The sequence below is a fragment of the Nicotiana tomentosiformis genome, chromosome 10, assembly GCF_000390325.3.
Source record: "Nicotiana tomentosiformis chromosome 10, ASM39032v3, whole genome shotgun sequence".
Classification (NCBI taxonomy): domain Eukaryota; kingdom Viridiplantae; phylum Streptophyta; class Magnoliopsida; order Solanales; family Solanaceae; genus Nicotiana; species Nicotiana tomentosiformis.
Window position 1 is genome coordinate 62569935 of NC_090821.1, and position 72089 is coordinate 62642023.

Here is a 72089-nt window from a genome sequence, read left to right on the forward strand (position 1 = left end):
ACAACCCCAAATTCCCTCCGTAGGATGTCGTGATGGCACCAAGTCTCTAAGACTAGGTAAGCCTATCAATGCGAAATAAAAATAGAAATCTGAAACTTTAAATAATTGGAACTCCCAAAATCTGGTAGAAATAAGTCACAAGCTTCTAAGAATTTTATCCTCAATGTCTCTATATATATCAAGGTCTAAAGAAAATAAGGAAGCAACATAATAATGATAGAAGAGGACTACAGAGTCTGCGGACGCTGGCAGATATACCTCAAAGTCTCCGTGTATAGGGAACTCACTGATGTCGGGGCTGGTAAGGAGTACCTGGATCAGCACAAAAAGATGTGCAGAAGCGTAATATGAGTACACCACAGCGGTACCCAGTAAGTGCCAAGCCTAACCTCGGTAAAGTAGTGACGAGGTCAGGTCAGGCCCTACTGAAAAATAATAATTGCATGGTAAAATGTTTAATAATATAATAAAATAAAATGACAATGCAAATGAATCAAATCCGACTCCGAATCGATACCGAAATCTCGAAAATTCATTTCTATGAGATTTCAAAAATTTCCCAAATTTCAATTTCAAAACACTAATTAAATGGTGAAAACAATGATATATTTGTGTATATATACCAAATCCGAGTTAGAATCACTTACCCCAATGTCTTTCCTTGAAAATCTATCAATAATCGCCTCTTCTCAAGCTCCAATTTGTTAAAAATGGCGAATGGGACGAATGGCCTCTTTTTAAAATTTACCCAGGCGTATTATGACTTGTATGAATCATCGGTTTTGGTTTTTAGGTTATTCAGAATTGATTTGGAAGAATGAATTTCATGATTGAAGTTTTAAAGTTGGAAAAGTTGACTAAGTTTGACTTTTTAGTATTTGACGTCGAATTAGAGTTTTGATGGTTCTTTTGGCACCCGCATTACAAGCCTATCCCCTTTTATTCTTAATTGAATCATTTTGATCTTTATAGATTCACATAAATCGGAACGGAGTTAGTACTAATTAATTGCTTTTCGGCTTGTCTGCAATCAATTCACTAGTCCTCTAAGATACAATGATGTCTGCTTTAAAGCCCCAATTGCCTACTTTCATGGATCTTGCCTAAAGAAGAGGGATAAAAGGATAAAACAAAAGTTCAACTTCCTTTTTATTTCCCTCTTCCCTTGAACACAAAACATTATCTGACTGTGAGCTCCAAATTCTCACATTTTATTCTAGACTCCTAGTCACATTTTCCTAATGACGTTATTCATTTTGTTCATTTTTATAACAGTTTCTTATTATGACGAAGAGAACAAACATAATGAATATAGGGCAAATGATTTTTATTTTTTATTTTTTTATGGCTGAAGCAGCAAATGAAATTAGCATTATCACGAAGTAGTATTTATATTTACTACTGACCGTATATTTCAAATTCCAATAATCGAACGAAGAGCATGATTGATCCGACATAGATTGGCCTATATAGGATCAAAAAGAGATGCAAAACAATGACCTACTTTATTACTTTTAGCTTACAGCATCCAAAGAGTTACAATTGACTCAAAAAGCAAAAACATCATTAAAAGAAGAGAAAAGACTGAAGCATTTTATCAATTTTTTCTCACAATCGGCCAATCGATGCGGAATTGGGCCTCGATCGTGGCTTCGATCATAGGCTCGAGCCTGGACCTCGGTCATGGCCTCAATTATGGCATCGAGCCTGGTCCTTCGACCATGGCCTCGATCCTGGCATCAAACCTGGGCCTTCGATCATGGCCTCGATCATGGCATCAAGCCCGAGCCTTCAATAATGACCTCGATCATGGCATCGATCCTGAGACTCATCTCTGGCTTCGACCCCGGCCGTCGATCCTGGGCTCGATACAAGGCCTCATACGGAGCCATATGAATGCTCGATTAATAACTATTATTCTAATAAAACTCAGCAAGTGGTAAGAACTGGTCCCAAGCACCCCCAAAATCTATCGCACACGCATGAAGCATATCCTCCAGTATCTGAATAGTGCATTCGGACTGCCCGTCTGTCTGAGGGTGAAATGTTGTACTCAACTCCACACGAGTACCCAACTCTCGCTGTACACCCCTCCAAAATGGTGAGGTAAACTGTGTACCCCGGTCAGAGATGATAGATACCGGTATGCCGTGAAGTCTGACAATCTCGCGAATATAGACTTGAGCCAACTGCTCGGAAGAATAGGTAGTCATCACAGGAATGAAATGAGTTGACTTGGTCAACCTATCCACAATCACCCAAACTGCATCGAACATCCGTTGAGTTCGTGGAAGTCCAACAACGAAATCCATAGTGATCTGCTCCCATTTCTATTCTAGAATATCTAACTTCTGAAGCAATCCACCCGGTCGCTGATGCCCATATTTCACTTGTTGGAAATTTAGACACCGAGCTACATATTCCACTATGTCTTTCTTCATTCACCTACACCAATAGTGATGTCTTAAGTCCTGATACATCTTCGCACAACCCGGATGAATGGAGTATCGCGAACTATAAGCCTCCTGGAGAATCAACTCACGCAAGCCATCTACATTGGGCATACATAGCCTGCCATGCATCCATAATACACCGTCATCTCCAATAATGACTTCCTTGGTGTCACCGTGCTGAACTGTATCCTTAAGGACAAGCAGATGAGGGTCATCGTACTGACGCTCCTTGATACGATCATAAAGAGAAGACTGAGAAACCACACAAGCCAAAACTCGGCTCGGCTTGGAAATATCCAATCTAACATACTGGTTAGCCAAGGCCTGAACATCCAAGGCTAAAGGCCTCTCTGTTACCGGTAAATATGCTAAGCTTCCCAAACTCTCCGCCTTACGACTCAAGGCATCGGCCACTACATTGGCCTTCTCAGGATGGTAGAGAATGGTGATATCATAATCCTTAAGCAACTCCAACCATCTCCGCTGCCGCAAATTAAGATCCTTCTGTTTAAGCAGATGTTGTAGACTCCGGTGATCGGTGTAGACCGAACAATGGACACCGTACAAATAATGCCGCCAAATCTTCAAGGCATGAAAAATATCTGCTAACTCAAGGTCATGGACCGGATAATTCTTCTCATGTACCTTTAACTGTCTGGATGTGTAGGCAATCACCCTACCATCTTGCATCAACACTACACCGAGACCAATACGCGATGCATCATAATACACAGTATAAGACCCTAAACCTATAGGTAATACCAATACTGGGGCTGTAGTCAAAGTTGTCTTGAGCTTTTGGAAGCTCTCCTCACATTCCTCGGTCCACCTGAATGGAACACCCTTCTGGTCAATTTGGTCATATGTGCAGCAATAGAAGAGAAATCCTTTACAAATCGATGATAATACCCTGTCAAACCAAGGAAACTCCGGATTTCCATAACTGAGGACGGTCTGGACCAACTCTGTACTGCTTCAATCTTCTTCGGATCTACCTTGATTCCCTCGCACGAAACTACATGACCCAAAAATCCCACTGAATCAAGCCAGAATTCACACTTTGAAAATTTTGCATATAACTTCTTTTCTCTCAAAGTCTGAAGTAGAGTCCTCAGGTACTGTTCATGATCTTCCCGACTCCGAGAATACACCAGAATGTTGTCAATAAATACAATGACGAAAGAATCAAGATAGGGTTGAAATACATTATTCATTAAGTGCATAAATGATGCTGGGGCGTTGGTTAGCCCAAATGACATTACAAGGAACTCATAATGACCATACCGAGTCCTAAAAGCAGTCTTTGGGATATCTGGCTCCCGAATCTTCAACTGATGATAGCATGAACGCAAATCAATCTTAGAAAACACTCTGGCACCCTGAAGCTGATCAAATAGGTCATCAATGTGTGGCAATGGATATATGTTCTTCATTGTAACCTTGTTCAGCTGGCGGTAATCAATACACATCCGCATAGAACCATCATTCTTTTTCATAAATAAGATAGGAGCACCCCAAGGCGATACACTGGGCCGAATGAAGCCCTTATTAAGCAATCCATGTAACTGTTCTTTTAATTCTTTCAACTATGCTGGGGCCATGCGATATGGTGGAATAGAAATGGGCTGATTGCCCGATAACAAATCAATGCCAAAGTCAATATCCCTATCGGGTGTCATACCCGGAAGATCCGTTGGAAATACATCAAGAAATTCTCTTACTATAGGAACTGACTCCACGGTAAGAGTATCAACACTAACATCTCTCACATAGGCCAGATACGCATCACACCCCTTCTCAACCATTCGTTGAGCTTTACGAAATGAAACAACCTTGCTAGGAACATGATCCGAGGTACCTCTCTACTCTAGCCGCAGTAGACCTGGCATAGCTAACGTCACCGTCTTGGCGTAACAATCAAGAATAGCGTGATAGGGCGAAAACCAATCCATGCCCAAAATAATATCGAAATCCACCATACTGAGCAATAATAAATTAGCTCTGGTCTCAAAACTACTGATAACAATTAAACACGACCGATACACGCGGTCCACAATAATAAATTCACCCACGGGTGTAGATACATAAACAGAAGAACTCAAGGAATCATGTGATACGCCCAAATACGGGGCAAAATAAGATGACACATAAGAATAAGTGGAGCCTGGATCAAATAAGACTGATGCATCTCTATGACAAATCGAAATAATACCTATGATAACAGAATCGGATGCAACGGCCTCTATCCTAGCAGGAAGGGCATAATATCTGGCCTGGCCTCTCCCTCTAGGGCGATCTCTACCTGTCCGAACTCCACCTCTAGCTGGTTGTGCAGGTGGAGTGGCAACTGGTGCAGTAATCATGGCCTGAGAAGCTTGAGGGCCCTATGGAATAGGTGGGGCCTGAGAAATCTGTGGAGGTGCACCCCTCATAAATCTGGGGCAATCTCTCATAATATGACGAGTGTCACCACACTCAAAACAAGCCCTCAGAGGACGTGGCTGCTGGGACTGGCTCGGGCCTGATCGACTAGACTGCCCGCTGAAAGCACCCTGTACAGGATCTACAGTAGACACTAGCGGTGCATAATATGGAACCTGAGGTTTGGGAGTAGCCGGAATACCACTGGAAGCTGGAAGTGCTGAATAAATAGGACGGCTCACATAACCTCTATCATGATGGGCTGCAACTGGGGCATGAGAAAAATTATATGTGCTAGAATCTCGAGGTCTCTTAGCTTCCCTCTCTTCCCTTTGCCGGATCCGCATACCTTCCAGTCTCCTAGAAATTGACACCACCTGTTGGTATGTGATGTCCATCTCTAGCTCTCAGGCTATACTGTATCTGATATTAGTGTGGAGACCCTCAATAAATCTACGAACCCGCTCTCGAACAGTAGCAACCAAGGCTGGTGCATGCCTCGCCAAATCACTGAATCGGACCGTATACTCTGACACGGTCATAGAACCCTGGCATAACTGCTCAAACTCTGCGCGCCATGCATCTCTAAGACTCTGAGGAACATAATCCCTTAAGAACATATCTGAAAATTGAGTCCAAGTGAGTGAAGATGCCTCAGCGAGACTATCCATCTCATATGCCTGCCACCACTGGTAGGCTGCTCCTCTAAACTGGAATGCCATGAAATAAACCTCATTGGAATCCACAATACCCATAGTACGAAGGATACAATGACATTCCTCCAGAAAACTCTAAGCATCCTCTGAAGCTAAGCCGCTAAAAGTGGGAGGGTGGTACTTCTATACCTCTCGAGCATAAGCTACTCCCCCTCTGAAACTGTTGTCCTAATCTCACGCCGAACTGGGACAACTGGCTACACTGGTATAACCTCTAGGACATGGTCAACTTAGGCCTGTGGTTCTAGAGTATGGGCGGCGGGAGTCTGTGCTCCTCCCCGTTCTGAGATATGGCAGGAGCAAGTGGAATCAACCCTGTTTGAGCTAGAGTGCCAAACATGCTCAAAACCTGGGCAAGAGTCTCCTGAAGTGCAGGAGTAGTAACAGGCGTCTCAGGTACCTGGTCTCCAACTGGAGCTACTGGTGGCTCTGGTGCAGCAGCTCGTGCAGGTGCTTTAGCTGCACCACGTGGTCTTCCTTGGCCTCTGGCTCAGCCTCTGCCCCGACCCTGGCCTCTTGCGGCTCCAACATGGGGCGCGAGTGTCTGATCATCGGATCCAGTTGTGCGTGTCCTCACCATTTGTGAGAGAATAGAAAGATAATGGTTTAGAACTTTGAAGTCAACAATTGCGCACGATAAGGAATCAAAGAAGTGAATATTTCCTAACAATTCCATAGCCTCTAGAAGATAAGTACAGACGTCTCTGTACCGATCGGCAAGACTCTACTAAACCTGCTTGTGACTCATAACACCTATGGACCTAGAGCTCTGATACCAACTTATCACGACCCCAAATTCCCTCCGTAGGATGTCGTGATGGCACCTAGTCTCTAAGACTAGGTAAGCCTATCAATGCGGAATAAAAATAAAAATCTGAAACTGTAAATAATTGCAACTCCCAAAACCTGGTAGAAATAAGTCACAAGCTTCTAAGAACTTTATCCTCAATTATATATATATATATATATATATATATATATATATATATATATATATATATATATATATATATATCTAAAAAAAATAAGGAAGCAACATAATAATGATAGAAGGGGACTCCGGAGTCTGCGCACGCTGGCAGATATACTTCGAAATCTCCGTGTACATGTAACTTACTAATGTCGGGGCTGGTAAGGAGTACCTGGATCTGCACAAAAAGATATGCAGAAGCATAGTATGAGTACACCACAACGGTACCCAGTAAGTGTCAAGCCTAACCTCGGTAGAGTAGTGACGAGGTCAAGTCAGGCCCTACTGGAAAATAATAATTGCATGGTAAAATATTTAACAATATAATAAAACAAAATGACAATGGAAATGAATCAAGTAGCATGTCACCATTTAATTACACAAAATATTGGCAACTAATATCTCGTGGAATCAAAACAGAATTCCTTTCAACTTTAAGAAAATCACATCAAATAATCAAAGGCAACTGCGACCATAAATCAATATCAACAAGGGCACTCCCGAGGTACCGCCTCGTAGTCCCAAATCATAAATAAATTCACAATATCTCATTTCCTTATCTCACCGCGGGAGCCTTCACAATTTATTTTAAAGAAATTTTTTTTTCCAAAATAGCATCCCGCGTTTTAGCCATCCTTATCTCACCGCATGACTTCTAGTAATTCCCCCTACTAGCCACGCGTATCAAGTCACCCTTATCTCACCGCATGTATTTCAATACCCAGACCTTATACCACCGCATGCGTATCAACATCACAATTTGTACCTCAAGTGCTCAAATAATTTAACTTGCCAAAATACTTCAACAACAATATTTTTTAAAATAAAGAGCTCACGTCTCATGCCAGCATAAATCATCAACAATATTTTTTCACAAAAAAGAGCTCACGGCTCCATCACAATGAGTACAAAAATCTTACAAAAATATTCAGGAATAAATAATTCAGCAAAATAATATTTCAAAATCTTTAATACGTTGCCTCAATACCAAATTTAAAAATGTCAAATATTTCATATTAATAATATTTAATTTAAAGAACATCAACTTCAAATAATGCACAAAATAAAAGAAACCATGTTTCAACTAAACAGGTAAAACAATTAGCAGGAAAAGGTCAAGCAACTTTAAAATATAAACATTAAATCAATAATGAAGAATATATCAGAATAAAATAGTTTAATTAATGCGCAACAGTGATCTACACAATTTAAAAACATAATCTTTCACATTTAGCCCGTGTACACACTTGTCACCTCGTGTACACGACTTTCAACACATTACAATTTATCACTTCAATACCAATCCTAGGGGAGATTTTCCCAACACAAGGTTAGACAAGTCACTTACCTCGACTTGCTCCAATTTAACCAAGTAGTATGCTTTTTTCTCAATTTTTCCGACTCCGATCGACTCGAATATAATCATAATTAATTCGATATAGTCAACAAAAATTATAGAAATCAACTTCATAAGAAAATGCTACATTTTTCAATAAAATCCGAAATTAGCTCAAACATCGTCCGTGGGGCCCACGTCTCGGAATCCGGCGAAACTTACAAAATCAGACAACCCATTCAATTATGAGTCCAACCATACTAGTTTCACTCAAATCCGACTCCGAATCGATACCGAAATCTCAAAAATTCATTTCTATGAGATTTCAAAATTTTTCCAAATTTCAATCTCAAAACACTAATTAAATGGTGAAAACAATGATATATTTGTGTATATAGACCAAATCCGAGTTAGAATCACTTACCCCAATGTCTTTCCTTTAAAATCTATTAAAAATCGTCTCTGCTCAAGCTCGAGTTTGTTAAAAATGGCGAATGGGACGAATGCCCTTTTTTATAAATCTACCCATGCAGCCTTCGGAACTGGGCCTCGATCGTGGTTTCGATCATGGCCCTTGAGCCTAGGCCTCGATCATGGATTCGATCATAGGATCGAGCAGGGACCTCGGTCATGGCCTCGATTATGGCATCGAGCATGGTCCTTCAATCATGGCCTCGATCCTGGCATCAAGCCTGGGCCTTCGATCATGGCATCGATCCTGAGCCTCGTCTCTGGCTTCGACCCTGGCCGTCGATCTTGTCTCGATATCTGGGCTCGATCACAGCCCAAGAATATCTAGCAGAAGAGAAAAATTGCAGCAGCTTTTTAAGTCCAATTTTTGATCCGTTAACCATCTGAAACTCACCTGAGGCCCTCGAGACCTCAACCAAATATACCCACAAGTCCTAAAATATCATACGAACTTATTTGAAATCTCAAATCACATAAAACGATGCTAAAATCAAGAATCATGCTCCAATTCAAGCTTAATGAAACTTAGAATTTCCAACTTCTACATTCGATGTCGAAACCTATCAAATCAAGTCTGATTGACCTCAACTTTTGCACACATGTCATAAATGACATAACGGAGCTATGAAAATTTTTGGAACTAGATTCCGACTCCGATATCAAAAAGTCAACTCTACGGTCAAACTTCCAAACTTAAATTCCTGTTTTAGCCATTTCAAGCCTAATTTCACTACGGACTTCCAAATAAAATTCCGATCATGCTCCTAAGCCCAAAATAACCATAAGGAGCCGTTGGAATCATCAAAATTCTATTCCGGGGTCGTTTGCACATAATTCGACATCCGGTCACTATTTGACTTAAGCTTTTAAAACCTTTAATTTTTCATTAAAATTTCATATCTCGGGCTAGGGACCTCGGAATTTGATTCCGGGCATACGTCCAAGTCCCAAATCACGATACGGACCTATAAAAACTGTCAAAATACTGATCTGAGTCCGTTTGCTCAAAATATTGACCAAAGTCAACTCAGTTAAATTTTAAAGCTCTAATTCACATTTTAATCAATTTTTCACATAAAATATTTCCAAAAAATTTTACCGACTGCGCACGCAAGTCGAGTAATGATAAATAATACTTTTTGAGGTCTTGTAACACATAATTAATTATTAACTTTAAAGATGATATTTTGGGTCATCACAATACTATAGCACGTGAGTTGTCCGTGCAACTTATAGCGCTTGGGCTTAAGGAGCTCCTCTGGAGTCTGTACACACCCCCAGTGAGCGTAGGTACCTACTGAGTGCGAGTGCCGAGTGCGAGTACCGAGCGATTGGGAGGACTGAGTGAATGGGAGGACAGAGTGGAATGATACTCTGAGAGTATGCATATGATTTTATCACTGAGTTGCATTTCATTGACATGCACATTTGATATACAGGCATAGAGATGCATTTTTCTCATGTTGTACGACATCACATCATTCATGACTTCTCACACATATTGGCCTACGGGCATAGTGATGCATTTTTCCACTGGCTATCTAGAAAAAAAATAAAACATCCTATCATTGTTGAAAGGATTTTTGGAAAAAATTATTGTTTTCAAACTTATTCATATTTTTGGACCCTCCAGTAAACGATTTGGGTTTTCGTTAATGTACTTGAAAGGCAGAACTATTTTCAGAAATCATATTTTTGTTGAGCATTTGATTGTTGAGTTACTTCTGGTATTACTTATTTTATGTTGTTATGAACTATTGTGGTTATTGAAGTTGGGACCCGACCTTGGTACAAGCTCGTCACTACTTTCAACCTAAGGTTAGGTTTGTTGCTTATTGAGTACATGGGGCTGGTTGTACTCATACTACACTTCTGCACCTTGCGTGCAGATGTTGGCTGCTGATGTTGCTGCGTTAGTCGGGAGCTGGATCTGAAGGTGTTCTTGCGTTTCAGTTGTAGCTGTCTCTTATTCATGGTAGCCTTAGATTCATAAAACTCTATTTATGTACTTTTCAAAGCTCTATTCTAAGCTCATGATTTGTACTAACAGTTCTTGGGGAAATATATTGGTTTCATATATTTTCTTTTAATTAATTGCCTTATTAAATTCATTGGAATTGAATAGTTGATAATTGGCTTACATAGCAGGTTGGGTTAGGTGCCATCACGACTAGTCGAATTTTGGGTCGTGACATAACGGCCACCGGACTGGGGACTGCCAACACCTCCAGGAAAAAGTGGCAACACTGTTAAATAATGGTCACCTCAGAGAATTCGTGAGTGACCGAGCTAAACACAATTATGGTCAGAACAGGGGCGACGTGGAAACCCCGAAAGCAGGAGAAGAACCCCCACGCCAAACGATTAACATGATCTTCGGAGGGAATGAGATTAATGGGGTCACCTTTTCGGTAGCGAAGAAGACAAAAGTAAGAGGCTCCGGGAAGTCGATATCACATTTACGGACGAAGATGCAGATGGATTACTGCTACAGCACAATAACACACTGGTAATTTCTTTAAATATGTTAGATTTTAAAATTAAACGTATTTTAGTGGATCCAGGAAGTTCAGATAATATCATATAATGGAGAGTACTGGAGCAAGCTAAACTCACCGAAAGCATTATCCCGGCAACCAAACTCCTCGCTGGGTTCAACCTCGCAAGCGTGACAACCCGGGGAGCAATTTTGCTGCTCACGAACGCTGAGGGAGTAATGAAGACAACTCTATTTGAAATGGTAGATGGAGACATGGGGTATAATATCATCTTGGGAAGACCATGGCTACACGAGATGAAAGTTGTTCCTTCAACATATCACCAATTGTTAAAGTTTTCGACACCCGAGGGGATCAAACAGATAAGGGGTGATCAACCGGAACATGCATCATAGCAATTACTGGAACCGGCACCTGGCCCCGAACTAAAGGAAGTTAGTCCGGGGATGGAAGAGTCGGAACAACACCAGGTACAAAGGTATTTTCAAGTACTAGAAGAGACAGACGTGACGAAGTCCATGACAGACGAACTAGAGCAAGTTGCATTGTTCGAAGAATTCCTAGAAAGGAAATTCTATTTAGGAATAGGACTGCACCCGGAGCTCAGGTCTGCTTTTATTGAATTCCTTAAAATTAAAGCTGATTGTTTTGCATGGTCGCACGAGGATATGATAGGAATTCCGACGGAGATAGTTGTGCACAAGTTAAGCTTGGATCCCAACATACCTTCGATAAGGCAAAAAAACACCCTATCGCTGAAGCAAGGAATAAATTAGTCAAAGAAGAGGCAACTCATTTATTTAAGATTGGTTTAATCCTAGAGGTAAGATATCCGGACTGGATAGCCAATGTAGTAAGTAGTTCCTAAGAAAAATAATAAATTTTGCATGTGCGTAGATTATAAGGATCTTTATAAGGTGTGCCCGAAAGACTCATTCCCATTGCCGAATATCGATCAAATGATTTATGCCACGGCTAAGCACGAGTTAATGAGTTTCCTCAGTGCTTATTCTGGGTACAATCAAATCAAGATGAACCCAGAAGACCAGGAAAAGACTTTGTTTATAACGAATTTTGGTACATATTGTTACAATGCAATGCCCTTCGAGTTAAAAAACGCCGGAGCCACTTATTAACGGCTCGTGAATAAGATGTTTGACAAACAAATAGGAAAGACTATGGAAGTACATATAGATGATATGCTCGTTATGTCTTTGAATGTAGGAGACCACACGAAGCATTTGCAGGAAACATTTGACAGAGGGAGCATAATATGAAGCTTAACCCCGAGAAATGTGGATTCGGGGTTAGTTCGGGTAAGTTCTTAGGATTCCTAGTCTCACAAAGGGGAATTGAGGTAAATTCCGACAAAATCAAGGCCATAGAGGACATCCCGGATCAATTGTCTAACGTAAAGGAAGTCTAGAGGCTCACAGGGAGATTGACAGCTTTGAGCAGGTTCATTTCCCGATCGTCAAAAAAATGTCATCGCTTCTTCGCACTACTCAAAAAAAAATAATTTCGAATGGACACCGGAGTGTCAGCAAGCCTTGAAGGAGTTGAAAAAATATTTTTCAAGCCCTTCGTTGCTCTAAAAACCAAAAGAATGCGAAACACTGCTAGTCTACCTCGCGGTTTCAGAAGTTGCGGTAAGTGGAGTTTTAGTCTGAGAGGATGAAGGTACGCAATTTACCACTTATTACGTTAGCAAAATTTTAACGTGAGCAGAAACTCGCTACCCACATCTGGAAAAACTGGCCTTAGCTCTTGTAGTCGCTACTCGGAAGCTGAGGCCTTACTTCCAATGCCACCCGATAGCTGTAGTGACTACTTTTCCTCTGAGGAATACCCTCCATAAACCCGAGCTCTCGGGTAGATTGGCCAAACGGTCCGTCAAAATGAGCGAGTTTGATATAGAGTATAAACCGAGGACTGCAATTAAGTCACAAGTCTTGGCTGACTTTATGGCCGATTTCAGTCCGGGACTATTGCCTCTGGCAGCCAAAGAGGCACTAATGGTGTCAAATTCAACATCGGGAGTTTGGACCCTATTTACGGATGGAGCTTCAAACGTAAAAGGGTCTGGGTTCGGAATAGTCTTGATCACGCCTTCGGGGGAAGCCTTAAGGCAAGCCATCAGAATAATCCCTTTAACTAACAATGAATCAGAGTACGAATCTTTGATTGCAGGGATCGACTTGGCCCGGGGGCTTGACTCCGAAGTCATCGAAATCAAATGTGATTCACAGTTGATGGTAAATCAGGTTTACGAAATTTTTGACACCAAAGAGGAATGTATGCAACAATACGTGATAAAGATTTAGGCTTTATTGGCACGATTATGGGAGTGTTCAATTACTCATGTCCCGAGGGAAGATAACGCGGAAGCAGATGCATTAGAAAATTTGGGCTCATCGACAGAAATCAAGGGATCGGAATTAGGGACGGTAGTACAACTAATGAACTCGGTCTTGGACGCAGATTGTTACTATGAGGTGAATTCGACTAGTTTGGTTTGGGACTGGAGAAATGAAATAATCGATTATCTCGAGCATGGAAAGTTACCCGAAGACCCCAAAGAATCAAGAGTGTTACATGCCAAAGCTGCACGATATAACTTCAAGAAAGGCCAATTGTACAAAAAATCCTTTCAAGGCCCGTTGGCCTGGTGCTTAGGAGCATCAGAAGCTAACTATGTCATGAGAGAAGTCCATGAAGGGATATGCGGAATGGACATTACTGGCAGGATATTACTAGCCCCGTATGGAACAAGATGCCAAAGACTTCGTACGAAAATGAGATAAGTGTCAACTCTACGCACCACTAGTACATCAACCGGCGGAACCCCTACATTCGGTTCTGTCCCCGTGGTCGTTCATAAAATGGGGAATGGACATCGTCGGACCGCTACCACCGGCTCCTGGAAAGGTAAGGTTTCTTTTAATTTTGACTGACTATTTTTCTAAATGGGTGGAAGCAGGTCCTTATCATAAGATCGGAGAATGCGAAGTAGTCAACTTCCTCTGGGAAAATATAATTTGCAGGTTTGGATTACCAAAAGAGATTGTATGCCACAACGGGTTGCAGTTCATCGGCGCAAAAGTTACAAAGTTCCTTGAAGATTTGAAGATAAAAAGGATCACCTCTTCACCTTATCATCCGGGCGCAAAATGGTCAAGCGGAATCCACAAACAAAGTAATTATTCAAAATCTCAAGAAAAGATTGGAAGCAGCAAAAGGCAACTAGCCCGAAGAATTACCTGGGGTTTTATGGGCCTACTGAACAATGGCCAAGTCAAGCACAAGAGAAACCCATTTTTCCATTATGTATGGCACAGAAGCTTTGATACCGGTGGAAGTAGGGGAACCAACCTTAAGGTATTTCTAGGCATACGAAGAATCGAACAACGAAGCAATGTTAATCAACTTAGAGCTGCTTGAGAAACACAGGGACTTGGCGCATGTAAGAATGGCGGCTCAAAAGTAGAGAATGGAGCGATATTATAATCGATGAGCAAATTTCCGTTATTTCAAAGTGGGAAATTTAGTTCTAAGGAAAGTAACTCAAAATACCCTGGAGCTTAATGAAGGGAAGCTGGGTCCAACGTGGGAAGGTCCCTATCGGATTTCAGCTATCACTGAAAAAGGCTCGTATGAGTTGGAAAACCATAACGGAGACAAGTTACCTAGCAACTGGAACGTGGCACACCTCAAAAGATATTATTGCTGATAAACATTACCCAAGCGGAAAGTATGTACTGCACTCTTTTTTCCTTCATTCAGTTTTTGTCCCAATTGGGTTTTTCTGGCAAGGTTTTTTATGAGGCAGCGATAGAAAGCATACTACGAAGACATCAGCAATAAGATCTCTGATGCCAAGGCTTCACTCGGGGGAGATTAGGTAATCTTTGGTTCGATAGCAAATTCTCACTGGGAAGTTAAGTTTGCTACCGAACAGAGATTACCCGACCATTCACAAGCACAAACCATTAGAGGGTTGTTAGGTATTCTTTCGCTCGATAGCATGGATTCCTAAGGGGAAATAAGATATGTTGCTGAGTGAAGGATTACCTAGCAATTCATTGGTGGAACCTTCGAAGATACTAGACTTCCAGTGTTCCAATTCGCATTCGAACACTAGGGGGAATGATATGAGGATACGACAACACTGAATTCCACGTCAACCGAGGCACAAAAATCCGGGAACAAAATACATCATCGGGATTGGGGAATGCGCAGCCAACCTCGTAGAAACAAGTTGTATAAGATAGCCACAAGTCATGGCAATTTCTTTTTAGCATAGCAAAATGCTTATATAATCTCTGAAAATAGAAGGAATAAAATAAAATCCTTTTACTTTTATCTTGTTTCATGTCTGAACGATGAGCTAACCTTGTCATTTAAAAGTTAAACAAGTACTTCAAATGTTAGTGCCATAATGAACAGGAGACGTCCTCGTCAAGAGTACCGTAAACATAAGAGGGCCCTCTCTTAAAAAAAAACATCACGTTAAATGGTTGGTTTTGGAAGAATTTATGCCCGGAATCAAAAATGCTATCGGGGGAAAATACACCTGAAGCCGCCTATGAAAAGGGCGCAAAAAGCAAACTTGCGCAAATATTTATTGAAACCCTCACGTAAAAGGGATAATTCTCGGAAACAAAGTGCCTCACATAAAAGGGATAATTCTCGGATACAATGTGCATCGAAGAAAATGTATCCGAGACCGCATACAGAAAAATGTGAACAGAAAAAACATGCGCAAAATCCTTAAAAGAATATGAGGGTTAAAAAACTTGCACGGATATTCAAGCAAAAGTAAGACTCAAACAAAGCATTTGAGCAAAAATATGTCTTCATTTACAAGAACGTGCCAAAAGAAATACAAAACGGAAAAAGATAAGTAAAGCTAAACTGCAGTGCCTCCGGGCCCAGTAGAAAGAGAAGCGTCCACGCCCCCGGGAGTTGTAGACGGTTGCACCGATGACTAGAGATTTTCCCCAGTCTGATCTTCAATATCGTCGCCCTCTGATTCTTCTTCAGTTCCCGAAAATTCGAAACCAGAACCATTTAACCCGATACATCGGACCTTGATGGAAGGCCAGTCTTAGCGGCTAACTCAAGCTCGCGTGCCTTAGCAATTTCGGCATCAATATCAATGACACCAACTTTGGCTTCTTCCAAGGTTTTTCTCCTCATGCAGTACATGGCGTAAGTTTTTTCAACAATGAGGGAAGCCTCTCGGCGCTTGAGTTCTTCTTTGAGTTGGGTTATCTCGGCAGAAAGATTTTCTCGGGCGGACCTAATAGATTTAAGGCTGACGTCAAGCTCGCAAATAGTTGAACTATAGAGCATGTTATGCTCGATAGTTTTCCTGTACTTCTATTCTAGCTGGGCATGTTTCGTCCTCGCGGAAGCAAGCTCTTCGACTTTGGAGTTCAAGGCTGCTTCCAAGTTAATTACCATTTCAGCAGCAGCCTCACGCTCGGTTGCAGCAAGAATGCATCCTGGACTTCAGCCCATTTAGCCTTGGCTTCATCAAATCTAACCCTCAGCGGGCCAACTTCTTGGCTGAGGGTTATCACTTCTTGCTCGCTTTGCTGCAAACAGGCTTCCAAAACATCGGCTTTGGTGGCTCTGGTTTCCAGTTCTGAGAGACAGAGAATGGTTTGGTCTCGTTCCACCAAAAGCTGATCCCGTTCAGAAGTAAGTCCTTCCTCGTCACGAATCAACCTTTGAAGGCCATTAGAAGCAAGGAAGTTGGCCTGCAAAACAAGAAGAGGTAAAACTTAAAATACATTCATTCAAAAGCAGGAGAAATAATAGAGGAAGAAAGAAACGTACCGCTGCGGCATTATGCATAGCATTGTTCAACAAACACTCTCCCAAGAGTGTCTGAATCTTTTCCCAATCCTTCTCTGAAGCCAAAGGCTTCAGATAGTTAGCAAGCTCCACCGGCCGGGAAAGAAGATTGCACCCGGTAGAGACCGAAAGAGTAACATTACTTCTCTTATGAGGATCTTCATAAGGGGCAGCATAATTTTGCCCCAAATTCCCATGAACTGGGGACTGTGGAAGAGGAACGCCTTCTTCATGGTCAGGTGTGCCCGCTGGAGATGATGTTGCTGATGGAAGAGTGGATGAAGATGGAAGTGATGTTGTAGTTGCTGGTGTTGGAGAAGGTGGTGATGAAGCTGATGGGGTAGAAGAATGAGAAACAACTGTGTCAAAAGCAGCACTGGATGTTGGGTGCTCGCCAACCGAAGACGACAAGGACCCGGTACTCTGCCTCGCAGTACCATGCACAACAATTGGGGCCCGAGAATGGAAGTTGGCATTATCTACCAAATAAAATTCTCCCCAAAGTGCTGAAACATCATCCTCGATTGGTATGACTATCTCAACAGGTTGAGCATCCTGTTGAGATGATAAGGATTGTAACCTTCTATGAATAGAAACTCCCTCATCACTAGATTCTTTATCATCATCATCAATCATCATAGTGTCTATGACCAGCCTGGAAGGAGCACCAGGCGTCATCGCCACCGAAGATAGCTCGGGACAGCAGTCTTCACCCGCTTATTCTTCTCCCCGGCCACGGAGGAACGTCTTCTCTCCGGTTGCTTATCTTCTAGACGAGGACTCCGTGAAGATGTGGTTTCACCCGAAGTAGGCCCGTAGATACCTGTTCGAGCGAGAGCGTCCTGAAGTAGCCTCACTGCATCAGCGGGATCAGCCAAAACATCCTCCTCGGGGACAGCAACAGAGCCCGCAGATAGACCTAATTTCATAAAAAAAGTCAGAAGGGTTCAATCGATATGCAAAGTAGAGAAAGATGGAAGCGAGGTAAGTTCAAATTACCATGAATTTTGTCCTTCCACCCATATTTCGGGGCCAGCTCTTTCCACAAGCGAGTTTCGGGCGTTGTGACATCCAAAATTTTCTGAACCCATCGGTCTAAACCTTTCACCACCGACATGACCCATCAAGTTGTTGAAACATACGAAGAATGAAAACACGACCATAGAAGAATATTTAATGAAAGAAGAAATATTAGAGATTTTACGAGCGTGGTTCCAAGCGGTCGGAAAGGATAAAGCCATTGTTGGAATGATACTGCTAGTGGCAACTGCGGCGAACCGTTCTGTCCACCCGCGATCACTATCATCATCCATGCTAGTCAATAAAGCATGGTGTCCTCATTTACAGAGATTTATCATTACCCCGCCCCTCCTCCCCCCTCCTCCCCCGAAAAATCTTGGGGGAGTAGAGATTCATCATGTGAGCTAATGTTAGCTCTTCTCCAGTTTCTTGGCACAAGCATCGAAGGCAGCTAACCGTCCTCCACACAGAAGGACTTACCTGTGCCAAACACACCTGATAGCGGAGGCAAAATTCCGCAATCATGGAATCAAGCTCTCCACTCAAAAAAACGCACCCAAAGTAAAGGGATACGCGTAAAAGTATGTCAAACCTTCCTTGGGAAGGGTCGCTAGCTCCGATATATTGGGATCGATGATATAAAATTCATGGCAACAACAATCTTCCTTCACAGCGGGAATACTGGAAGGACGGATGAAAGAACGGTACCTGCTAACAGCTCATGTACGAGGGTTAGTAGAAGGGAATTTCTTCTCAAAATCCTTTACGATTTTGAGTCTTTTTGGTATAATGGAGTCTACGGTTGGAACGACAAAGTCGTCGGTTTTGTTTTTGCCTTTAGAAGAACCAGTACGTTTTGAGGAGGAAGCCATCGAAAAAGAGAAATGGTTTTTGTTTGAAGAAGGCGAAGATTCAATAGGCGAAATAAGATGAAGGAAGTTAGAATACAAGGGGGAAGTTGATACATATAAGTAAAGTTTTGGCGGCTAAATCCTTGACTAAGATTACCTCGATAACCGGTAAAAGACGTGCTAAATCATGGGAAGACGCGTGTTTGGGCATTAAATGCGGAGACACATGCGTCTAATCAACCGTCAGTAGCCTTCAAAAGGAATTATAGTTATTCCCGCCAAAAGAGTGTTTCTATCAACTTTCCGGTAACACGAAGTTATGTCACCGGAAAGCATGGGGACTATTTGTATTAGGTAAAATATGTTATGGCACGTGGCCACCCAAGAAGGGGACACGTGGAACCTAAGTCGGGAGGACGAAAAATCGAACACAAATATCTCGTGTGTCATCGGAAAAGATAACGTTCGTGAAGGCATTGAATACTCTGCGCCCGGTAACATTCAATGAGGAATATTCCACAACATTAAAAAGCAACGGCCCGTTACAGAGAATTTGGCATTTATGTTCACTGTTACGTCTTCATCAATGCTCCTCATAATGGACAGGAATTTTCTAGCTAACTTATACTCAAGGGTGGCATGTGGGCCGGTTAGGACTGGGACCGGCCAAGGACCGCAAGCCCAAATAGGCGGTGGGCCTAAACGGTCCTAACCGGATAGGACCGGGACCATGGGAAGGTGGGTTGGGTAGTGGGTCGGTCCCATAAGCGAGGCCCGCGAGACCCGGACCGGCTGGGAAGTGGGCCGGTTCGAGCAGTCCTAAACGGGCCTATCCGGGCCCAACGGCTAATTTTTTTTTAAAAAAAAATCTGCCACATTATAGACGTTATGGCATTTAAAATATGGCTGTTTTACCTGCCAAAATAGCCGTTGGCTATTTATAAAATAGTCATTTAACCCCCAACTTTGTTTTAACTCCAAACTTTTTATAGTTATATATACATATTAAGATATACTATAACTATAACTATATATATATATATATATATATATATATATATATATATATATATATATATATAGTACTGTTTTACGGGTAAATAACCATACCTCCACTTTCCCCACTAAAGACTTGCACCTTTCCAAAAAGTTGTTAAATCCTTTTATCTTCAAACTTATGTTTTACAAATAAGTTTCTCAAAAGAAATCAGTTAACCCACAAGGACAGGGGTCAAATAAACTCTAAAAAATCATATCAAAATTGCCATCACTAATAATATTTTGTCATGGATCTAATGATTGCTTAAAACATTGATGTTGAAATCAAAGTGAGACATGAAGATGCATAGTAATAGGAGGCAGGGTCAGATCTACCATGTATTCTATAGATTCATATAAATTTAATAGTTTTTTCCATATATTATAAATATATTAAGAAATTACTAAATATTTAAATATATTTGACTGTAAATATATTTATTATTATATAATTTGATATTGTCATAAAAATTCACAATTTTAAATTCTGAATCCACCTAAAAGTGGCTTCGAAGAGTCAAAATTGTGGGTTGAACCCATCAAAGTAGTAGTATTGCTCAAGATTTACCCACGCTGATTGGTTGTCCAAAACAAATGAGACATGTGAATATGATTCTCTAATTATGATTAACGTGACAAATAATTAAGGGTGTCATTTGCTGGATTTAGTGGGTGTAGGGTCCCCCCTTTTGGCCTTTGGATATATATGCTAAAGGCAAAAGAATATATCAACCGCGTTTGAAAAAATAGTGAGAAAATTTAAAAAAATATTTGTTAACATTTATTGGCGTGTTTTTCTTACTTTAATGGTTATAGTTTTACATAATATTCAAGTAGTAGAAGATTTTTTTTTAAATAGTTTTTTATACGGTATTCGCATTGAAACCCGATTAATTCGAATCTGCATCACGCAAGTCCCTTTAATTTGGGGAATACTTTCTATCGGGATTTTTTTTTCCATACTCATTGTTCAAATCCTAGACATTAGATTAAGGGCAGAGAAATCATATCCATCCTGCCACAATCTTAGCAATAAGTGGTACATGATTCAAATGTTATCAAACGTTGTGTCTCCTTCTTGTTCCATTTTTCTTAATCATAAAATCGCTCTTCTTTGGAAAAATAAAATACTTAGGATTGAAAATATCACTTGTCATCACAACATTGTTTGAGTAGTTGTTTTTCTTTACCTTCTGCTTCTTGCTCAAAAGAATGCGACATTAACTCGTAAATTTGTGTAATATCTTTTTTTTTCATCAGGTGTTCTAAAATGAACGAACTTATATACATCATCCGTTATTGGAAACTTAGGAAATAGTTGGAATATAATTTTCAAATTACTTAAAGAGAAATAACATATCTCTCTTTATTCGTTTATTATTTGATTTATGAATTTTTATTAACATAACCAATTTTGTTTTGAGGTCTTTTGGACTAAATTGGCTCTATTGTAGGGGTGTGCATTGTCGGATCGGATCAGATTTAGCACATTTCGGATTATAAATTTGTATTTCGAATTTTATAAAATACAATCCGAATTAAATTGGACCGGATCGGATTTTAAAATTTGAATCGAAAAAAATTTCAGATTTTCGGATCGGATTGTATGCTTTATTAAGGCTATTAACAATCCGATCGGCTACTGCACTTTTTAAGGCTACTGCTATTTACTATTCTATTAAATTGAACGACAACAAATATCTTTTATATCAATAGACAAATCAAAAGTTTCATAGCAAAATAAAATAAACTGAAATTCCAAACAAATGTCTAATAAGGGAGGTGTTGTTGTCCTTCCATAGGAAGAAGAGAATGAGAATGAGAAACACAGAGGTAAGACTTATGTCACGACCCAAAATCTCACCCGTCATAATGGCGCCTATCTCAATACTAGGCAAGCCGAAAATCTCAATAAACCATAATTTCTCTCAAGATTGAAAATATAATATTTAAATACAATACAAACACTCCCCAAAACCTGGTGTCACTGAGTACATGAGTATCTAATATGAATACAAGTCTGAAAAATATAGTCTATAATAGTTTGAGACCAAATACAGTGAACAAAGAGATAGAGAAGGAGAGACATGGTCTGCGGAACACGGCAGCTACCTCAAAATCTCCTGAAAATCAACCACGCGAAAGGATCAACACCCGCTATGTTCGGGAACACCTGGATCTGCACACGAAGTGCAGGGTGTAGTATGAGTACAACCAACTCAGCAAGTAACAATAATAAATAAGGAACTGAAGAGAGTAACGAGCTACACAGTTATGGTTCATTTCCAGTAATTCCAGCAAAAGAATAGACATGCTATCAAATCTGGCAGTTTAATGTCAAATCAATTTTTATACAGTTCCTGTTCATGTAATCCGTATATCAATAATCGTTCAGAGATTTCACAACAATGACAGATAGCAACTAAGTGCAACAACAAATGAAAATCAAGTATAACCTCTTAGGACAACAATCACTCACTGGGCTCCCAGCCCTCATCACTCACTCTCAGTGGGTATCCGTGCGCACTAGGGGTGTACAGACTCATGAGGGGCTCCTACAGCCCAAGCGCTATAAACACGGACAACTAACGTGCTGCACGGATAACTCACGTACCATAATATAAATGTCTGAATCCGCACGGCCAACTCACGTGCTGCACGGCCAACTCACGTGTAATAATAATATAAGGATCTGCACGGCCAACTCACGTGCTGCACGGTCAACTCATGTGCAATAATAAGCCAATAAGGCCTGCTGCAGGCGGGCAGCCCCGATCCATAAAATATCCTCACAATCAGGCCCTCGGCCTCCCTCAGTCATAAATCTCTCCAGTCTCTCGGGCTCTCAATAATCATGAAATCAGCCCAAACAATAATGATATGATGTATCAATAATAATAATACAGACTGAGATAAAATGTGCAAGTAAAAACTGAGACTGAGTAAATATAGCATTTAGCAGGTAATTCAACATGTACTCAACCTTTGTGGGTCCCAATAGTACCATCACATAGCCTAAGCATGATTTCTAACATGATTTACAGTCAAATTTTATCAACACATAGAGGGCATACAACTAACAACAAATTATTCAACTTTACAGTTTTTCGGGACGAACCAGGTCACAATCCCCTCGGTGCACGCCCACACGCTCGTCAGCTAACATGTGCGTTACCTCCAAAATAATCACATGATACCAAAATCGGGGGTTTAATACACTCAGGACCAGATTTAAAACTGTTACTTATCTCAACCCATGTATTTATTTATTCCGCTATGCCCTTGTCACGAGAATTAGTCTCCGAAAGCCTCGTATCTAGCCACAATTAATTCGAATCAGTCAATACAAATTATTATAATTTATTCCATAAGGAAAATACTAATTTTCCCAATAAAATCCGAAATTAACTCAAAAATCGCCCGTAGGGCCCACGTTTCGGAACCCGATAAAAGTTACAGAATATGAATGCCCATCCAACCATGAGTCCAATCATATAAATTTCACCAAAATCCGACATCAACTCGACCCTCAAATCTTCAATTAAAGTTTATGAAGATTTCTACCATTTTCAATCAAATCCTTACCCATTTGAACTTAATAATCCTTCCACAACCTTATTGGTATGTATACATAATACTTTTACACCCAAAAATCATACTATAAATCACCCATTTTTATTCCAAACCCGAAATTGAAGGATTGAGAAAAGAAATTCTTATCTCTTTGAAGCCCTAGCAAGATCCTTGTGAAATCTTCAAATCTTGAACAAGAATTGATGGATAAATGATCAAGTCTTCACTTTCTCTCTCTAAAATGCTCTCACCTCTCTCTAAAATATCAGATTTTGGCTAAAAAATGAGCTTCAAGGGCTATAAATCGAAGTTGGGTCGGGTCAAAAATTAGAAAGAATGGAAGCTCCGACGCAGTTATGCGATCGCATAACAGGTATGCGGTCCGCATACCGGCCGTATAATTTGGCCTCCAAAGCTGGGCGTTACTGACCCGGTCTGCAGTCATTATCGCATATTGTACCGCAGATTTTCCTCAAATCTTGCCCCTATCCTGAACCACTTTACGATCATTATGCGGTCCGCCAGAAATGATCATTTTTCGACAAAATTTTCCTTTACACTTCGGTGCATTGTTCAACCCAAAAAGTCCGAGCCGCGGCGAAGCTCGCCGCAAGAAATTTCTATAATCTTTGTACTAATTGATCTACCTCGGCACCACCAAAACTTAATTTTCTTAGCAAAATTTCTCCGAGGTCGTTACACATAAGTTAGCATCAAGTCAACCTTTTCAACTTAAATTCTAAACCTTGTAACTAAGCGCTCTAAATCATTTTAAAGCCTCACCGAACCCAAACCAATTACCCCGGCAAGCCAAATAATAACTGTAATTCATAATTTGAGCAGTAAATGAGGGAACGAGATTACAATAGTCAAAACGACCGGTCGGGTCGTTACAACTTAAGAGAAGCAGACAGAGCAATCTGAAGAGAGGTTAGAGAGAGAGACTTCGATATAAACTAAGAAAAGAATAGTCTAAAGAGAGGCAGATGAAATGAGAAGACTTAACCCTAAAATGTAAGTCTAATATTTATACATGTCCATATGATTCGAATTTCGGGTAAGATTGAATTAAAATTATTCCAATCCGTATTCGATCCGAATATCCGAACTTTTAAAAAACTCAACCCATATTCGATCCGAAATCCGAAAATTCGAATAAAATGGATCAACTCGAATTCTCGGATATTCGATCCAAGTACACAGCCCTACTCTATTGTCACCTTAGAACCAAGGATAACCGATTAATCTTGACTAACTTAAATTAAAGGAAAACAAATACATGACAAAACATCACTTTTATAAAGCAATAAGAGACTTCCCAAATGGGAGGTTTAGCATACGAAATTCACTTGCATACTTTTTCGGTCGAGTCCGTCGCACGGGACTTGCTTAATGTAGTTTATCTTCCTGTATAGTACTTTATGGGTTATTACATAGGAACGTAGTTTATCGTGCACACATCCAAATGGCAGTGACTACGAATTTTCTTGTTAATTTTTTTTAGTTTAAAAAATAATTTATCTATTAAATTGAATAAGAAATACAAACGACTACAATAACAAGTAAATCTAAAGTACAACCAAGTTTGAAAGTCATCTACATGAGTCTTTACTATTCATTTTTCTTCATTGATGCTCTTCTAAAACTAATATATTAAAAGGTTAGTTTCAATAAGCTAAAGATTAATTTTAGTAAGCACTAGAAGTTTTTTATATTTTCTACGGATATACGATGAATAATAAATACATATATACTTGTGTATATTTTCAGCATTTATTGTTTTAGATCAATCTTATGGAAAGTCATTTTTATTCCATTCTCTTTCCAAAAAGGACGACAAAGATTTTACTTGGGAAACATAATAAATTGGGTGGATAGAAGATGGGAAAGATTTTTTTTTATTATTTTTTTTTTCAAGTGCATTCTAAAGAAGTCGGTGGCTTAGATTTCAAAAAGGTTGTCCAAAAACATCCGATTCTTTGCCTTTTGATATGAATTTAATTGTATACATACCAATAAATTTTTAATTGTTTACTTACCTATTATATATGATTAATTAAAGGTTGCTCATCTTTGACGAAAAGGGTTCATTCATTTAATCTGATAATAAATAAATATCTTATTCAAGAATGTTCCCTTCAAATTAATATGTATCTTAGTTGGGTATTAATATGCCCTTTTTGCTTGCTTATATTTGTCTCGAAAAGAAAATGACAAAAATGATTAGTTCACTGTGCAACCTTATATCGTATATCTTGTCTGATATTAACAAGATTATTTTCATTTGGTCTCCAGTTGACGTGTTTGAGAGGCAAAAATGAGAACAAATTAAAGTAGAATAAAAGTTAATTACTTTAATTAGAAGTTCGAAATATGAGACTCAAAATATTTATTTTTTAATGTGCATTTTGACATAAATACTTTAATTTTTAAAATTAAATTTATATATTTGTTAACTATCCAAAAGTACTACTTATAAGTCAAGATAATTAATAATTTAAAATAGCTTCACTTAGAATGGAACAAAAGGAGTAAAAAAGAATACAAGTGCATTTTTTAAATATTATTTTCCTTGCCTCATGGCTGCAGTTTCCATATTATTTCTCTGCCAACCAACCTCTCAGTTGTTATTTGTTTATTTTTAGCTCTCTGTCTCTGGTAAGAATATTGAGCCGACCTAACGTTATTTTCACATTCACAAAATTAAAGGACTTAAATTTTTTACTACAAAAATCATAACCTAACAATTAACGAGCAGAAATAATTTTGGTGTGGTTCATAATTTCATATGCTGCAGTCTCGAGGGTCTGTACCTCATTTTGAAAAAACAAGCAAAAATAATAAACGAGTTTTACCATGCATAGAATCTATATGTCATTTTCGAAGACAATATTTAGAAAATCTTTATACATAATTATGAGCTCCAAAAATGGAAAGAAGCCAAAGATCATTTTCTCTCCTGACTTCTCATAATTATAGCTTTCTTCATGTCAAAAATGATCGTGTCATTTTCCTTAATCTCATTCTTTCTTTGAAGAAAAAATAGTTGACTATTAAATTATTTACACTCTTTTTCTGTTTGCATTTTGCACTTGCTATATATATTACTCCCAGAGTCCAATCATTTTACAAAAATGCAATGTTCTATTTGTTATTCAACATTTTCTTTCTGTATATAATAAATAAGTTCATAACCATTTTCTTTCTGTATATAATAAATACAACATTACATAACCTACTTTTTCTATTACTGTCCAATTTCATTATATTGAAGTAATAATATCTTAAGGGGATTCTGAGATTTTCTGGTAACTCTATTGAATGCCAAAGGGACACCAGTGCAAACTCAAACAGTGACAGCACACCAGGAAAAGGCTTGCTAAAACAAACCGACCTCGTGGGGGCCTCTTCTGTTTAAGAGGGAAGGTTCAAAATCGAACCGAACCGAACCGAAGACATATTGACTTATTGATATCGAATTATCGGAATAATGAATAGTAAATGAATTGAGATTTTATAATTAACGGCTTAACAGTTTGGAGACTGATTACTTAATTTTCTTATCGGGTAAACCGTTAACCCGTTAAATTTTTTTATATTTATACTTTTTCCCCCAAATATATAAACTTGTTAGTTGTTACTACATTACTGCATAAGTAATTGTACATAGAATGATAGAACTGTCTATAGCTAATAGAAGTCGTCTTTGGCTTCTCATGAATTATGAGTAGACATGAATTGAATTACTCTTTAGGTCATTTTACTTAAGTGGGGTTTGTTTCATTACTTCACTTACAATAATCGTTAATCCGATACCAGTCCGCTCGTTGTCTTATTGGATGGCTAGCGGATTACTACATTTATAATCCGAAAATGATAAGTCGAACCGTTAAGCGTAATTATCCGTCCGATAAGCACCCTAATTTCAAGGCTAGACTCGGCCCCCTCCATTATTCTGTAATTAAATGACAAAAAAGGCCCCTTAATGTTTGGGATGGATTTAACATATAGTCTCTTAAAAACATTTATGGATAGTTTTGGTCCTTTGATTTTATAGTTTTGGTCCTTTGATTTTACCAAAAGTAAGTACTTTTGGTCTTCGTCAAATACTTAACGAACTCTACCGGTTAGAGTTAGCAATAAAAAATAAAATAAAACCAAAACATCAGAAAAGTCTTGTTAGATCTCAAAAAATTGGAATACAAAAATTTACAGCAGCCACAAAAAATAACAGAAATTATACCATAGAAAACTGCACCAAAAATCATTAATAGACCAAAAAATAAAAACAGTTAGATGTTTAAAATATATTAACGATTGACGAAAATTAAAGGTATTCATTTTGGATAAATTTAAAGAATTAAAATTGCTCAAAAATATATTTAAGAGGACTATTTTGCACCTTACGGAGAGCTTTGGAGCAACTATAAAATTATTTTAGTGCGACTTATAGGTCATAAGTTTCGAACCGTAGAATTAACGGTCGTCTACATTACGCCCTTTTGGGGTGCAGCTCTCACCGAACCATGCGCGAATATGCGATACTTCGTGCACCGAATTATCTTTTTAATTCACTATTTTGCACCTACCCGAACATGATGATCAATTTTTGTCATTTTCTTGAAATAATTTTCTGCTTACATTATGACCGTTTGGTTGGATTGGAACCATAGAGTTAATTTATGACCGTTTGAGAAACAATTCCACTGACATATACATAGTACAGAGTACAGTCAAATACTTATTTGACACAAAAAAGCTTTGGAGCTCAGTTTCCTAAAACACAGTCCCCTATTATTTTAACACCCATATAGTAATTTGTGTGGTAATACATAAGATTAGACATATAAAAAGGGCCACCCAAAATAGACATTGAGCTCCATCTTCCACCGTCTACTTACCATTTTTCTTGTCTCGAGAACTCCATATCCCCATAACACCCCTTTTGGAGCTTCTTTGTTCCTCTTAAAAATCTCTCACTAGCTCTATTAATATTCTTGAAAAGACGGGAACAAGAATTTCTTCATAACTAGTTCAAAGATCTTGGCACAAAACAATCATGGCTACTGCTTTTGTACTGTGTTTAATAGTTTTCTTGGCTTTCACTGGTTACTCAAGTAAGTAGCTTGTTGCTACTTTCACTTCAAATTTCTTTATTTTCTGCCTTTTTCATGTGTTCTTTATAAGGGGTTTTCACCAGATTTTGCTCTTAGTTTGTGTATCCAACAATATTTTCTTCAAAGATTGAATTTTTAGCTCTCTCACTTCAAGATTCTCTGTTCTTGCATTTTCCATCTGTTTCTTGATAAAGGGTTTCACCAGATTTTGCTCTTAGTAGTGTATACAAGAATTTCTTATACAAAGATTGAGTCTTTTTTTCTTTGACAAAATTTCAATAATTTCTGTTTCTTGAGCTGATTTCTTATTTATGGTGTTTTTTTTTTGTTTTTTTTTCTAGGTGGTGCTAATTACTGTTTATGCAAAGATGGGGTAGGAGACAGCCTTATGCAGAAGAGTATAGATTATGCTTGTGGAAATGGAGCTGACTGTACTGGTATCCTTCAAAATGGACCTTGTTACAACCCTAACACTATCAAAGATCACTGTAGCTATGCTGTAAATAGCTATTATCAGAGGAAAGCTGCAACTGGTGCAACCTGTGACTTTTCTGGAACTGCAACTTTAAGTTCAAATCCACCATCTTGTAAGTTCCTAAATGATCTTGTTTTTCTTCTTTTTTATTTCCTTTGTTTTGAAACACTTATTCCTCTATAAGTCACTGATATTGTTCTTTTATTATTATTTTTAATTAACAGCATCTACTTCTGGATGTTATCAGACAACTCCTGGGTATGTTTCTTAAGATTTTGTTGTTTTTGATGCTAGATCTTGTATTTATCTTGTCAATATTGAATGAAGCATCTCCTTAAACTTGCATCTAATTCTCATTTCAAAATCTTTTTGTATTTTCTCAACAAAAAAAGAAGAGTTTCTCTCCCTTTAGATTGCAGTGAATGCCATTCTTTTCCTAGGGCAAAAATGGTGATAATTCCCCTCGTTTAATTAAAAAATAGAAGGCTCTTTTGGTCCCTTTTTGTCTGGATGATGTTTGCTTCACCTTGTAGCACATTCTCAGGGGAAAAATCTTGGAAAAATATTTTTTTTTCATGATTTCAGTATAAATATTCACCTACCAAGTAGGGGTGGTGATATATAGAAGTTAAAACTCTGTTCTCAGGGTACGAAAGGACCTATTACAAGATAAAAGGTGCAATTATAAATGCCAAGATATGAACTTTGATGTATGAGTGAATGGTTGGAAGCTTTTCCTAATATAGTGACCTTTTTTCCTGAGGATATAATTAAAGATTGTTGTTGGTATTCACTTGTCTTCTTTTACCTAAAATCTCTCAATAGTCATTCTTAGTGTCCTAACTGTGCCGATAACTTTCAAACATAAGATGAGTTAGATTCATCATTATGTATGCCCATGTGACCTGTTTTTGATGTTGATATAGTCTGTATTCTAGTGTTGTATTTGTCACTTTCTCCCATTGTCATGATAAAAATCTTTAAGTTGACATTTATTTCCAGCCATTATGTAATATTTTATAGAACCAAAGTCATTTCCACCATATCTTATCATTCATGTAACATGCTTACTCTGGACTATACTATAATAACAACACTAACATGCTTATTTTGGACTATACTATAATGACAACAACATTAACATGTTCAGTCTGGAATTAACTATGCCTCAATCTCAAGCAACTTGGAGGCGGTTACATGAATTCTCATTGTTTATGTTACTCTATTTAAGCTCGTCTCAGTGTACTCGGGACTTTTCTATTCTATAGAACTAATAATTGAATATAGTGGATGATCTTGTTCTTGCTTCATATTGTTTTTTACTTTATACCAGCAACACTGGTGGAGGTACCACAACTGTACCAGGAACCACAACTCCAGGGACCGGCACCGGCACCGGCACCAGCACTGGGACCGGCACCGGCACCGGCACGGGAACTACAACAGGTATTAACAATCCTACTTTTGGGCTAGGACCAACAGGAAGTGGTGGCTTCAATCCAGATGGCAGCGGCACAGAAACTCTTCATAAAAATACTGTCTTTTTCACTATAGGCATTTTGTTTACAAGCTTGGTATGCTTAAGAAAATGATGAACGTGAGGCAGTAAATGAAGGGAAGGAAAGGTTTGAGAAGATAATGTGGGCTTTTGGCACAAAGTATGGGGTAGCCATTTACAATGGTCAGCAGGGGAGAATCATCTGGACACACTTCCACTTGGACTTTTTCTTTTTATTTCTTTCTTTCTTTTTGTTTGTTTTCTTCTTGTTCTTTATCTCCATCTTCTTAGCGAGTGAAAAAGTTTGGAATTAGATTCCCTTTTGAAGTGATGTGGCTGTTTCTGGGGTAGTAATGTAGGAAGAATCTGATCTCTTCTTTTTAGATTTTCCTTTTTGTATATCTGGAGAGTAGAAGACATAAGGCTGTATTGTTTATTTTAGAGATGTTATCAATGAGTACTCACTACCCTACCCCTGTGGTGATATTAGTGCATCTCTGTATTAAAATATAACCCCCTTCTAGTTCCCTGTCCATCTGTCTTTGTGATTTCTGTTCGTTCATCTTGTTTCTTTGTGCGTGTGTGTAGAGAATATTAGCAAAGTATAATTGAAAATCCCAACTTAAAGAAATGTAGAAATAGGCTCAAGTGTCAGAGTGAAAGGAATCTTGGTTCCTTCACAAGAGAATAAACCAAACAAGTGTGACTCCTTCAAGTTTCTTTACCCTAAGCCCTTTTTGAATGGATCTTACATAAGAAACCAAACAAGGTTTCCTTCTAGTTTCTTTACTTTGCCCTTTTTGGCGGCACCTTACATGAAGGTCAAAAGCTACTTAAATTTTTTAATGTATTTAATATTAGGATCAATGAGTTGAATGAAAATCATGAGAAACCAATATTCAAAATCCTGTAGAAACAAAAGAGTTGGATGATCGTTTTTCCTATAGTGATCAGAGTATTCTAGTATATAAACTGATGATAAATAAAATGTATACGTCCTGCGTGCAAGCTGGTACGATCACTACTTTTTGGTGCTAAAATAGAATCTTCAAAGCAAGAACTTTTGACTTAGGTGAAAAGGTTGAGGTAAAGAATCTTGAAGGAGAACTTTTGAGGTTTCATTAAAATAAAATAAAAAGCTCAAGGTTGTTTCACTTGGATGGTGACTCCAGTGCACATGCACGACATCTTTCAATGAGCCAGACCTTATTATGATATAATAAGGGATAATGACTTCAGAACTAACCTTTGAACTTTTACCACGGTGTGGGATAATACATACTATGTATGTTGTTGTTGTAACAACCTTTGAGCTTTATGTAGAGCCCCCTCCCCCTTTGAAAATGATAGCATGTGACACAACAAGGATCTGTTAACAGCAATGGTTCATTACTCCTGGTCTAAGTTGTAGGTTAAGTTAGGATATGCATCAATCACAGTACCTTCACTAATCAAATAAGTTCAAATAAGTGGTAATTGGTAATTGACATATAATAAGATCAGCATCACCAACTCCTCACATCCTCTATCTGTATGCACTCTTGCATCATAAGCTTAGAAGAGAACCTGATCCCAACATTATAAAAAAAACAGCCAGAAAACATGTACATAGCTCGGGTTCCGGAACCCATGCAGAAAGAAAATTCTAGCGACATCTATCTTTCAACAAACTGTCCAGCAATATCCCTTGACTAAGTTACTATAGTTTCTTATCCCCAAGATACGTTATTCTAATTGCCAATATCACAAAAACATTTCCGATTTCTAGAGATAACATCTTAAACTACCTCTAGTATTCACTGCTAATTCGAAATGTTCCTGAAACTACCATGGTACCTGGCATGAAGCTCTAATAGGAGTGATGTAATCCTAAATATATTACACAATAAAAGTTCACCACTGCATCAAGGCGCAAGCTATGATTTACCAGGCATAGATTCCAGCTCCAAATATTGAAGAACTGAAAGAAACATGTTGAAGAATGCTAAGATATTCAGCTAATTATACTGCTTAGGTAATCAGTTTATTACACTTCTGTACTGGATGCCAAAGCACATTCAATATGTAGGTAATAAGGCTGATGGTGCTCACTGGCAAACTGATCTCACCTCTAAGTAGAATCAGGAAGTTAGATCTCCACATGTGGGATGTGCTAACAATCTGCTTTGTACAAGTACTAATAATCAAACAGGAACAGAGATGGTCGAGACAGAGTCAGGATTTGCCCTTTGTGATTGATCAGAGTGAACGAATTCCACTATCAACCTGGAGACAACATCAGGCTTCTCCACATGGGGGATATGGCCGCACTTTGGTATTTGGCGTATAATAGCATTTGGTAGTTCACAATGCAATCTCTGCGCACATAAGAGTCAACGGACACTTTAGTAATACTTATGAACCACGTATTTGGCTGCTACAAGCCAACAGATTTCTATTGTTGCAAACTTGAAAGAAACATACCACTCCGAGCTTGTAGTCAATTATCTGATCATCTTCACCCCATATTATTAGTGTTTTCTGCTTGACCTGCATAACAAAACTTCTGCTAGCATCATAATGCTGTAGCATTTTCCATAGGGACAAGAAGAAAATAAGTTGACAACATGAAGAACGGATGCAGCTAGCAAAACACATCTTTATGCAATGTATCAGTAGAATCAGACGCGGCGAGAATCCAGTCAGCCCCAAGACTTACAGAAAATTATGAGGGCCACAGGAAGAGATTCACCATAATTCTGGTCTCATTTACATACCACAATTGATTTTATTGACATCTAAAGCTAATAGGTTTGCAATTTCTAGAGAGGTTACGTGGAGTTTGCAGCTAAGGCTCACTTGTCTGGACTGTTTAAGAACAATACAGCATATTGAATATTTCTTACTAAAACAGACTTTTCATAATTAAGCCAGTGGCCAGGAGTTCCTATATTTAGACTCCAATAATTGCATGTCCAAATGGCAACCATGTTAAGATGAAACTAATTAAAATCATTATTCCTAACTCCATGATCCAATCATTGCCTATAAAATACAGCAAGATAGTGTTGCTCCATATCAGAGTCAATGCAAAAGAAAGTACCAAAAGATCGCAACAGGCACGTCTATTTAGGAACTTAAAGAAAATTTAGTAAATTTGTACATACATGTTCTATCTGTGCAACAACATTGTAACCTCCACTGATCATGAAATTCACTGTTGCATCCTCCCACCAAGGTAACAAACAATGTAAGCGGCCAATCTGGACAGAAAACCAGATAATCAGAAGGCCTGGTAAAACAAGGAGCATTAAAAATATGCCAGAAGCACATGGTGACCATCTGATCTGCATGACTTTTAGGTTTCTAATAGATTACAGGGTCAAAACTTACATTAGTCCAGTCTATGCAGGTATTTAATGGTAAGCCATTGAAAGATAATGATGTTGCATATAAGCGAAGTGGAACACTTTTCAACAAGTAGACCTGCAGCAGCAGGTTTGTTATCAGATTAGTGAAAAGAACAAGAAATATGGATGGCTGATGCACAAAGAATGTTGTTTAAAATATATCCGAGCACATGTTATATTTGAGATCTTTCCGTTGAATAGGAGACTGAATAGTAACAAACTGAAACTAAAAGTTCTTTCTTTAGTTGGGGTCGTGCAGCATTAGGAGAAAGATCTGATAGACAAAGAGAGTCAGTATAAGGATGCTAAACTTAGATCGATTAAGGATCAATCATCATTAACAATTAGGGAAAGTTTCTCTTTTTTACTCTTTGAGTTTGCTAATCAGAAACCATGTTGTCAATAAATCACAATCCTTGTAACATATATTTGCAGTTACATCAAATAATCCAATATGGAGTAGAAAGTATCCCTTTGTTTTAAGAGGACCAGGAGGGAACTCACCCCAGCATAAGCTACTGCTTTGGGTAAGGTTGCAAGGTTTCCTGTACCTTCTGCATAAACACTTGCATCGATTAAAACCAGCTTATAAACCTGATAAAGTGAAAGAGGCGTTGGAGTAAGCATAACGTTATACCTTCTTCATACTAGAAAGTAATTTATAATATCTGGACATGGATCCACAGTTACTAATGTACTTACTGCTTCAGGATATTTGACAGAAAAGTCAATAGCAACCGCAGATCCAAGACTTGGTCCGACAAGTACCATTGGCCTCTTGATGTAGGTAGACCACAGCTGAAAGAGAAACGAGACTGAAAAATTTACAAAAAGAATCAACGGAAGATTCTTTCAAAATTCAAGATCCGATTAATTCTTTGATGTGGCTGTTCACCAGGGAGACCTACCTGACCCTTATTGCCCTTTTAGTGGTTTCTACATATAAACTTAGACAAGTAAACACTACTTCCATAATTTTCTAGATTAGGACCATGCCTAGTAAGCAAGGGGCCCCTTCATAATGCTGCATAATTGTGATATCATACCACCGCGATGGGGTATAACTTTGGCACGTGCCCCTGCATACTAAGTATTACCATACACTACTAGGTGAAAATTGAATGTGAGTTTACCTTTGAACTTAAATATGCAACTTTGCATTTATTAGAATGTATAGTGAAAGAGATTAATTCCAACCATTCAAGTTTGTATGCACCAGATTAGGACATACATTTTAAAATCAGTAAGGTACCTGGTAAAGATGATCATGCTTGGAAGCTACATCACACGATGGAAGCCTTTCTTTGATATCACAGGAAACAAAAAGATACGAAACCATGAGGAAGTCTTCAGTCTTTGTTTGCAAAATCTTTCTGAAAAAATGAAAAACCGGGAAAGAACTAGGACAAGACAATGTACCTAAATCAGAGAAACCCCATCCAAGGATATCAACTGCCCATGTCTCCAACCCAGCCTCCTCAAGCATAGGAAGTGTGTACCTCCACTCTAAACATGAGCTGAACAATGAGGTATAATGAACAACAGGCACAACAAGAGAAAGTGGTCAGAACTATTGGCTTGGCGTGACGCATACCTATCAAAACCATGGAGAAGCACGACTGGATTGGCCTCTGTCTGTTCTTTTGGCTTCACACAACTACTCAAGACACAACCCTTTGATAAGTTTACCTAAAATGAAGCTGGATTATCAAACTGAAGCAGTAACCAGAGCTTTATAGAGAAAGTGAATAATTAATTCAATTCCGATATTTAGATATTTGAGTTTAGGACTATTACAAGGAAAATAATTCATTTCTTATTTTTCTCCTTGTGATTCTGGTTAAACACATTCCACCTTCAATTATATTATACGAGCAATTTTGATTCCTTCGACGGTAAATCTTCACAAAGTTAACGAATTATTAAGTATTAAACCATTCAATTATCATGTATTATGTCAAATTTGTAACGTTACTCCATATTTGAGAGTAATATAGTCCCAAAATAGTCTAAATATCAGATATTACCTATATAGAGTGAGACTGTGCTAGACTGTTAGTTTATTGAAGGTTAAATGTACTTAGCCAAATATTACAAGGATCAAAACTAGAATTAACCAATAACTGAGGGACTAAAGTGCAATTATCCGAAACAACTCAAAATCATCCCAAAAATGAGTAGCACATTTTGAAAGTAAAAAAGAAAAGAAAAGCGTACAGGTACTCTTTCAATTCGTGAAGCCAATTTTCTAGCAGAAGAGTCTTTGATATTCTCGACTTGGTTAGGAAGAAAATCCGGAAATTCAGCAGCTCGGATCCTTAAACGCCTTGAAATGGAGAATTTTACATTGTGTCCAATTGGGATTGGTGGAGGAGCAACACCGGCTCTGGCTGAGAGCATTGTTAACATAATAGTGGTGTGACTCCGCCGTGCACGGTGGCACTGGTTTTTCAACTTACTCGTACAAAGTAGAAGTGGAAGAAGAATTTATGTTGGTAGAGGATTGGATTTGCCATGTGGCCGTTTCTGCGTTTCACTTTTTTTTTTTTTTTTTACACAGGAAAAAATAGTGCTACATTCATGACTGAATTAAGAATATTAATAAATGTAATATTAAGATATATTTTATATTGATAGAAGTAAAACTTATTGTAGTAGTTACATGAAACCAGGTGTGAACGCTAATGTATTCACGCTTTTTTTCTTTTTTATAAATAATTGTTTTTGCGCCAACTACAAACTCAAGGCCAAAATTATACAAAATAAAATAATAACAAAAATAAAAGTACTACTAGGAGTTATTAATACATAACAGTGATATAATTCCAGATATGCACAACAAAATTTCAGCACTGCTCCAAGTTATTTTTCTTATAACATTCCACGCTGGTACCTCCTACCTCCCACCAACACAAGTATCGGGTAACTCTGCCGTCTACGCTTGCACCGCTACAAGCTATGATTCACCGGCCATAAACTCCAGCTCTACATTGAAGAGAAACCAAAAGAATTATGTACCACAATGCTGCTAATTCAGCTAATTACACTGGTTAAGTATTCAGTTTATTTCGCTTCTGTACTGGATACCAAAGCACCTTCAATATATAGATAATAAGGTTGATGTTGCATAAAGAAAGAAAGCATAGTTCACCATTGAAGCTGGAAAACTAACCTCATCACTACGTAGAATCAACAAGTCAGATCCCCAAATTAGATATATGCTAACTATCTGCTTGTACAAGTATCATTAATCAAACAGGAACAGAGATGGTGGAGACAGAGTCAGACTTTGCCTTTTGTGATTGATCAGAGTGAACAAATTCCACAATCAACCTGGAGACAGCATCAGGCTTCTCCACGTGAGGGATATGGCCACACTTTGGTATTAGGCGTAGAATCGCATTTGGAAGTTCAGAGTGCAATCTCTGTGCACATAAAAGTCAACGGACAATTCAGTGACTCTACATATGTGTATTTGGATGATAGGAGTTACCAGGTTTATATATTTCCAGAATTTGAAAGAAACATACCACTGCGAACTTGTAGTCAATAATCTGATCATCTTCACCCCATATTATTAGTGCTTTCTGCTTGACCTGTATAATAGAACTCCTAGCATGAGAATACTGTAGAATTTTCCACAGGAATGAGAAGAAAACCAGTAGACAACATAGGAAATGGAGCTACAGCTAGAAGAAACACTCTCAGTGCTATAGAAGCAGAAGCAGGTGTGGATCCAATCAGCCACAATTTTAGTAGAATGGTCCGACAAAAAAACATGAGGGCCCTGGAGATCAACGGTAACTCTAGTCTAATTTATTACCAAACCAATAATATTGGTGATGTCTACAACTAATAAGTTCGGAATTTCAAGAGAAGTTCATAGGTGTTTGCAGTCCAGAATACACAAGAATTTTACTTGCTAAAACAGACTTTCGAAATTAATCATTTGGCAGGAGTTTCTGTATATAAACCCAACATTGCATAAATGAACAGTAAGATTACATTTTTTACGGCTAGTCCCACAACATCTTTTACAGCAAGAACATGTTGCTCGATACCATAGTCATGAGAAAAGAAAGTATAAAAGGTGCCAATAGGCATGTCTATATAGGAAAAACTTAAGATTATTTAGTAAATTTCCACATACATGTTGTATCTGATCAATGACGTTGTAACCTCCGCTGATCATGAAATTCACTGTTATATCCTCCCACCAAGGTAATAAACAATGTAGACGACCTATCTGGATAGAAAACCATGTAATTAAAAGGTCTGATAAGACAAGTAGTGCAGACGCCCATTTCGGACATCTGAGCTCCACGACTTTCAGGTTTCCTAAAGATCAGAGGGTCGAAACTTACATGTGTCCAGTCTATGCAGGTACTTAATGGTAAGCCATTGAAAGTCAATGATGTTGCGTATAAACGAAGTGGTATGCTTTTCAATAAGTAGACCTGCAACAAGTTAGTTGTCAAGATAGTGAAAACAATAAGAAATATAGATGGAAGATACTCGAAGAATGCTGTAAACATATTTGGATACATGTTAGATCCATGATTTGGATCAGAATCTTTCCAGTAACAGACTGAATGATAACTTGATATCTGATGTATCTAGTACGAGTTATTTAGGTTTTGCAGCTTCAAGGAAAAGATCTGACGAACAAAGAGTGTTACTATACAATGGGTGCTAATCTTTGGATTAGTTAAGTTGATTCAATCATCATTTACGATTCTCCTTTTCTTTCGAGCTTATCATAAATCACGTCCTTGGTGAAACCACAATTATGATATAGATGTTCATTTACATCAAACGGTCTCCGCTGCCTTTTACCTTGTTGTTGCTATTAATTGCTTATTGCTTCCTTTTACTCTAGTGGTGAGCACCCTCCACTTCCAACCAAGAGGTTGTGAGTTCGAGTCACCCCAAGAGCAAGGTGGGGAGTTCTTGGAGGGAGGGAGCCGAGGGTCTATCGGAAATAGTCTCTCTAACCCAGGGTAGTGGTAAGGTCTGCGTACACACTATCCTCCCCAGACCCCACTAGTGGGATTATACTGGGTTGTTGTTGTTGTTGTTGCTGCTGCTTCCTTTTACTGTTCTTGAGCCGAGGGTCTATCGGAAACAGCCTTTCCACCTTCATGAGGTAGAGGTAAGGTCTGCGTACACATTACCCTGCCCAGACCCCACTTGTGAGATTCCACTGGGTTTGTTGTTGTTGTATTTACCTCAAATGGTCAAAATAGGAGTATACTGTATCCCTTTATTTTAAGAGGACTTGGAGGGAACTCACCCCAGCATAAGCTAATGCTTTTGGTAAGGTTGCGAGGCTTCCTGTACCTTCCGCATAAACACATGCATCGATTAAAACCAGCCTATCCACCTATAAAAGTAAAAGCTACTTCAGAGGAAGCCATAAAATGATACCTCCTTAATACTAGAAAATAATCTATAAAATTTGTATAAGGGATTCACAGTTATTTAATGTAATTACTGCTTCTGGATAGTTGACAGAGAAGTCAATAGCAACAGCAGATCCAAGACTCGGCCCGACAAGTACCATTGGCCTCTTGATGTAGGTACACCACAACTGAAAGAAAAACAAGACTGAAGATATTCAAAACAAGTAAATGGAAAATTCCTTCAAAAATATAATATCAGACTAATTTTTCAACATGGCCTTACAGCAGGGAGACCTTTCTGAGCCTTATTAACCATTTAGTGGTTTCTACAGATAAACTAAGACAAGTAAATACTACTTCCATAATTTCCTAGTGTAGGGCTGTGCCGAGTAAGAAAAGGTACCCCCGTAATGCTGCATAACTGTGATATTATACCACCGCACAATGGGGACAACTGTGGTATGCACCCTTGCATAGCAAGTATTATAGTAAGCTACCAGAAAATATTGAATGTGACTTTTTAACTTAATTTTGTACTTCGATATGCTACTTAATTTGTACTTAGGTATGCTACTTCACATTTATTAGAGTGTCTAATAAAAGAGACTTTTCTTTTTGTCTAATAAAAGAGACTAATTCCAACATTTGAAGTTTGTGTGCACTAGATTAAAAGGGCAACCGGGTGCACAATGCATCCCGCGTTCATGCAGGGTGCGGGGAAGGGCCGCTCCCCAAGGGGTGTGATGTAGAGTTGTAGACAATTTACCCTAATGCAAGCATTAGTGGCTGCTTCCACGGCTCCTCTAGATTAAGACATATAATTCATAAAATCAGTAGGTACCTGGTACAGATGATCACGCTTGGAAGCTACATCACACGATGGAAGCCTTTCTTTAAAATCACAAGGAAACAGAAAGAGATGAAACCATGAGCAAGTCTTCAGTCTTTGTTTGCAAACTCTTACTGAAAAAATGAAAAATCGGGAAAGAACTAGGACAAGACAATGTACCTAAATCAGAGAAGCCCCATCCAAGGATATCAACTGCCCATGTCTCCAACCCAGCCTCCTCAAGCAATGGAAGTGTGTACCTCCACTCTAAACATGTGCTGAATAATGAGGTTTAATGAACAACAGGAGCACAGCAATAGAAAGCCGTCAAAACTATTACCTTAGCATGAGGTATACCTATCAAAACCATGGAGAAGCACAATTGGATTGGCCTCTGTCTGTTCTTTTGGCTTCACGCAACTACTCATTACACAACCCTTCGACAAGTTTACCTAAATGAACCAGCAATGAAGCTGAACCGTCAAGGGAGTTACCAGAACTTTATAAAGGAAGAGAATGCAACTTAAAAGATTACTGAAAAGATCTTAAATATATATATTTATATTAAGTCTGCACGCATTGTCACAAGGTAGTATGCAGGGGTGTATGAAGCATTAAGGTGACGGGTTCAACTGAACCCATAACTTTCAATGCGGGGCATAAATTTATCTATAAAAATCTATGAAAATTGCAACAAATAGTAAATATGAACTCATAACTTTAAAAATATAATGGGTTCAATGCTAAAAATCTTAAAGGTTGAACCCATAAAGTTTAAATTCTGGATTCACCTCTGGTAGTATGTGCAATAGTATTCACTATCTGTTTTAAAAATCCTGGATTATTCCTAAACAACCATGACTAAATAGAAAATACTCCCTCCTTCCTTCCGAATATATGATAACTCCTTCCCATTTAGGATATTCCAAAAGTTTTTGACACTATTATCATTTCTGTAAAATTTTCACAACTTTCAAGAAATAAAGTTTATCAAACTATTCAAACTTCAGACTTGGATTTAATGTTTCCTCTACAAAAAAAAAATAATTTTTCAACCATTACTTTAATTTTTTCTTACAAATTTCAGGTCCAATCAATACCTTTATATAAATCTGGATGGGGGAGTAAACAATTATTCATTACTTATGAAGAAACTTATATTTAAAAAAAAAAAGATTTATCCTTGTACTTTGTTATCTAATCCTAATCTAACATCCCCAAATAGAGATATCAAATAGCCCTTAAGTCTAATCCTTGGTGGACAGATTTACTTGATACTAGTGGGAGGTAACAGCAAACCAGAATAGTCGAGGTAGACGCAAGCTGGCTCGAGCACTATTGTCATAAAAACATCAAAATAGCCTGTCTAGCTACCATAAAAACCTGCATGCATGGTGCAATTCTTGTTCTTGTACTACTGATTTTAGGTTCTAAAACACAAAATTTGCTACCTATGTGTTAGTATTTTTCCAAAGCAACAAAATTTTACACATCAAAACAGAACCCATTTCACAAAAAGTACAGATTTTGCCCCAGGTGATTCCCAATGCTTCATGCAACATTGAAAGTGTAAACACAGAGAAAAAAGATACAGAAACCATTAAAGAAAATAGCACATTTTGAAGCTAATAAAAAGAGGGAAAAACATACTGGTAATCTTTCAATTCTTGAAGCCAATTTTCTAGCAAAAGGATCTTTAATATTCTCCACTTGTTTAGGAAGAAAATCTGGAAATTCACCAGCCCATATTCTAAAAGACTTAAAACTCCAACATTTTCTTTTGGGTCCAATTCCAAAGAAAAGTGTTGGTGGCGGAGCACCACCAGCTCTGGCTGAGAGAACTGTTAGCATAGTGGCATTGGGTTTTCTGCTACTCATACATACATACAAAGAAGAAGAGTGAGTAGCCATTATTTTATGTTAGTACTTGCCTAACTCGGGTGCAAGTTGGATTTTGACATTTGGCCTAACAAAATCAGGAGAAAGGTTCAGCAATGTGGCCGTACATGCATTTCACGTTTTCTTTTAATTTAATTTTCCCGCTTTCGATGATTAAATTAATGGAGAAAAGGTCAAAATATTGAAAATAAAATTTTTTAAATACGACCACATACTATGGGGTGGTTTGGTAGATTGCATAAGAATAATAATTAGATGTATCAGTAATGTTGGAATTAGTTATGCTGATATTAATTTTTATTCACGGTTTGGTTTGGTGTATTAAACAAAAATAGATAAAATTACATCATATATCACTTGGGCCATATAACTCATTCGAAAATAGCCCACATTTGAAGCTCTAACCTGGTTTGGCCCAGATTGTATATGTTTTGAAATTTTGTTTTCACCCGATAGCCCACAAATATTATTAACAGTATTTTAGTTTTCTTTTTAAATTTCTCTCTCTCTCTGTTCTTCTCACGCTTTTTCACAGAAGTACGAAGGCAACTGTCCTCCATTGTTGTGTCTCAAGTGATTTTTCGAGCTTTCACTTTTATTTTCAGGTAATTTTCATTTCGTTTTGTGCTTTTACCACTGTTTTGGTTTTAAATTTTGTTTAATTTTTAATTTTTTGGCTTTTCTGATTTTGAATATTTTTGTTTTACAATGTTGTTGTGTTTTTCTTTCGATTTTGTGTTCCTTCTATCTTTGTTCTGGGCCTAAACTTGGTGTTTCGGTTTGCATGCTTTATTATTTCGACTTTTAGGGTATAATTTATTTTTTGAGTTTTGTTCTAATTTGGGAAAATTGGTTCATGTGACCACGAATGATTGGTTCCACTCGCTTGCGTATTGTGGTCGACCTTTGATTGACACGGTATTTAGTAACTTTCTGTCCTAATGCCTTTTTGTTGTTGCGTATCTTTATTGTTTGAGACCCCCATAGTGTACACATAACTTTGTATAATCAAATGCAAGATTTTTGTATAATCACGGTATAAGCTTGTATAACCTTATATAAATATGTATAACTATGTATATTACTGTATAAATTTGTATATTTTAAAAATCTGCATCATATATTGATTTTTTTGTAGTACTTTGAATCATTTAGCAGTGATGATTGTTTTTATTTTATTTTTCTTGTCTCAGCACTTGAATGTCATCTTTTACTATTTGAGAAAGAGGGGTAAATATGAGCCGAATGTTGTCGTAAGGTTTACTACAACCGACTTTGCCTTTGGTAACAAGATCAATTCATTGTATAAAGATTTCAAAGTGAAGCAAGATCCTTCTGTGATTCCTGAGGGGCATGAAATATAAGAGTACATTAGAGGCTTTTATTGTGATGCAAATGTAGCGTATCACACTGTTGACCACGTGTTATTCCCTATTTATGTCAAGCGTGGAAGAGTTAAATTAGGCCACTGAGGTTTGGGGTTATTTACGTTCATAGATAGGTGCATCCACATCTATGACTCTAACTGTGGAGCTATTAATGATAGACTTGCTTTGGATGCTGCATTACCTTATGCAATTTTGATACCTTACTTCTTGAAGAGTTCTGATTTTTATGTCGAGAAGAAAGGACATTGATTGGAACAATGGTGCATATATCGATAAATCTCATTCTGATACTTTGCATATTAATCTGGTTAATAATGTGCAACAACAGATCAAATGGTAGGTTAATCTCGGTTGTTTTACTATTTTACTATTTGTGTACCTATTTACAGTAACGTACAGAGAATCTGATTTTTTTAATTACAGTGATTGTGGTGCTTTTATTGCTGGTTTTGCTGAGTATTTCATCTTGGGTAAGGAAATTCGAAAAAATAATTTTGACATTGAGACACTTCGCACCAGGTGGGGATCTCTGTTGTAGGATTATGGACGGAAAAAATAACAGTCCGGTGCAATTAGCGGTGATAAAATCACAGGGAGACTTTTTAGGAAGAGGAAGAGGGGACGAGCGAGAAAGTAGTTCTATTTTTTTTTATTTTAATGTAGATGACTTTATTTGTGTAGTTTGTGGCAGTCATTACACATTGTAGCTGTGAATGAATTACATTTTAATGAATATTTCAGTTACTTTTTTCTTTAACAAAGTATGTATTTTCATTATTGTTGCAGTTTTGCCAATGTTGCAGGGTTTATACATATGTATACAATAATATACATAGTTATACAATTTTATACAAACTTATACTCTCATTTATACATTTGTATACATATAATGACACTGATTGTTTGCAGTTCTGTTTTGCATTTGTACAATCTATCAATATATTTAGCACAATTAAAAGCAGTAACATACTATTATTGGATAATCAAAACATGTATAATGAAACATAGTTAACATAGTTGCAACATATAGTGTAAATAGTAATTTTTATTGGCATTTGTAACTTAATTATTTGTGAAACTTAACTACTCAACATGGCAACATATGTAATAGGAAGTGTTATGTTTTCAACTATTTATTTTGGTCGATTCCTACATGTTTTTCTATTGTGACCACTCTGTCCACACACAGAACATGAAAACCCCCTCTTATACTCCTTCTCTGAAGCTGGTTTGAGTCTTTCTTTTCTTGTCCTTCTAGCATTTCTTCTCCCTTTTGGTGGTAGGACCACATCTTCCAGCATTTCTATTGGGATTACCCATAAACTCTCATCTGGCATTGGATTCACTGAAAATTCATAAGTTCTAAGGAGGTTATCCTTCTTGTAGTAAAAAGAGCAATACTGGCCAAGTTTCAGCTGCTGGTTCTTCAAAATCGCCCAAGCATGCGGACATGGAAGTTCATCCATTTGAAATCTGCCGCAACTGCATGCTCCCTCTTCAAGGCACACTATGTTTCGCCTTACCCCTTCAAGCATAGTATATAACTGCTCTGTAGCAGGCCTCACCTGCAAAAGTTTAAAAAAAAAAAAAAGAAGTTAAAGCACATTATACATTATTATACAGAGTTATACATCCTTATGCAAACAGTAAAATGTAAGTCAGCAGTGCCATGCATCATTATAGTTAATTTATTTTACCGTCATTTGCTACGATGCAATCAGATTTTCCCGAAGGAGTTTGTTATACTTTTTGCCAAGCTTTGTAGATGTCTCCATTGCACTTTTTCTATTTTTGTTGTTCTAGTGTTGTAGCAAATTTGTCATGTACTCCAACAATCTCATTATTGGTAGCTCTCTAGCATCTTTGTTTGATGCATTAATTGACTCTGCAATATTGGAAGTCATTACCATCGACCTTTTAACTTTGGAGTATGACCTAGACCACCTTTCGTAGCCAATTTCGAACAAGTAAGGCTGCACCCTCGAATCAATTTTGCATATTTATGTCATATGGTAGTCAAACTTCTCTATTGTGTAAGCTCTAGCCAAAGCACAGAAGATATCCTTCAATTGTTTGTAATGTTTCTTGAATGTGAACTTGACATTCCGCCACAAGTAAAACATGCAAATATAATGTAGAACTTCTGGGTACATAACTTTTGTGGCATTGAAGATGCTTTCATTTCTATCTGAAACTATACATATCCCTTCCCTAACACCAAAAGTTCCCTTTATCTGAACGAAGAACCACTCCTAAAATTTATTATTCTCTGAATCTACAATTGCATATGCAAGTGGAAGGATTTTTTCTGTTTATACAAAGTAGATATTAGGATTCAGACAATTATATAAATCTTATACACAGTTATACACGAATATACAACTTTATACATACTGCAAATCTTATAAAAATAACAGCTCTGAAATCCTATACACGTTTATACATGAAACTACAATATTATACAAACTGCAGAAACAATGTAGATGTAGTCAACTCACCAGCTCTATCTTGTGTGCAAGCAGTTAATATGGTACCCTTATATGTTGCTTTAAGGAAACTTCCGTCAACAAACATTATCGTCCTGCAATACTCCTAACCCTTGATAGATGCATATAGCGAAACATATACGTAAAGAAAGCATCCATCTTCTGATTTGTGCAACTTTGTAACCATTCCTGGATTTGTATGCTCCAACATATACAAATACCTCGGCAACTCCTTATATGAATCGCTCAGATTCCCTCTAATCATTGCCATTGCTATCTCTTTAGCTCTCCATGCTTTCATGTAGCTCACTTCAACCATGTGTTGCTTTTGTATGTCCTCTATTATATCATTTGGGGTGTAAATATTTTTTGGATTAACATACTTGTCCTTGACTTTACTAGCAATTACACCCGAAGTAGCTTGACGTTGTGCTAAGTATCTTTTACCATAGTCGCATGTGTGATTATTATTGTAACTTCTCACCTTAAATATATTTGCCTTGTAAACGGCAGAAGATTTGAAACTCCAAGCACAATTGTCATCCACACACATAAGGTGATACCTAGGATTAAAGATCATTCAACTTCTAAATACACTTGTATACAAAAATATAACTAGATATATACTAATTTTAATACCTCTATACAAATATATACTACTTTATATATATTTATACATATATATAGCAGAATATACAACTATTGCCATACATTGTTGCGCTTGATCTCTTAATATACAACTATTGCCATATCTTGTTGCGCTTGATCTCTTCACCTTGAATTGGAACCTCTCGCGTACAGCCAAGTTTTTCATCACACTGACAATTGTCTCTTTATCTTTGTAAACTTGATCCTCCTCAACCAATTCGTTTAACATATTATCTATTATACCATAATCGATGTTTTCAATAAATTCGATATTAGGCATAATCTCAATGCTATCAATTATGGATGCATCTTCAATATCATTTACACATTTGCCTTTATCTATACAACTAGAACTTGTAGCAACCAAACAACTAAAACTTGTAGCAACCAAACAATTATCATAAATTTCTTTCACAGTCACACACAACGGGTACTCAGTGAAATCCAAAGTTTTTCTTCTTTAATTCAATAAACACCCGAACACCAGTATCGTTGTAAATCAAGATCGATGGCAAACCATCCTTTGGGAAAAACTTAATCTCTAATGTATTTAACTCAGAATCAACTCTAATCTATTTCAAAATTGCTTCAACTAAATTGTTGTAGCTGAATGTAGACTCGATTATTACACAATCGCCGATGAAATTGATAAATTTGTTGTCATCCCATTCACCACTATGAAGAACGTAAACTGGATAAAGCTCCATCGAACAAAAAGTTGAAATCAAAATTATGAAGAAGAATTTCTACGTTTTTTGGAGTTGCATTGAGTGTAAAATCGCGTTTTTGTAGATTTGGGAAAGAAGAATGGAAAGAATGAGAGAAAATCCCGCTGAAAGAGAGAAAATCCCGCTTCTGAATCCCAAAAAACAGAAATAACGTCCCTTTTTCCGGATATGGGCATGTTATTTTTGGGCTACTAAGTTGTAAATTGAAATATGGGCTATAAAATTGAAAAGTAGGGAGCCCAATTATTTTTATGTGAATTTTTTCCTTAAAAATAACATGTGTTTGCATAGGGGTGTATACACGCTTATCCATATATTAAAAACTATGGTATTCCTAATATTATGGTTTGTTATGTACTCCATTCGTTCACTTTTAATTGTCCACTTTTGATTTTGCACTCTCTTTAAGAAAAAATAAAGAAAGCATGTATTTTTACAATTTTGCCCATAGTAATGACTAATGATAGCATTTCCAAAAGTCTTGGAAAATGATTTAAGGAATGAGTAGTTTATGATAAGGGTAAAACAGAAAAATAAAATTTGTCTTTCTCTTGATTTAGTATAGCGGACAAGTAAAAGTGAAAATGTATTTTAATATAGTGGATAACTAAAAGTGAACGGATGGAGTATTAGTTATACGTATGATAATATAAAATAGGGTGAAAAACTCTACCAAACAAGGGATTAATAATACTAAAAGTAATACATGTATTATTTCTCCTAATATATTCTACCAGACAATCCCTATGTGTTCACAGTAATTCAACACATTGCATAACTGTAAACGCTTATCCAATATTTACATCAAATCGGTAATAATAATATATATCTATTTTGTATACTTTTTTATCAATTATAGTTAATTATTATGTATTTTTACCTTATTTATTACTTAATCATGATGAAGTACATTGATTTGATATAAAAATGAAATATGAATAAATTTTTACCGTAAATACTCCTTACTTATTTTATTATGTATCCTACCTCCCATGAGCCCTAATTCTAGAGATGGTTGAGATTGTTTTTGATAACTTTTGGAAAAACAAATACTCAAATAGCTAGTCTTTGTATATATCATGAATTTTGTGGTATCTTACTTGCTCATTCACAATTATTATAACAAAAAAGTTGTTGCTATCTCTAAAGGAGTTCATGCACTCTATAACTTTCTTATGCCTAGCTTATAACCACGAAAAAAAGTATTCTTATTTTTTGAAATATCAAATGTTTTGACACAAATTTAATTTATCAAAGCTATTATTATATATATATATATATATATATATATATATATATATATATATATATATATATATATATTGTCCTTCTTCATATTTTACTGTCACGACCCCAAATTTCCTCCGTAGGAGGTCGTGATGACACTTAGTCTCTAAGACTAGGTAAGCCTATCAATGCGAAAAAATCATAAATACCTGAAATAAATGAACTACAATTCAAATAATTACAACTCCCAAAACTAGGTAGAAATAAGGCACGAGCCTCTAAAAATTTATTCTCAATGTCTCCATGTATCAAGGTCTAAAGAAAAATAAGGAAGCAACATAAAAATGATAGAAGGGGACTCCGGAGTCTGCGGACGCTGGCAGATATACCTCGAAGTCTCCTTGCGCAGGTAACTCACTAACGTCTAGACTGGTAAGATGTACCTGGATCTGCACAAAAAGATATGCAGAAGCGTAGTATGAGTACACCACAGCGGTACCCAGTAAGTGCCAAGCCTAACCTCGGTAGAGTAGTGACGAGGTCAGGTGAGGCCCTACTGGAATATAATAATGGCATGGTAAAATGTTTAACAATATAGTAAAATAAAATAAAATTGGAGATGAATCAAGTAGTGTGTCACCATTTAATTAAGCAAAATAATGGCAAATAATATCTCATGGAAACAAAACAGAATTTTCTTTCAACTTTAAGAAAATCACAATAAATAATCAAGGCAACTGCGGCCATAAACCAATACTAACAAGGGCACTCTCGAGGTATCGCCTCATAGTCCCAAATTATAAATAAATTTACAATATCTCATTTCCTTATCTCACCGCGGGAGCATTCATAATTTATTTGAAAGAAAATATTTTTTTTCCGAAATAGCATCCCGCATTTTAACCATCCTTATCACACCACATGACTTCTAATAGTTCCCCCTACTAGCCACGTGTATCAAGCCACCCTTATCTCACTGCATGCGTTTCAATACCCAGACCTTATACAACTGCATGCGTATCAATATCACAATATATCACAATTTGCATCTCAAGTGCTTAAATAATGTAACTTGCCAAAATAATTCAACAACAATATTGTTTCACAATAAAGAGCTCACGACTCAAAATAAATCATCAATAATATTTTTTTGCAATAAAGAGCTCACGGCTCCATCACAATGAGTACAAAAATCTTACAAAATATTCAAGAATAAATAATTCAGGAAAATAATATTTCAAAACTTTTAATACGTTGCTTCAATATCAAATTTAAAAATATTAAATAATTCATATCAATAATGTTTAATTTAAAGAAAATCACCCTTCAAATAATGCACAGAATAAAATAAAACCAAGTTTCAACTAAACAGGTATAACAATTAGCAGGAAAAGGTCAAACAAATTTAAGGTATATATCTCAGATCAATGATGAAGAATATAACAAGATAAAATAATTTAATAAATGCGCAACAATGGTCTACACAATTTAAAAATATAATCTTTAATATTTAGCCCGTGTACACACTCGTCATCTCGTGTACACGAATTTTAACATATTTTAATAATCACATTAATCTCAATTCTAGGAGAAATTTTCCCACACAAGGTTAGACAAATCACTTACCTCGACTTGCTCAGATTTAACCAATTAGTATGTTTTTTCCTCGATCTTCTGATTCCGGCCGACTCGTATCTAGTCATAATTAATTCGATACAATCAACAAAAATTATAGAATTAATTCTATAAGAAAATACTATATTTTTCAATAAAATCCGAAATTAACTCAAAAATAGTCCGTGGGGCCCACGTCTCGGAATCCGGTGAAAGTTACGAAATATGAACGCCCATTCAATCACGAGTCTAACCATACCAAAATGACTAAATTCCAATAACAATTCGACCCTAAATCCTCAAATCTATCCATGAGGTTTTTTTTTCCTTCAAATTTATCCAACTTAAATCACCAATTAAATATTAAAAACAGCGATGGATTCGGGTAACCTAACCAAGATTGAGTTAAGAACACTTACCCCGATATTTTCTCTGAAAATCTCCCAAAAATCGCCTCAATCCGAGCTCCAAATTGTTAAAAATGGAAAATGGGACAAAGTCCCATTTTCTGAACTTAAACATTCTGTCCAGCGGTTTCTTTTTCGCGAACGCGACCCTTGACTCGCGTTCGCGAAGCAAAAAAATGTGCTGCCCAACTTTCCTCTTCGCGAACGCGACCTATGCTTCGCGAACGCGAAGCTTTGCAAATTCAGACCTTCGCGAACGCGTCCCTTACCTCGCTAACGCGTAGAACAAAAGACTGGGGTTCCCAGCTGCCTCACTCTCCTTCGCGAACGCGACGCCACTCACGCGTTCGCGATGCACACACTGCCCTACCCTTTGCGTTCGTGTCCTCTCCTCCGCGAACGCGTAGAAAAAAAATCTCACCGGCTCAGAACACTCTTCGCGAACGCGAGGCTCCTCTCGCGAACGTGAAAGAGGAAACCAGAAAAATTGCAGTAGCAGATATCAGCTATCTCACCAAGGCCAAAAATGATCCGTTAACCATCCGGAACACGCCCGAGCCCCTCGGGACCTCAACCAAATATACCAACAAGTTCTAATACATTATACAAACTTAGTCGAGTCTTCAGATCACATCCAACAACACTAAAAGCACGAATCATACATAGATTCAAGCCTAATAAACTTTGAAACTTTCAATTTCTACAAAACGATGTCGAAACCTATCAAATCAAGTCCGATTGACCTCAAAATTTGTAAATAAGTCATAAATGACATAACTGAGCCGTTAAAAGTTTCATAACTGGATTGCAACCCCGATATCAAAAAGTCAATTCCCCGGTCAAACTTCCAAACTTAAATTTTTATTTTAGCCATTTCTAGCCTAATTTCGCTATGGACTTCCAAATAAAATTCTGATCATGCTCCTAAGTCCGAAATCACCATACAGAGCTGTTGGAATCATCAAAATTCTATTCCAGGGTCGTTTGCACATAATTCGACATCCGATCACTATTTGAATTAAAACTTTTAATTTTTCTTCAAAATTCCATATCTCGGGCTAGGGACCTCGGAATTTGATTCCGGGCATACGCCCAAGTCCCAAATCACAATACTGACCTACCAAAATTGTCTAAACACTGATCCGAGTTCGTTTGCTAAAAATGTTGACCAAGGTCAACTGCGTTGAGTTTTAAAGCTCTAATTCACATTTTAATTTATTTTTCGCATAAAAACTTTCTGAAAAATTTTACGGAATGCGCACGCAAGTCGAGTAATGATAAATAGTACTTTTTGAGGTCTTAGAACACATAATTAATTATTAAATTTAAAGATAACATTTTTGGTCATCACATTCTCCACCTCTAAAACAAACGTTCGTCCTCGAACGGAGTTAGAAGAAATACCCGAGCTGGTGAATAAGTGTGGATAATAGATGCGCATATCATGCTCGGTCTCCCAAGTCACCTCTTCGACCGGATGATCCCTCCACTGAACCTTCACGGAAGCAATGTTCTTTGACCTCAGCTTTCGAACCTGCCAATCCAAAATAGCCACTGGTTCCTCAACATAAGATAAATCCTTGTCCAACTTAACCGAACTGAAGTCTAACACATGAGACGAATCGCCGTGATATTTATGAAGCATGGAAACATGGAATACCGGATGAACCGCAGAGAAACTAGGTGGTAGTGCAAGTTTGTAAGCCACCTCTCCGACTCTCTCAAGAATCTCAAAAGGCCCAATATACCTAGGGCTCAACTTGCCCTTCTTCCCGAACCTCATCACACCCTTCCTAGGCGAAACCCAGAGCAATACCCGCTCACCAACCATGAATGCAATATCACGAACCTTCCGATCCGCATAACTCTTCTGTCTAGATTGGGCTGTACGAAGTCGATCCTGAATCAACTTAACCTTTTCCAAGGCATCCTGAACCAAGTCTGTACCCAATAGTCTAGCCTCACCTGGTTCGAACCAACCCACTGGAGACCGGCACCGCCTACCATACAAGGCCTCATACGACGCCATCTGAATGCTTGACTGGTAACTGTTGTTGTAAGCAAACTCGGCAAGTGGTAAGAACTGATCCCAAGCACCCCCAAAATCTATCACACACGCACGAAGCATATCCTCCAGTATCTGAATAGTGCGTTCGGACTGCCCGTCCGTCTGAGGGTAAAATGCTGTACTCAACTCTATCCGAGTACCCAACTCACACTGTATTGCCCTCCAAAATCGTGAGGTAAACTGTGCATCCCTGTCAGAGATGATAGATACCGGTATACCGTGAAGTCTGACAATTTCGCGAATATATACCCGAGCCAGCTGCTCTGAAGAGTAAGTAGTAATCACATGAATGAAATGAGCTGATTTGGTCAGCCTATCCACAATCACCCAAACTGCATCAAACTTCCGCTGAGTCTGTGGGAGCCCAATAACGAAATCCACAGTGATCCGCTCCCATTTCCATTCTGGAATCTCTAACTTCTGAAGTAATCCACCCGGTCGCTGATGCTCATATTTTACCTGTTGACAATTTAGACACCGAGATACATACCTCACTATGTCTTTCTTCATCCGCCTCCAACAATAGTGCTGTCTCAAGTCCTGATACAACTTTGCAGCACCCAGATGAATGGAGTACCATGAACTGTAAGCCTCCTGGAGAATCAACTCACACAAGCCATCTATATTTGGTACACATAGCCTGCCCTGCATCCGTAGTACACCGTCATCTCCAATAGTGACTTCCTTGGCATCACCGTGCTGAACTGTATCCTTAAGGACAAGCAAATGAGGGTCATCATACTGACGCTCCATGATACGATCATAAAGAAAAGACTGAAAAACCACACAAGCCAAAACTCGGCTCGGCTCGGAAATATCTAACCTGACAAACTGGTTGGCTAAGGCCTGAACATCCAAGGCTAAAGGCCTCTCTGCTACCGGTAAATATGCTAAGCTGCCCAAACTCTCCGCCTTGTGACTCAAGGCATCGGCCACTACATTGGCCTTCCCAGGATGATAGAGAATGGTGATATCATAATCCTTAAGCAACTCCACCCATCTCCGTTGTCGCAAATTAAGATCCTTCTATTTAAACAGATGCTGTAGACTCTGGTGATCGGTGTAGACCTCACAATGGACACCATACAAATAATGCCGCCAAATATTTAAGGCATGAACAATAGCTACTGACTCCAGGTCATATACATGATAATTCTTCTTATGCACCTTTAACTGTCTGGACGCGTAGGCAATAACCCCACCATCTTGCATCAACACTACGCCGAGACCAATACGCGACGCGTCACAATACACAGTATAAGACCCTGTACCTGTAGGTAATACTAATACTGGGGCTGTAGTCAAAGTTGTCTTGAGCTTTTGAAAGCTCTCCTCATATTCCTCGGTCCACCTGAACGGAGCACCCTTATGGGTTAATTTGGTCATAGATGCAGCAATAGAAGAGAAACCCTTTACAAATCAACGATAATACCCTACCAAACCAAGAAAACTCTGGATTTCCGTAACTGAGGACGGTATGGACCAATTCTGCACTGCATCAATCTTCTTCGGATCTACCTTGATCCCCTCGCATGAAACTATATGACCCAAAATCCCACCGAATCAAGACAGAATTCACACTTTGAGAATTTTGCATATAACTTATTTTCTCTCAAAATCTGAAGCACAGTCCTTAGGTGTTGTTCATGATCTTCCTGACTCCGGGAATACACCAGAATGTTGTCAATAAACACAATAATGAAAGAATCAAGATAGGACTGAAATACACTATTCAGTAAGTGCATAAATGCTGCTGGGGCGTTGGTCAGCCGAAAAGACATCACAAGGAACTCGTAATGACCATACCGTGTCCTGAAAGCAGTCTTCGGGATGTCTGGCTCCCTAATCTTCAATTGATGATAGCCTGAACGTAAGTCGATCTTAGAGAATACTCTGGCACTCTGAAGCTGATCAAATATGTCATCAATACGTGGCAATGGATACCTGTTCTTCACGGTAACCTTGTTCAACTGGAGGTAATCAATACACATCTGCATAGAACCATACTTCTTCTTCACAAATAAGACAGGAGCACCCCAAGGATATACACTAGGCTGAATGAAACCCTTATAAAGCAATTCCTGTAACTGTTCTTTTAATTTTTTCAACTCTGCTGGGGCCATATGGTATGGTGGAGTAGAAATGGGCTGAGTGCCCGGTAACAAATCAATGCCAAAATCAATATCCATGTCGGGTGGCATACCCGGAAGATCTGCTGGAAATACATCAGGAAAATCTATTACTACATGAACTGACTCCATAGTAGGATTATCAATACTAACATCTCTCACATAGGCCAGATACGCCTCACACCCCCTCTCAACCATTCGTTGAGCTTTAAGAAATGAAACAACCCTGCTAGGAACATGATCCGAGGTACCTCTCCACTCTAGCCGCAGTAGACTTGGCATAGCCAATGTCACCGTCTTGGCGTAACAATCAAGAATAGCGTGATAGGGCGACAACCAGTCTATGCCCAAAATAATATCGAAATCCACCATACTGAGCAATAATAAATTAGCTCTGGTCTCAAAACCACTGATAACAATTAAACACGACCGATACACACGGTCCACAATAATAGATTCACCCATGGGTGTAGATACATAAACAAAAGAACTCAAGGAATCACGTGATATGCCCAAATACGGGGCAAAATAAGATGACACATAAGAGTAAGTGGAGCCTGGATCAAATAAGACTAATGCATCTCTATGACAGACCGGTATAATACATGTGATAACAGAATCGGATGCAACAGCATCTGTCCTAGCAGGAAGGGCATAATATCTGGCCTGGCCTCCCTCTCTAGGTTGACCTCTACCGGCCCGACCTCCACCTCTAGCTGGCTGTGCAGGTAGAGTGGCAACTGGTGCAATAATCACGGCCTGAGAAGCCTGAGGACCCCGTGGAATAGGTGGGGCCTCAGAAATCTGTGGAGGTGCACCCCTCCTAAATCTGGGGCAATCTCTCATAATATGGCGAGTGTAACCACACTCAAAACAAGCCCTTGGAGGACGTGTCTGCTGGGACTGGCTAGGGCCTGATCAACTAGACTGCCCATTTAAAGCACCCCATACAGGAGGTATAAAAGACACTGGTGGTGCATAATATGGAACCGGAGGTCTAGGAGTAGTCGGAATACCACTGAAAGCTGGAAGTGTTGAATGAATAGGACGGCTCACATAACCTCTACCATAACGGGCTGTAACTGGGGCACGTGAATTATTATATGTGCTAGAATATCGGGGTCTCTTAGCTTCCCTATCCCGAGTCCGCATACATTCCAATCTCCTAGCAATTGACACCACCTGTTGGTATGTGATGTCCATCTCTAGCTCTCGGGCCATACTATATCTGATACTAGGGTGAAGACCCTCAATAAATCTGCGAACCTGCTCTCGAACAGTGACAACTAAGGCTTGTGCATGCCTAGCCAAATCACTGAATCGAACCGCATACTCTGACATGGTCATAGAACCTTGGCGCAACTGCTCAAACTCTGCGCGCCATGCGTCCCTAAGACTTTGAGGAACATACTGCCTTAAGAACATATCTGAAAATTGAGTCCAAGTGAGTGAAAATGCCTCAGCAGGACTATCCAACTCATATGCCCTCCACCACTGGTAGGCTGCTCCTCTAAACTGGAATGCCGTGAATGAAACCCCACTGGAATCCATAATACCCATAGTACGAAGGATACAGTGACATTCCTCCAGAAAACCCTGTGTATCCTCTGAAGCTAAACCACTGAAAGTAGGAGGGTGGTACTTCTTATACCTCTCGAGCCTGAGCTGCTCCCCCTCTGAAACTGCTGTCCTAATCTCAGGCCGAACTGGGACAACTGGATGCACTGGTATAACCTCTGGGGCATAGTCAACTTGGGCCCGTGGCTCTGGAGTACGGGCAGCGGGAGTCTGCGCTCCTCCCCCAGCATGAGATGTGGCAGGAGCAAGTGGAATTAATCCTGCTTGAGCTAATGTGCCAAACATGCTCAAAAACTAGGCAAGAGTCTCCTTAAGTGCAGGAGTAGTAACATGCGTGTCTTGTGCAGCAGCTCGTGCAGGTACTCTAGCTGCACCACGTGGTCTTCCTCGACCTCTGACTCAACCTCTGCCTCATCCCCAGCCTCTTGCGGCTCCAACAGAGGGCGCGGGTGTCTGATCATCAGATCCGGTTATGCGTGTCCTCTCCATCTGTGAGAGAATAAAAAGACAATTGTTTAGAACTTTGAAATCAACAAAGGCGCACGATAAGGAATCAAAGAAGTGAATATTTCCTAACAGTTCCATAGCCTCTCGAAGATAAGTACATACGTCTCTGTACTGATCCGCAAGACTCTAGTAAACCTGCTTGTGACTCATGACACCTATGAACCTAGTGCTCTGATACCAACTTGTCACGACCCCAAATTCCCTCCGTAGGAGGTTGTGATGGCACCTAGTCTCTAAGACTAGGTAAGCCTATCAATGCGGAATAATCATAAATACCTGAAATAAATAAACTACAATTCAAATAATTACAACTCCCAAAACCAGGTAGAAATGAGTCACAAGCTTCTAAAAATTTATTCTCAATGTCTCCATGTATCAAGGTCTAAAGAAAAATAAGGAAGCAATATAAAAATGATAGAAGGGGACTCCGGAGTCTGCGGATGCTGGCAGATATACTTCGAAGTCTCCGTGCACAGGTAACTCACTGACGTCTAGACTGGTAAGATGTACCTGGATCTGCACAAAAATATGTGCAGAAGCGTAGTATGAGTACACCACATCGGTACCCAGTAAGTGCCAAGCCTAACCTCGGTAGAGTAGTGATGAGGTAAGGTGAGGCCCTACTGGAATATAATAATGGCATGGTAAAATATTTAAAAATATAGTAAAATAAAATGACATTGGAGATGAATCAAGTAGTGTGTCACCATTTAATTAAGCAAAATAATGGCAAATAATATCTCGTGGAAACAAAACCGAATTTCCTTTCAACTTTAAGAAAATCACAACAAATAATCAAGGCAACTGCGCCCATAAATCAATATTAACAAGGGCACTCTCGAGGTACCGCCTCTTAGTCCCAAATCATAAACAAATTCACAATATCTCATTTCCTTATCTCACCGCGAGAGCCTTCATAATTTATTTGAAAGAAAAATATTTTTTTCCAGAAATAGCATCCCGCGTTTTAGCCATCCTTATCACACCGCATGACTTCTAGTAGTTTCTCCTACTAGTCACGTTTATCAAGCCACCCTTATCTCACCGCATGCGTTTCAATAACCAGACCTTATACCACCGCATGCGTATCAATATCATAATATATCACAATTTGCATCTCAAGTGCTCAAATAATGTAACTTGCCAAAATAATTCAACAACAATATTTTTCCACAATAAAGAGCTCACAGCTCATGCCAAAATAAATCATCAATAATATTTTTCCGCAATAAAGAGCTCACGGCTCCATCACAATGAGTACAAAAATCTTACAAAATATTCAAGAATAAATAATTCAGGAAAATAATATTTTAAAACCTTTAATACGTTGCTTCAATATCAAATTTAAAAATGTCAAATACTTCATATTAATAATATTTAATTTAAACAAAATCACCCTTCAAATAATGCACAGAATAAAAGAAAACCAAGTTTCAACTAAACATGTATAACAATTAGCAGGAAAAGGTCAAACAAATTTAAGGTATATATCTCGGATCAATGATGAAGAATATAATAAGATAAAATAATTTAATAAATGCGCAACAATGGTCTACACAATTTAAAAATATAATCTTTAATATTTAGCCCGTATACACACTCGTCACCTCGTGTACACGACTTTCAACACATTTTAATAATCATATTAATATCAATTCTAAGGAAAATTTCCCCTACACAAGGTTAGACAAGTCACTTACCTCGACTTGCTCCAATTTAACCAATTAGTACGCTTTTTCCTCGATCTTCCGATTTTGGTCGACTCGTATCTAGTCATAATTAATTTGATACAGTCAACAAAAATTATAGAATTAATTCTATAAGAAAATACTATATTTTTCTATAAAATCCGAAATTAACTCAAAAATGGTCCATGGGGCCCACGTCTCGGAATCTGGCGAAAGTTACGAAATATGAACGCCCATTCAATCACGAGTCTAACCATACCAAAATGACTAAATTCCAATAATAATTCGACCTTCAAATCCTCAAATCTATCAATAAGGGGTTATTTTCAAATTTATCCAACTTAAATCACCAATTAAATATTAAAAACAGTGATGGATTCGGGTAATCTAACCAAGATTAAGTTAAGAACACTTACCCCGATGTTTTCTCTGAAAATCTCCTAAATATCGCCTCAATCCGAGCTCCAAATCGTTAAAAATGGAAAATGGGACGAAGTCCCATTTTCTGAACTTAAACATTCTGTCCAACGGTTTCTTCTTCATGAACGCGACCCTTGACTCGCGTTCGCGAAACACAAAAATATGCTGCCCAACTTTTCTCTTCGCGAACACGACCTACGCTTCGCGAACGCAAAGCTTTGCAAACTCAAATCTTCGCGAATGCGTTCCTTACCTCGCGAACGCGTAGAACAAAATACTGGGGTTCCCAATTGCCTCACTCTCCTTCGCGAACGCGACGCCACTCACGCGTTCGCGATGCACACACTGCCCTACCCTTCGCGTCCTCTCTTACGCTAACGCGTAGAACAAAAATCTCACCGGCTCATAACACTCTTCGCGAACGCGAAAGAGGAAACCAGAAAAATTACAGCAGCAGATATCAGCTATCTCACCAAGGCTAAAAATGATCCGTTAACCATCCGGAACATGCCCGAGCCCCTCGGGACCTCAACTAAATATACCAACAAGTTCTAATACAACATATGAACTTAGTCGAGTCTTCAAATCACATCCAACAACACTAAAAACACGAATCACACATAGATTCAAGCCTAATAAACTTTAAAAATTTCAATTTCTACAAACGATGTCGAAACCTATCAAATTTTGTACATAAGTCATAAATGACATAACGGAGCTGTTAAATTTTTCAGAACTAGATCCCGACCCCGATATCAAAAAGTCAACTCCCCGGTCAAACTTCCAAACTTAAATTTCTATTTTAGCCATTTCAAACCTAATTTTACTACGGACTTCCAAATAAAATTCTGATCACGCTCCTAAGTTCGAAATCAGTATACAAAGCTGTTGGAATCATCAAAATTCTATTCCGGGGTCGTTTGCACATAATTCGACATCCGATCACTATTTGAATTAAAACTTTTAATTTTTCTTCAAAATTCCATATCTCGGGCTAGGGACCTCGGAATTTGATTCCGGGCATACGCCCAAGTCCCAAATCACGATACGGACCTCAAAATTATTCAAACACTGATCCGAGTCCGTTTGCTAAAAATATTGACCAAGGTCAACTCAGTTGAGTTTTAAAGCTCTAATTCACATTTTAATTCATTTTTTGCATAAAAACTTTTTGAAAAATTTTACGGAATGTGCACGCAAGTCGAATAATGATAAATAGTGCTTTTCGTGGTTTTAGAACACAAAATTAATTATTAAATTTAAAGATTACATTTTGGGTCATCACATTTAGCTGCCAAGCATTACTTTAATAAAAACACATGATAATAATATATGTACTTATTCTATTATCTATCCTACCTCCTATGAGCTCCTAAGTATTCTAGAAAGTGTTGAGAATTGTTTTTACTGTTTTAGATATAACTTATTTTGGAAAAAATAGCCTTTGTATATACTTCACGAATTTTAGTTGTCCTATCCTACTTGCTCATTAGCAATTTCTATCACAAAATAATCGCTCCTATCTAGAATGGACTTAAGCAACTCTACAAAATTTCTCATACTTATTAACTGCCCACCCTAGTCATGCCCCCTTTAATTATAACAATGAAAGAAAGCATTCAATATTTCAAAAACCTCTCCATATAGCTCCATTTTTTTTGGTAAGTAATTATACCTATGCCAATTAATTAAACTTGCTTTAAATGTCTAATACAAGAGATAGTACATGTTGATAAAATAAAAAAAATCTTGTGGTAGCAGTTTTCATATAGACATGAAGAGTATATTTACCTTAATATTCACGCTTTTTATTTTATTTTATTACATGAGCCGTAGCCCATAAGCTACTCTTGCCAACTTGTGAGTATATTGGCTATAGAAATAGGTGCAATTGCATATATTACATTTGATTCGAGAATAAAGTATATTAAAAAAAAGATAAATATTAAGTCCGCACAAATCTCAACTCACTATAAACTTTTCCGTTGTTACCAAGTACGTCAGATTGAAATATCTATGTTCAGTTGAACACCTTCGTCGGAATTATAGTTGTGATACCTAATTTTTGATTATATTTAAATTTTTTTCACCTTCTATTATGTAAATATTTTTCGAAATTTAATATATATTTTTTAGATTTGTTACATTTTTTTATATAGGGTAAAAATTAAAAATAATTTAAAAGGTCAATTATTACTATTAATATTATTTTTATTTTAAAATAAAATAAATTAAAAAACCAAAAAAAAATATATATTATTTAAAATTTTGGATGGGAATAAAAAAATAGTAAAAGTAGAAGTATGGAATTAAAAAGTAAAAGTAAAAGTAGGTGAAAATTGTTTTCAAAAAAAGTAAAAGAAAGTGAAAAATTAAAAAATAATAAAAGTAAAAGAATGTAAAAATTTAAAAAATGAACGGTAAAAGAAAGTTGGAATTAAAAATTAAAAGTAAAGGTAGGTGAATCTTTTTAAAAAAAAAAGTAAAAGAAGGTGGAAATTAAGAAAAGAAAAGTAAAATAAGTGGAAAGTTAAAAAAAATAAAAAAGTGGGAATTTAAATATAATAAAAGTAAAAAACTGGGAAATTAAAAAATAAAAGTAAAGAAAACTGGGAATTTATTTATTTTTTTAAAAAGAAAAAAAATGGGAAGTGGGATTTTTTTAATTAAAAAAAATAAAATAATAAAATAATTTAAAAAATCTGAAATAAATTCAAATTTTTTTCTATAAATAGAAAAGAAAATGTGAGGAGAAGAGGGAGAGAGAAAAAAAGAGAGGAAGGAATTGGGAGAACTTTTTCTTCTTCTTCTTCTACGTTAAGAAAATTTCTACTCGTGTCATTCTTTCTTCCTCTTTCTTTTGAAAAATCCAGCCAAAAAGGAGCAGCAAAACCAGCTGCGAAATAGCTCGAAAACAGCTTCAAAATCAGTCCAAAATCAGTTTCGAAACCATCGTTAAAGTGAGGTGATGTTCGAGTTCGCCAGTTCGAGGTTCCGGCAATATCGCCTTTAGAAGCCTCCGATCTTGGTTCAGATCTCTAGCAGAAATATTAAGTCGAATCTCTTCATTGTACTTGGATTTTAGAGCTCCCATTTTAAATAAAAATTGCGGCTGATTGAGGTCTGTTCTTGCCTCTTTCGATTTATATGTTTTGGTCGATCTTTTCATTATGTTTGTTCATGAATCTCTGTTTATGTGTTTGCTTGTGGTATTGGTTCCGAAAACTGAGACAAAGAAGAGATGGCAAGACTGATTTACAGGACTTTCGTTTGCCACAAGCTGATATTCAAGAGGCACCCAGCCTCGACAGAGGGCATCAAGTCAACCCCGACTGGCCATGGCGGCCTATGCTTCGAGATCAAAAATCTTGAAAGGAGGAAATCAATTGAAGTGAAAAGCCTACAAAGGCAAAATGAAGTTAAAAATGTTAAGTCCCAAGTGGCTAGCCGTCTTTACAAAGTTTGAAAAGCCAAAAGTTCCCCAATGCTCTAAAATTAAAATTGAAAAACAAAAGAGTGAAAAAGGTGAAAAAAGGTTAAGTCCCACGCGGCCAACTGTCATGGCAAAGTTTGGAAAAGCCAAAGGTTCTCCGGGGCCAGAAGTGCAACCGATACTCAGGAAACAACCAGTTGCAAGTGAAATTATCATCAAAGAAGCCGGTCAAGGTCAAATGACTGAAACACTGCAGGCCGCAAAACCAACCACCATTTCAAGCTGAGAAATTATTCTTTGTTTGAAAAAACATGAAATAGGTGCAATCCAACGCAACCTTGCAAGAAGCAGGTGCAGCCAAAAAGAAACCAGGCGGAGACTAAAATAACTCCGCATCAGCAATAACTTCAAAAGGGAAGTCTTCTCCAAATTCTTTCCCACATTTTACTCATTCTATTAAAAAAAACAAAGAAGAAAAAAAAGTCCAAAATCATGGTAGTATAGGGTCTCCAATCCCTAGCTGCGTTTTCTAACATAGGGTCTCCACTCCCTAGTTGATTTTTTTTAGACATAGGGTCTCCATTCCCTAGTTTCTTTTCTAACATAGAGTCTCCACTCCCTAGTTGAAGTTATTTTAGACATAGGGTTTCCACTCCCTAGCCTTTTTTTCCAACATAGGGTCTCCACTCCCTAGTTGATTTTATTTTAGACATAGGGTCTCCACTCCCTAGTTTGCTTTTCCAATATAGGGTCTTCACTCCCTAGTTGATTTTATTTTTTAGACACAAGGTATCCACTCCCTAGTCTCTTTTTTCAATATAGGGTTTCCACTTCCTAGTTAATTTTATTTTAGACACAAGGCCTCCACTCACTAGTTTCTTTTTCCAACATAGGGTCTCTACTCCCTAGTCTCTTTTTTCAACATAGGGTCTCCACTCCCTAGTTGACTTTAGACATAGGGTCTCCACTCCCTAGTCTCTTTTCCAACATAGGGTCTCCACTCCGTAGTTGATTTTTATTTTTAGAAATAGGGTCTCCACTCCCTAGTCTCTTTTCCAACATAGGGTCTCCACTCCCTAGTTGATTTTATATTAGACATAGAGTCTCCATTCCCTAGTCTTTTTTCCAACATAGGGTCTCCACTCCCTAGTTGAAGTTATTTTAGACATATGGTCTCCACTCCCTAGTATCTTTTCCAACATAGGGTCTCCACTCCCTAGTTGATTTTATTTTAGACATAGGGTTTCCACTCCCTAGTCTGCTTTTTCAATATAGGGTCTCCACTCCCTAGTTGATTTTATTTTTTAGACACATGGTCTCCCCTCCCCGGTCTCTTTTTCTAACATAGAGTTTCCACTCCCTAATTGATTTAATTTTAGACATACGGTCTCCACTCCCTAGTCTCTTTTTCCAACATATGGTCTCCACTCCCTAGTCTTTTTTTCTAACATAGGGTCACTACTCCCTAGTTGATTTTAGACATAGGGTCTCCACTCCCTAGTCTCTTTTCCAATATAGGGTTTCAACTCCCTAGTTGATTTTTAATTTTAGCACTCCCTAGTTTCTTTTACAACATAAGGTCTCCACTCCCTAGTTGATTTTATTTTAGACATAGGGTCTCCACTGCCTAGTTGATTTTATTTTAGACATAGGGTCTCCACTCCTTAGTCTCTTTTCCAACATAGAGTCCCCACTTCCTAGTTGAAGTTATTTTAGACATAGGGTCTCCACTCCCTAGTTGAAGTTATTTTAGACATAGGATTTCCACTCCCTAGTCTCTTTTCCAACATAGGGTCTCCACTCCATAGTTGATTTTATTTTAGACATAGGGTCTTCACTCCCTAGTCTGCTTTTCCAATATAGGGTCTCCACTCCCTAGTTGATTTTATTTTTTAGACACAAGGTCTCCACTCCCTAGTCTCCTTTTTCAACATAGGGTTTCCTCTCCCTAGTTGATTTTATTTTAGACACAAGGCCTCCACTCCCTAATCTCTTTTTTCAACATTGGGTCTCCACTCCCTAGTTGACTTTAGACATAGGGTCTCCACTCCCTAGTCTCTTTTCCAATATAGGGTCTCCACTCTGTAGTTGATTTTTATTTTTAGACATAGGGTTTCCACTCCCTAGTCTTTTTTCCAACATAGGGTCTCCACTTCCTAGTTGATTTTATTTTAGACATAGAGTCTCCACTCCCTAGTCTCTTTTCCAACATAGGGTCTCCACTCCCTAGTTAATTTTATTTTAGACATAGGGTCTCTACTCCCTAGTCCCTTTTCCAACATAGGATCTCCATTCCCTAGTTGATTTGTATTTTTAGACATAGGGTCTCCACTCCCTAGTTGATTTTTATTTTTAGACATAGGGTCTCCACTCCCTAGTCTCTTTTCCAACATAGGGTCTCCACTCTCTAGTTGATTTTATTTTAGACATAGGGTCTCCACTCCTTAGTCTCTTTTCCAACATAGGGTTTTCACTCCCTAGTTGATTTTATTTTAGACATTGGGTCTCCACTCCCTAGTCTCTTTTACAACATAGGGTCTCCACTCCCTAGTTGAAGTTATTTTAGATATAGGGTCTCCAATCTCTAGTCTCTTTTCCAACATAGGGTCTCCACTCCCTAGTTGATTTTATTTTAGACATAGGGCCTCCACTCCCTAGTCTCTTTTTCCAACATAGGGTCTCCACTCCCTAGTTGACTTTAGACATAGGGTCTCTACTCCCTAGTCTCTTTTTCTAACATAGGGTCTCCACTCCCTAGTTGATTTTATTTTAGACATAGGGTCTCCACTCCCTAGTTTCTTTTCCAACATAGGGTCTCCACTCCCTAGTTGATTTTATTTTAGACATAGAGTCTCCACTTCCTAGTCTCTTTTACAACATAGAGTCTTCACTCCCTAGTTGATTTGATCTTAAATGCAGTGTATACCACTCTCTGATATCATTGCCAATATATGGTATACCATTCCCTGGCCATATTTTTCCAACATAGGGTATACCAATTCTTAGTTGAGACATCTTTTTGACAATAAAGGAACACCATATAAAAAAACATCATCATAAGCTTTTTGGGGTACACCATTCCCGACCTTTTATTGCTTTCAATAAAGAAGTAGTTTAGAATTTTGTTACAATAACTCACGAAATTTTCCTAGTGCAAACAGGGTCAGAAAAATTTTGTTCGTTTGTTTGTTTTGGTGTTTGAGTAGGTTTTACCTCGAGGCACAAGGTTCGAGATGACCAAAAGAAGAAGTCTCAATTTAGAATAAAAGAAAAGAAAAAATAAGTGAATCCAAAATGCAAAAACAGTTGAAAAGATATGGAATGCTCAAGGCATGACTGAAGCCACGAGCAATGGAGTCCCGTTTTGATTAGAAGAAGCTATAGATCAATGAACTAGCACCTACAGCTAGCGAGCATCAAGGTTTAGATCAGAGTCTGCATGAAGAACCAGTCAAGACTCAAGATCAAATTTTAGAAGACTCATAGATATGAATCTTGTAACTCATAGCTGATAGGCTTGTTTAGTTTTTATTTTTTATTTTGATATAATAGTAGGACCGTATACCGAAGCCTCTACAGAACCTCACTCGACTCCTCAATTCATCATTCCACCATTCCCCTTGAACTACATGTGACCCGATTCCCCTATAACCCAGGATATGTAGGCTGTCCAAAACCAGGACTCGGTGCATGCTATCTTTTATTTCTTTTCCTTTTGAATAACGGTTTGGAAAAAAATTAGTCACATGGCTCACCTAGTCTTTGCCTGAAAACTTTTCATGTTTCCAAGCAAAGAGGGGCAGCTGTGAGCACCTAATATTTGACTATATTTGAATTTTTATCACCTTCTACTATGTAAATATTTTTAGAAATTTAATATATATTTTTTAGCTTTGTTACACTTCTTTTTATATAGGGTAAAAATTAAAAATAATTTTAAAGGTCAATTATTACTATTAATATTATTTTTATTTTTATTTTAAAATAAAATAAATTAAAAAAACCGAAAAAATTAATTATTTTTTTAAATTTTTGGATGGGAATAAAAAAAATAGTAAAAGTAGCAGTATGGAATTAAAAAGTAAAAGTAAAAGTAGGTGAAAATTGTTTAAAAAAAGTAAAAGAAAGTGGAAAATTTAAAAAATAAAAGTAAAAGAGTATGGAAATTTAAAAAATGAAAAGTAAAAGAAAGTTGGAATTAAAAAATAAAAGTAAAGGTAGGTGAATTTTCTTTTTAAAAAAGTAAAAGAAAGTGAAAATTAAAAAAAAAAAGTAAAATAAGTGAAAAAAAAGAAAAGTAAAAAAAGTGGAAACTGAAATATAATAAAAGTAAAAAAAATGGAAAGTTAAAAAATAAAAGTAAAGGAAAGTGGGAATTTATTTTTTTTAAAAATAAGAAAAATGGGAAGTTAATAAAATAATTAAAAAAAAATCTGAAAATATTTCGAATTTTTTTCTATAAATAGAAGAGAAAATGTGACGAGAAGAGGGAGAAAGAAAAACAGAGTGGAGGGAATTGAGAGAAAAGTTTTTTCTTCTTCTACGCTAAGGGAATTTCTACTCGTGTCATTCTTTCTTCTTCTTTCTTTCGAAAAATCCAGCCAAAAAGAAGCAGCAAAACCAACTGCGAAATAGCTCGAAAACAGCTTCAAAATCAGTCCAAAATCAGTTTAGAAACCATCGTTAAAGTGAGGTGATGTTCGAGTTCGCCGGTTTGAGGTTTCGGCGATGTCGCCTTTAGAAGCCTTCGATTTTGGTTCAGATCTCTAGCAGAAGTATTAAGTCGAATCTCTTCATTGTACTTGGACTTGAGAGCTCCCATTTTAAATGAAAATTGCGGCTGATTGAGGTCCGTTCTTGCCTTTTTCGATTTATATTTTTTGGTCGATCTTTTCATTATGTTTGTTCATGAATCTCTATTTATGTGTTTGCTTGTGGTATTTGTTGAAGAATTTTCATTGGTTTATATCCTGATTTGCCATGAGTTTTGATTGTTTTGCTGATTAAATTTTAGAGTTTATATTTGGTTAATTAGTTAATAAATTAGGCCATGTGATTTGTTTGTAAATGTGTCTTGGGCCGTGAAGATTTGGCAATTAGTTGGGATTGGTTGACATATGATAGTTTAGTTTTCGACTATAATGAAAGTGCAACACCCCGAAAAATTTCGAAGTACTTAAGCGTTATTAAGGAAGTTGATGTGCACTAATTAGATTATTTTGTGTGCAGACGAGAATGATTAATATGATAGATATTAATTGGATATGATAATAAGTGTACAAGGCATATTATAAGTGATGTGGGGTCTAAGGATAGCCCTAAGTCCAAGTTAAGTTAGAAATTACATGATAGACTAAAGTTCCAAATGAGTACGCACAAGACCAAACTTTGGACGAGCATATCTACATATATATAAGGAGTTATATGATAAACAACCTATAAAATGATAGATCTTCGAGTCTAGTTTCTAACACTTCAAACCGTTTGTCATTTGGACATTTACAAGAAGTTATGACCAAATTACCAAAGGTTGGCGGAGGAGTCTGCGGATGCGAAGCATCCGAGGCCGCGTCCGAAAGAAAACTGGTAGTGAAGTGCTGCCATAGCATCTAGGTCCACATCCGAGCTTCAAAGAGGTGTGAAGTAGGGATGCGAAGCATCCAGGGCCGCATCCGAAACCCAGAAAGCTCGGCCTATAAATACAAGGTCGGGGGAGGAGAGTATTTTTGGTATTTGGGGGTTAGGATTCTTGAGGTGAAAGGGGCGATTTTGAGCTCTAATCAAGCCCAACCAACTAAGGTAAGTTGTTAGTGATGTTTTGGGTTGATTCTTACTCAATATACATGAGTTCTAACATCATTCTTGCATCCAAATGCTAGATTTCATCATCAAATATTCAAGAATACTAAAATCACCAAAGTTGTGATTTTTCAAGATTTATCTACTAGAGGTAATTCCAATGCTTCAAATTTGTTTATTATGAGTAGTTAGAAGTATTTGAAGCATTTGTTACAAGTTTTAATGGTTGAAAGATTGGATTATAAAACTCTAGTTCATGGCATGAATAGTACTTTTGAGAAAATAAAAGAGAAGATGAATGGTAATCTTGGCGATGAAATTTATGAATACAATGAACCTATGGAATTATTTGTTAGCAAAAGATGAAAGTGATCAACTAAGTAATCATCCGAATTGTATATTTTACAAGTATTGATTATAGAAAGACGATGAATAGTAACTTGATGGCGATGGACAATTGATGTAGTATCATTAATGACTTCGTATGGGTATTTGTAACGACCCGGCCAGTCGTTTTGAGAGTTAGAGCCCCGAACCCCTATTAACTTCTTCTCCCATATCTATTTCTGCTATTGTGACTTATCGGGAGGTTTCGTTATGGTTTTTAGAATGATTTGGGACACTTAGTCCCTAAATGAGAGCTTAAGTCTTAGAATTTGGACCGTAGTCGAAACCGTGTGAATACAGTTCCAGAATGGAATTCCGTCGATTCCGTTAGCTCCGTTGGGTGATTTTGGGCCTAAGGGCGTGTCCGGAATGTGTTTTGGGGGACCGTAGCTCATTTAGGCTTGAAATGGAGAAAGTCAAAATTTTGGAGTCTTGGATCGGTAGTGGAAATTTTGATATCGGGGTCGGAATCCGATTCCGAAAGTTAGAGTAGGTCCGTAGTTTTGAATATGACTTGTGTGCAAAATTTGGGGTCAATCGGACGTGGTTTGGTTGGTTTCGGCATCAGTTGTAGCATTTGGAAGTTTCAAGTTCTTTAAGTTTGAATCAGAGGATGATTTGTGAATTTAGCATTGTTTGATATGGTTTGAGAATTCGACTAAGTTCGTATGGTGTTTTAGGACTTGTTGGTATGTTTGGATGAGGTCTCGGGGGCCTCGGGGGCCTCAAGTGTGTTTCGGATGCTCAACGGGACATTTTTGGACTTAGAGAAGTAGCAGATTTTTCTGGTTTTTGTTGCAGAAGTTTGTTCTTCGCGTTCGTGAAGAAGAGCTCGCGTTCGCGAAGATGTGGCCAATGGAAGCATCACGAACGCGAGGAGTAGGACGCATTCGCGAAGAGTGTTTTCTGAGCGTGAAGTTTTGTTCTTCGTGCTCGCGAAGGGGAGGACGCGAACACAAAGGTATGGCGTGTGTGTTCATTGTGAATGCGTGAGTGGTGTCGCGTTCGCAAAGAGGAGTGAGGCTATTGGGGAACCTAGGTCCTTGTTCTACGCGTCCGCGAGGTGGTGGTCATGTTCGCGAAGGTCTGAGTTGGTAAATCTTCGCGTTCGCGAAGGTCTGAGCTGGTAAACCTTCGCGTTTGCGAAGCCGTGGTCGCATTCGCGAAGGGTTAAATTTGTGGGCAGTCGAGTTGTGCTTCACGAATGCGAGGGACCTGTCGCGTTCGCGAAGAAGAGAGGTCTGGACAGAAAGTTTAAGTTCAGATAATGGGACTTCATCCCATTTTCTATTTTTAATGATTTGGAGCTCGGATTGAGGCAATTTTTGGGAAATTTCAGAGGAAACAACGGGGTAAGTGTTCTTAACTCAATATTGGTTAAATTACCCAAATCCATGGTTGTTTTTATCATTTTATTGGTGAATTAAGTTGGAAAGGTTTGAAAACCCTCTTGGTTAATTTGAGGATTTGAGGGCCGAATTGTTATCGGAATTTGGTAATTTTGGTATGTTTAGACTCATGAGTGAACATGCTTTTGTATTTTATGACTTTTACCCGATCCTGAGATGTGGTCCCCACGGGCGATTTTTGAGTTAATTTCGGAATTTTCGTTAAAATGTTGAATTCATTAATTAGATGAGTCTATTATTGTTGTATTTATGATATGTAATTGCTTTTGGCTAGATTTGGGCCAATCAGAGCTGGATATTCATGGGAAAGGCATTGTGACCGATTGATTGAGCCTTGTTCGTGGTAAGTGGCTTGCCTAACTTTGTGTGGGGGAAATCCCCTTAAGATTTGGAACTATTGTGATATGTGAGCGCCGTGTATGTGAGGTGACGAGTACGTACACAGGCTAGTTGTGGTAAAACCCGATTTTTGTTACTGAGCAGCAACATGTTTTTCTGTTATTTTGAGTTATACCATTTTAATGAGTACTAATCTATTTTCATTATTAATTGAGTTATTCCAATATGTGTAGCTATCATGTTTAGTCTAATACAACATGTCTACATGTCTTAATTGTTTATGTGAATTTTGTGCAGCATGCTTAGTGAATTTCCTGCTTCTTCCCTGACAAATACTTAGTCTAAATTGTAAGAATTTTGTGATATAGTTGTATTTCTAACATTCACGCTGCATATTTACTTTGGGACTACAGAACGGTATTCCGGGAGATCCCATGTACTGCATATTTACTTTGGGACTACGGAACGGTATTCCGGGAGATCCCCCTGTACTACATATTTACTTTGGGACTATGGAACGATATTCTGGGAGATCCCCCTGTACTGCATATTTACTTTGGGACTACGAAACGGTATTCAGGGAGATCCTCATGTCTTGCATATTTACTTTGGGACTACAAAACAGTATTCCAGGAGATCCCCACTGTACATTTATGTTTGGGACTACGAGACGGTATCTCGGGAGATCCCCTATTGTGATTTCTGTGTACTGAGCTGTTACCTTCTATGATTTCATTGTCATTAAATTTCAGCCTTTATTTTATTGCGGTATTACACTCTATATTGTTTTTAATATATATTTGCCAGTAGGGCCCTGACCTGACCTCGTCACTACTCGACCGAGGTTAGGCTTGGCACTTACTGGATAGCGATTGTGGTGTACTCATGCTTCTCTCTGCACATGTTTTTCGTGTGCAGATCTAGATGCACCTTATCAGCCGCACTATCAGTGAGTCAGGACAGCTTTGGAGACTTCAAGGTATATCTGCCACGTCCGCAGACGCAGACCTCGGAGTCCCCTTCTACTCTTTCTCATGTCCATTATCTTCTGTATTTTCCTTGTTAGATTCTGATGTATAGAGACATTAGATTTTTTCTTATGTAGTTTGTGATTCACGATGTTCCGGGTTTTGGGATTTGTTGTGTATTTTTGAATAGTTGGTTAAATTTATATTTTTATTTCACTATTCCGCATAAATGTTAGGCTTACCTAGTTGTAGAGACTAGGTGCCGTCACGACGTCTCACTGAGGGAAAATTGGACCGTGACAAGTTGGTATCAGAGCTCTAGGTTCATAGGTGTCGTGAGTTACAAACCAGTTTAGTAGAGTCTCGCGGATCGGTATGGAGACATCTGTACTTATCTTCGGGAGGCTATGAAACTGTTAAGAAAATTTCACTACTTTGATTCCTTGTCGTACGAAAACTTTGTTGACTTCAAAGATTATAAACTTATGTATTCTATTCTCTCACAAATGGTGAGGACACGTACAAGCGGATCTGATGACCAGGCACCCGCGCCCCCTGCTATTTCTGCGAGAGGCCGGGGACGGCGTAGAGGCCGAGGACATCCATGTAGTGCAGCCAGAGCACTCGCACAAGCTGCTACAGAGGAGCCCCCAGTAGCTCAAGCTGGAGGACAGACACATGAGATACCTGTTCCTGCACCAGCCCTCCAGGAGACTCTAGCCCACTTTCTGAGCATGTTCAGCACTTTAGCTCAGGCTGGATTGATTCTACTTGCTCCTGCCACATCTCAGGCCGGGAGAGGAGCACAGACTCCCGTCGCCGGTACTCCAGAGCAGCGGGTTCAGGTCGACCAGGTTCCAGAGGTTGTACCAATGCAACCGGTAGTTCCAGCTCAGCCCGAGGTTAGGGCAACAACGTCTGAGGTGGAGAACCTTAGACTTGAGAGGCACAAGAAGTACCACCCACCTACATTAAGCGGATTGGCTACAGATGATGCTCTGGGTTTTCTAAAGGAGTGTCATTGTAGCGGAGACGAGCGGGGTTTCTT

The 72089-nt window shown here is 38.0% G+C and overlaps 3 protein-coding genes across 3 annotated transcripts; 1 reads left to right on the plus strand and 2 right to left on the minus strand.

Annotated features, from left to right (window-relative positions):
• Window positions 1-28017: 28017 nt before the first annotated feature.
• Window positions 28018-30793, plus strand: LOC104092225 (PLASMODESMATA CALLOSE-BINDING PROTEIN 4-like). Its single transcript, XM_009597756.4, has 4 exons — window positions 28018-28326; window positions 28668-28913; window positions 29026-29059; window positions 30135-30793. The coding sequence occupies exons 1-4, from the start codon at window positions 28269-28271 to the stop codon at window positions 30391-30393; spliced, it is 597 nt and encodes a 198-aa protein (XP_009596051.1). The 5' UTR covers window positions 28018-28268; the 3' UTR covers window positions 30394-30793.
• A 1458-nt stretch (window positions 30794-32251) lies between these two features.
• On the minus strand, window positions 32252-36219 carry LOC104092227 (alpha/beta hydrolase domain-containing protein VTE7). Its single transcript, XM_009597758.4, has 10 exons — window positions 35906-36219; window positions 35283-35377; window positions 35108-35205; window positions 34941-34990; window positions 34391-34486; window positions 34193-34282; window positions 33672-33764; window positions 33446-33541; window positions 32763-32828; window positions 32252-32656 (listed from the first exon to the last, which is right to left on the minus strand). The coding sequence occupies exons 1-10, from the start codon at window positions 36095-36097 to the stop codon at window positions 32483-32485; spliced, it is 1050 nt and encodes a 349-aa protein (XP_009596053.1). The 5' UTR covers window positions 36098-36219; the 3' UTR covers window positions 32252-32482.
• A 144-nt stretch (window positions 36220-36363) lies between these two features.
• On the minus strand, window positions 36364-41868 carry LOC104092226 (alpha/beta hydrolase domain-containing protein VTE7-like). Its single transcript, XM_033655106.2, has 11 exons — window positions 41570-41868; window positions 40277-40371; window positions 40100-40197; window positions 39932-39981; window positions 39183-39278; window positions 38982-39071; window positions 38053-38145; window positions 37839-37934; window positions 37219-37284; window positions 36861-37113; window positions 36364-36673 (listed from the first exon to the last, which is right to left on the minus strand). The coding sequence occupies exons 1-10, from the start codon at window positions 41828-41830 to the stop codon at window positions 36940-36942; spliced, it is 1119 nt and encodes a 372-aa protein (XP_033510997.1). The 5' UTR covers window positions 41831-41868; the 3' UTR covers window positions 36364-36673; window positions 36861-36939.
• Window positions 41869-72089: the final 30221 nt, after the last annotated feature.

What these genes read in the sequence shown, in the direction of transcription:
- LOC104092225 (XM_009597756.4), top strand. Translation starts at nt 28,269, where the DNA reads ATGGCTACTGCTTTTGTACTGTGTTTAATAGTTTTCTTGGCTTTCACT. An exon ending in AAGTTCAAATCCACCATCTT is followed by an intron (nt 28,914 to 29,025) that starts GTAAGTTCCTAA and finishes TTTAATTAACAG; the next exon opens with CATCTACTTCTGGATGTTAT. An exon ending in TGTTATCAGACAACTCCTGG is followed by an intron (nt 29,060 to 30,134) that starts GTATGTTTCTTA and finishes ACTTTATACCAG; the next exon opens with CAACACTGGTGGAGGTACCA.
- LOC104092226 (XM_033655106.2), bottom strand. Translation starts at nt 41,830, where the DNA reads ATGGCTACTCACTCTTCTTCTTTGTATGTATGTATGAGTAGCAGAAAA. An exon ending in AAGCATTAGCTTATGCTGGG is followed by an intron (nt 38,146 to 38,981) that starts GTGAGTTCCCTC and finishes AACTTGTTGCAG; the next exon opens with GTCTACTTATTGAAAAGCAT. An exon ending in TCATTGATCAGATACAACAT is followed by an intron (nt 37,285 to 37,838) that starts GTATGTGGAAAT and finishes TCTATTATACAG; the next exon opens with GTCAAGCAGAAAGCACTAAT.
- LOC104092227 (XM_009597758.4), bottom strand. Translation starts at nt 36,097, where the DNA reads ATGTTAACAATGCTCTCAGCCAGAGCCGGTGTTGCTCCTCCACCAATC. An exon ending in AGCATGATCATCTTTACCAG is followed by an intron (nt 34,487 to 34,940) that starts GTACCTTACTGA and finishes TTTCTCTTTCAG; the next exon opens with CTGTGGTCTACCTACATCAA. An exon ending in TTGTTGCACAGATAGAACAT is followed by an intron (nt 32,829 to 33,445) that starts GTATGTACAAAT and finishes TTTGTTATGCAG; the next exon opens with GTCAAGCAGAAAACACTAAT.